The 70,064-nt window shown below is 54.3% G+C and overlaps 2 protein-coding genes across 2 annotated transcripts; one reads left to right on the top strand and one right to left on the bottom strand.

The window, feature by feature from the left end:
* The first annotated feature begins 2,668 nt into the window (after nt 1-2,668).
* ASB2 (ankyrin repeat and SOCS box containing 2) lies at nt 2,669-31,001 on the top strand. Its single transcript, XM_021679660.1, has 9 exons — nt 2,669-2,883; nt 10,209-10,298; nt 13,656-13,822; nt 14,639-14,794; nt 16,842-17,087; nt 20,091-20,262; nt 26,148-26,712; nt 27,479-27,632; nt 30,566-31,001. The coding sequence occupies exons 1-9, from the start codon at nt 2,678-2,680 to the stop codon at nt 30,700-30,702; spliced, it is 1,893 nt and encodes a 630-aa protein (XP_021535335.1). The 5' UTR covers nt 2,669-2,677; the 3' UTR covers nt 30,703-31,001.
* A 4,661-nt stretch (nt 31,002-35,662) lies between these two features.
* Nucleotides 35,663-36,622, bottom strand: FAM181A (family with sequence similarity 181 member A). Its single transcript, XM_021679659.1, has one exon. The coding sequence runs from the start codon at nt 36,539-36,541 to the stop codon at nt 35,663-35,665; it is 879 nt and encodes a 292-aa protein (XP_021535334.1). The 5' UTR covers nt 36,542-36,622.
* Between the last annotated feature and the right edge of the window lie 33,442 nt (nt 36,623-70,064).

The following is a 70,064-nucleotide window of genomic DNA, read 5'->3' on the forward strand; positions in this document are numbered from 1 at the left end:
GCTGGGCCACACTCCCAGAGATTCTGACTTAATTGGTCTGAGGCGGGGTCCAAGCATCAATACCCTTTAGAAGATATTTTATACACTTTTTAATTATTATTTTTCTTTTTAAAATTCTTCTTCTTCTTCTTATGTAGGCACCACACCCAACGTGGGGCTTGAACTCACAACCCGGAGATCAAGAGTCAGTTGCTCTTCTGACAGAGCCAGCCAGGTGCCCCTACCTTTTAAGTAGATGTGTTATTACAGGATAATGGGCTCACAGAGGAGTGTAGAAATCATACTTGAAGAGGTTCCTTACAAAGGGAGCCAACCAATCATGGAACCACTTAGATCAAGAAAAACAGCGTGACTGGCTTCCCAGAAGTCTCCCTCATGTCTCCTCCCAGTTAGTAACCACCAAAGGTCCACCATAGTTTAGTCTGCCTGGAACTTTACAGAAATGGAATCATGTACATATGTTCCTCATTATCTGACTTCTTTTGCTCACTATGGTTGTGTGAGCTTCATCCTGCGATGAGCAGTGGTACTTTATCTGTTTCACTGGTATACACTATCGTGGGAATATACCACAACGCAGTAATCCATTCAAATGCTGATAGACATTTGGGTAGTTTCCACTTGGTTTTATCATGAGTAGTGCTGCAATGAATATTTTTGAACTTGTCTTATGGTGAACACATGTACATGGTTCTCTTGGCCAGGGAGCTAGGAGTGGAATTTTGGGGTCACAGGATGTGTTGGTTCAGCTTTAGCAAACACCGTAAATTTTCCAAAGTGGTTTTACCACTCGACACTCCTACCAGTGGTGGTGAGCGTTCCTGATGCCCCACATCCTCCCCAACACTTGCTAATGCTCATCTTTTCCACTTGAGCCATTCTTTTTTTTAGAGAGAGAGAGAGTGTGCAAGTGGGGCGGGGGAGGGGCAGAGGGAGAGGGTGAGAGAGAATCTCAGGCAGGCGCCACGCCCAGCCAGGAGCCCAATGCGGGGCTCAATTTCATGATCCCGAGATCATGACTTGAGCCAAAATCAAGAGTCAGACGCTTAACTGACTGAGCTACCCAGGCGCCCCTCCACTTGAGCTATGCTGTTGGGTAGACAGTAATACTGTATTAGGATCTCAATTTGAGTGTTCTCGCAAACGCTTAGAAAGTCAAGCATCCCTGCATTTGGTTATTGGCCACTTGGATATCCTCTTTGTGAAATGGCTGGCCTAGCCTTTTGGGGGTCAGTTAACTAGAGCCACAAGAATGCTGGGTAGCACAGCACCCCAAATAAGCACTGATTCTCATGATCTGAGTCTGCAGGTCGCTGCAGAGGGGCTGACGTAGGCTTCAGGGTGCTGGGTCTGCTGGGTGGGGCTGCCCCAGGTCGGTTCACTCTGGGGTCTAGCTAACGGGCGGTGCCTCCAGTGGGGAGCTCTTCTCCTGGTGATGCAGAAGGGCAAGCCCCACACCCAAGCCCCTGTTAAGGGGCTGCTTTATCGTGCCCCAACGTTCATTGGCCAGAGCAAGTCACATGGCCAAGCCCACTCTCAGTGGGATAGGGAGGGGGATACCCTGCCGCCAAGGAGAGGGGAGTGAATATTTGCCAAACAAACCAAATTATAGCACTGGTATTTTGGGTATTTTTAAAATGGCCTCATGTGGTTCTCGTGTCCTGCTAGGGCTATGAACCATTGACCTACAGTTACACTGCACGTCAGCCAGTCAAAACAAAAAACAGGCTTAGTTGAGGTTACTTCATTTCCTAAAACCAGTTGATTCAACCAAAGTTCATTTCTCCCTGAGGCACTTTTTTCTAAGGAAGGGAGTCCTTGGAATTCACATGGCAAATTACTGTCATGATTGGTTTTAACTAGATCATGCATACTGAAGCGGCAGGCCCATGTCTGATTTATCTCCAACATTCTCAGCCCTAGCACAGCACAGAGATAAGGCGAGATGCTGGCATAGGATCTTGTTGGATAACTGGAAGGAAGGAATGTAAGCACTGTTGTGTAAGCCCCCTGAAGTCAGGGATATTTGTCCCTTGGTATTGTTGTGTCACCAGAGCTTAGAGGAGTGCAGGACACAAAGTAGGCGCTCATTAAGTAATCTCTCGGTTAATGAAGCATGCATGCATGTGTAGACAAGCTGTCTGGAATGGAAAAATGAATGGTGGATGAGTGGATGGTTGGTTGGGTAGATAGAGGTATGGATGGATGGATGGATGGGGGGGTGGATGGATAAATGGCCAGGTAGGTGGGCAGATAGATCAGGGGATGGATAATGGTTGGATGGATGGATGATCAGGTCACTGGGTAAATGGACAGATGTGGATGGGTAAATGGGTGGATAGTAGACAGGTGGACACATGGGAGAATGAACAAATGGAGAGGAGGGTGAATGACTGGCTGGATAGTGAGAGAGGTGGGTAGATTGGTGAGTAGATGAGTGGACGGATAGATGTGTAGATGAATGGTGGCTGGGTGGTCCAAATGACAACATGAATGGATAAAAACTGATTGTGAGCTTGCCAGAGGAAAGCACAGCATTCTCTGTTGCTAAACATAACTCTTGCAAAACTGTTAGTGACCAGGATGGTTTTGGTCTCCTCACAGGGCTTTCTGATTTGCCACTTCCTCCTCCTCTCGGAGTGTCTCTTCTGGGGGCCAAGGTGAGAGGTGAGAGAGGATGACCACAGAGATCAGCGCTCGGGGCAGACAGCGTGCCATTGGGCATGAGGAATACAGCCTGTATAGCAGCCTGAGTGAGGATGAGCTGGTCCAGATGGCCATCGAGCAGAGCCTGGCTGACAAGACTCGGGGCCCAACCACTGCTGAGGCCACTGCGTCCACGCGTGTCAACCGCCAACCTGCCCATTTCTACCCATGGACCAGGTGAGCGAGGAGAGGCCAACTAGAGCACCTGTAAGGTGCAGCTCCCAAACACTGTTAACCCAAGACCGAAGTCTCCTGGTCTGTGAGGTGCATTTTTACACCTTGATGACTTACATTTGTTATCTAAACCCTTCTGAGCTTTGGTGGTGCCGAGCACTACGGTAGGTGCTCTACCCACTTCACCTTGTTTAACCCTCTTGAGGACCTTCCAGGAGGCTCTGTGCTATATTCCCATTTTATAGACGAGGAAACTGAAGCTCAGGGCTAGTAACTAGTCGGCGGTTGCACAGCTGGTAGACGGTGTTGCAGAGACTGGAACGATCTGGTTGCAAAGTGCATGGCTTGGCTTTGTACCACTGGCTTTATGTTTGAATGCCGGGGAGCTGATGTTCCGAGTCCAAGCAGAGCTCCCAGTCCCATCTAGGCAGCCTCCCTGGGAAAACAGGTCTGAGAAGCAAGTGACATCTGCCCAGCAAAGCCACCCTACCTCCTCGCTCTGGCTCCCGCATCTCAGCGTGACCTCATCATGCCAGTGGCAGGACCACCTAGGGCAGCCCCATGTTGTGCCCAGAGAAATAGGACGCAAGCCACACCTTCAGTAACATATGCAATTTTGGATATCCTAAGAGCCACGCTAACAAGTAAAGGCAAACAGGTGAAATTAATTTAGGTCTCAAATATTATCATTTCCACATGTCATCAATATCAAGTCTTTGGAATCCAGTGTGTATTCTGCACTCACAGAACATCTCAATTCAGATTAGATGCATCTCAACAGCTCACTAGCCACATGTGGCCAGTGGCTACCGTCCTGGACAGCGCAGATCCAGAGGGTACCTTCTGTGTAGGAGGCGGGAGCCCAGAGAGGTAATTAAGCATTGGATCTTAAAATGCTTTTAGAAAGGAAATACATACATCTAAAAACGCTTTTGTTCATCACTGAGTCCAAGTCAAGTATGTATTTGGGGGTGGGTGGCTGAGGGAAGGGAGTTGCTGGATGAGTGTGTTCTGTGGCCTTGGGACCTGGGCCTCAACTCTCATCGTCTCCAGCCACCAGCTGACTTGCTATGTGGCCTTGGGCAAGTCCCTTAAGCTCTCTCGGCAACACACAGACCATCTCTAATGTCCAGTCCCAGCTGACAGTGATGAAGGTGGGTGGCTGTTCATCCCAGCCCTGTCCCCTGATGATACCCACCGGGCGTTCCCCAAGTGACTTTAGCCCTTGCTGAGGCTGGACCTCCTCTGCCAGGCAGACGGGGCAAAAGCCTGGGATGCCCCACACCGAGCAGCCCCTTCTAAAAGGGAAGGCAGGTAGCCTCCTTGGGCGGCTGGAGGAAGTAGGAAGGCTCCAGGTTACTGAGTTGCCCCTGAGGGGGTCCCATTCTGGAAACCAGCCTGAGAAACAGAAGCGAGGATGCAGAGCCAAGGACTCTTCATGGCCGGTGCTCTGGGAGGCCCTGGTTCCTCTTCTGGCTGCTTCAGCCTCAGTCAGACCACAAGTTCCTCTTTCTCAGGAGGAGATCAGATAGAGAGAAGAGCATCCCCCCCACCCTGGGGCATCTGCAGGCTTCTCCCCAGTGTGGGAGCCTCCCGGGGAGTCCTGGGGACACTTACATTAGCACCGAGTTGGGCTCGTGAGATCTGGGTCCTGACCTCTTCCTTCCTCTGGTGGGTGAGGAAGTAGACACCCAACATGGGATGCAAACACTTACCAGCCTCCTGAGAAAAAAGCTCTCACAGAGAAGGAAAATGACTTACCTAGAGTCATGCAGCCCTCACCTAAATTCCAGGCACAAGTAATGTAGGGTACGGGGTTCAACGCGCATCTTCTCACTCTGGATGTGAGCTGAAACCTCCCCGATTCAGTTCTGCCCTTCCATCTCTGGAAGAAGATGGGCCCTGCTGGGGGAGCCGATCCCTCCTCCCCCAGATGCACACTGAGGGCTTCCCATATGCCCAGCACACAGCCACTCAGTTAATCCTTAAGCCATGCAACGAGGCCGTTTCTGTGCCCGTTTTATGCACGTGCACTCCACGGGGCCAGAAACAGAAGCAATGTCTGCCCCCGGCTCTGAAGTTCAGACACATAACCGGCTCTGCCCATAGTGTAAAGGTCTCTTTCTGTTCCTCTCCCCCCTCCACGTGGAAGTGGGTTTGGGTCTCATTTCAGCCACCTCGTAACCACAGAGATTGAGGGTCCCCAGCGACAAGAGACACACCAGCTCGTGCTCACGTTCCCAGATGCGGCATTTCAGGAAGTACAGGACCCGATACAGTCCTTTGTCCCTTTTATCCCCACATATCACAGTTTCCATCCAAAGACCCAGAGCAGGTTTAGGAACAGGACATCATCCACATCCCAGGGGCTGTCTTAGATTTCATGTCACCTCCTCAGCAAATCCTGCCTGACCACCATCCCAGGTCAGGCAGGTCGCCCCTTTCGCTCTCTTGGCGGGGCAGTTTCCTTCATCACCCCAGCTTACAGTTTCTATGTATTTGTTTTGAGGCCTCACCCATCTTCCTTCCTGTGAAGCTTCCCGTCTACCACACAGCGCTTGGCCCTGGGCAAACACTAAATAGCTCAGTGAGTGAATAATGAGTGAATAAAGGAATGTGAATGAAGAGGCGGCAGAGTAGAGAGGAAAGAGAAGAGGGCTTGGAGGTTTGAGTCCTTCCTCTGTCACTTACTGGCTGTGTGACCTCAGGCAAGTTACTTAACCTTTCTGAGCCCCAACAGGCTTATCCTTAAAGTGGCAACAACAGAACCTTGCCTAGCCCAGCTTGCAGTGTTCTTATGCAAAGCATGTAGAATGCTGGTGCTTCCCTCACGCCCCACAGCTTCAATCGACCTCCCCCTACCTCCTCCCTGAGCACCCCGAGTGCCCACACCATGACTGCCTCTGTTTCATGGACAAGCTTTCGTGTCACTCTAGGAAGGCATTATTTGGCCTCTTGAGAGGGTCCCCAACTATACTATATGAGCTCTTTGGGGACAGGAAGCAGATATTTCTCACTTTTATATCTCTAGTGCCTGGCAAAGAGCCTGGATCACTGTAGGTGCCCAAGAATTGTTTTTAGGCAAATAAATGCATTTTGAAACCAATAAAATGCTCTACAAATATAACTTATTGTTATCTTGTGACCAAAATGGCGGCTGTAGACATAAAGGTCAACTGAGCCTTGGGGATTCTGGACATGAAAGCCAGATCAGCATCCCAGAGGAAATATAATGTGCCCTTCTAAAGCCATTTTTTCCAACTTGCTTCTCTCCCACCACAATATAAGAGATGAAGTCGGAAACACGCATAGGGATCATCTGCCAAGCCTTGGCCCACTAAGAGAGAGCTCCCTGAAAGGCAGACCCAATTTCCCATCCCATGGAGAAGGAGGGTTCATGCAGTCAGGAAATAGGGAGCCCAAGATTACACTGATGGCGGACCAGCCAGAGTGGGCCCAGAAAGCTGGGTCTTCCCAGTCTTTAAACTTCTGAATTTTTTTAAGGTTACATTTCTAAGAAGACAAAGGAGGAAAGCATGAAGTAGGGACTTGTTTGGGTTGATGTGTGCACAGCTGCAAATAATTCAAGTTGAGCCACCCACACCTACCATGTTCTTATGATGAGCAAGTTGCCTTCCTGGCACCTGGATGTGAATCAGGCCTCACCCCTACCCTCCCCAAGTTTGCTGTCTAACGAGGGTCCCAGATGTACATAATGACCCAACAGGAAGGGCTCAGCAAAGAGGCTTGCCTCAGTTTCAGAGGGACACAGAGCAGGTCGATTCACTTAGTTGAGCAGGTGGGCTGTGCAGGATGAACAGGAGTTCACTAAGCAGGTTAGAGGAAGCAAACCTCTGAGCCTCAGTTTCCTCTTCTGCAAAAGGGAGCCAATTATGTCTCCTTCACAGAGTAGACCAGAGGATGAAAGGAAATGCTTTGTGCCACGTACCTCTGTCACAAGGCTGGGCACATGGCAAGCACCCAACAAATCCCAGGTATGGAAGGGGAGCAGAAGTTGCTGCAGTCTGGAATTCACGTTCTCCTCTACATGGGACTCCTCTCTGGCTGGCCCAGAAAGAATGGTTTGGCCAGCAGGTGGGAGGCTGATTCCAGAGACCCGCGGGAATGGGGGTGGAGGCGGCTGGACCACGTGAGCTCTTCCTCTTTTCACCTGGGAGGGCTGGGGGCTGCTTCTCCGGGAATTTGAGGTCCTGCCACGGCACCGCACAAAACCGAGTTTACCATTTGGGCTCTTACCCCTTGGAAGGCTTTTGTTTGTTTTGTTTCATTTATTTAAGTGTATCGCGTGTCTGCTGTGTGCCCAGTGCTATACTTGAGTCCTGTATTGCTGTAGGCTTAGCGTGAGGACAGGAGGAGGGGACAAATAGAAGGTGGCAGGCGTGGGGCAGACTCTTGTATTCCTTAGCTGTCTCCCCCTTTAAGAGGCCTGCTTGCTTCCGGTGTTCAGCCAGGTCCAGCCCAATTTTATGCCCTTCCTGGGGCTGGCGGCTCACTGAGGAGTTAGGGGGCTTTGTCCTCATAGCCCCACTCCCCACTGGCACCGAGCTTGACCCGTGTCTGGAGTAGGGGCCAGCTGGACTCCAGGACAGGGCTGTTGGGAGCTGGGTGACAGTGATGCACTCTCAACACCCCCCGCCCCGGACCTGCCCGCCCACATGAAGGACCGGAGCCCTACCTGGGCCTCTTCTAGGGCATGACCCGCGCCCACATCCTGCCAGGTTCCTCTCACCTCTGATGACTCAGCCCCGGTGGTTTTCTCTGCTGGGAATGCCCCTGCTCAGGGCCGAGGGGGAGTGGGGCCTGCGGCCTGGACAGGACTAGGACTCGCTCCCCCTCCAGCGTGAGGCCCCACACTCAGGGCTCTGGGCACCTGCCCTACCTGCCCCTAAAGCCAAGTTAACACCCACTGCAGGGCGCCCAGGGGAGACCTTGCTCTGTCCCCACCACCTATCCTGCGGCCTATGGCTGTCTGTGTCCTTGTTTCCCACCCCATTGGCCTTTGGACATCTGAGATTTGCATCTCAGGCGCTAGCACAAGTCTTGGGACACCCCCGCTCCCCCAGCAGGGACTGGGGAGCTCTTGTTGCACGGAACTCGGTCTGTCTGCTTCCTCCTCCGCGAAGCGGGAACAGCACAGCCCCTGCCTGCCTCCAGCTGGTGGGGAGGCTGGAAGTGAGGCCATGCCCCGCACGGTGGGGAGGGACATCCCCATCACCACTGCTGTCACCCCCCACCCTTGCCGGCACCCTGTTGTTGTTGTTATTTGGCCATTAGAGACAGTCCTGGTTTTAGGGTAGTGTGACGCGTTTTTATGGGTGCTTGTCACCTTGCTAGAAACATCCTAACAACAGTAAGTGACAGGAGGCCACACACATGGGCCATGGCGTGGGTGGCCGGGACCCCGGGATCCTGTGCGGCCTGAGACCCAGGGCTTCGTCAAGACCACGGGATGAGGGACTGCGAGCTGGGCCTGGCCCAGGCTGCCTTCCACCACCCCCAGCACGCTCCCCGTTCCGGGGGGTGGAGAGGGGCCTCGGCGGGGCCAGGCTTTGCGCCCCCCTCCCCAGGATGTGGTCTCTTAGATCTGCCTGACACGCAGCTCCCACATGAGCTCATTTCAGCTAAGGCTTCACAGCTACCACAACGGTGAGGAAAACCCCGCTCTGGTCCCCCCTGCGCACCTTGCAAATGGGGAAACCAAGGCACAGTGCGGGGCAGGGGCTTGTTCTAAGTCGCAGGGCCTGTCAGAATGGAGGCCTTCGAGCGGGAGGGAGGATGAAGAGGCGGGAAGACCCCAGGCCTGTGGGGCAGGGCTGGCGTCAGGAGCTCTGCAGACAGACATGTAGGCCTCTGCTCGGCTCACTTCCCAGCTGCAGCTGCGTGTGAGCCCGGGGCCGTGACCACCTCTCGGGGCCTCAGTTTCCCCGTCTCTAAAGACGGGGACGTTGGCACCCACTCTAGAGGACTAACGAGTGCGCTCACGCAGGTGTCGTGCTCAGCCTAGTGGTGCTCAGCAACTCAGGTTGCTGGTCGCAAGGGGACGGAGAGGGGACAGAGGAAGGCAAGTGCAGGATGAGGATGGTGAAGGGGGCCGGCCTGGGGGGTCCCCCCGCCCTCAGATGGCTGAAGCAAAGGAGAGCATGTTCTTTCCTTCTCTGCTCACTCACCCCTTCCCCCATGCCCTGGCCCTTGCTGAGGGTATCCACAAAATCTGTAAGTTCTGCTCCGTCTTGGAAGAGCGTGGGTCCTTGTCAGGGTCACAGTTCTGGCACCTCCAAACACCACCGGTAGCAATGTCCCCCTCAATCCCACGGGGCACCCCTGCAGGGTGCAGGACACCAGGCCAGGCCTGCTGGGGTGTCCGTGGCACCAGGGACTGAGCTGCTACAAGTGTGGTCGGCACGGGCCACATGCCCCGTCCTCACAGTCACCCCCATCAGTCAGCTATGTGGAGTGGCCACCACAGCTCCTTTCACCCTCCCATCCTCACCAGAGCCCGAGGGGGTGGGAAACTGAGGTTCAGAGAAGCAAAATAATGAGACAATTAACGGTGGATGCGTGCCGAGCAGCCCTGTGCCCGGACGCCAGCTGAGCTCACCGGCTCCAGCCTCCTCGGTCTTCCCACACCGGGCTCTACAGGGAACTTCAACCTGTCTGATGTCCCGTGGCCAGGATATGCCAGAGCCTAGATTTGAACCCGTATCTGTCTGACTCCATGCCCTGGCCGTGACGGCCGTTTGCTCTAACTTCCCTACCGTTCGTTCCTGCCCCTGGGATGGCAGGACCCTCTAACGGGGGACCTGGCCAGGTGGGGGTGTGAGTACAGACCTGGTCTGGCTTCCCAGTTATGCTCCCCTGTCCCCCGCACCTCCGAGAACCTCTTGCCCATCCCCGTTGGGACCCAGCCTGGCCGGCCCGGGACTGAGCCCCTTTCATCCTGGGACCTGCTGCTGACCCCTTCTCGCATCCTCCTGGGTGAAGAATGTCACCTTGCTTCCTATCTGCCTCCCGCGTGGTTGGCTGGGGAGGGGGCCTAGGGGTGGGGATGAGGTTAACCTCATTGTTGTCTTATATGGTCATTTAAATCTCCCAGGGCTTCCTCCAAGGGCCAAAAATAATCCAGAGACACAGCAGCTGTGTCCAGCACACAAGAGAGGACCGGCCATCTGCTTTGGTTCAGAGCCCTGTGTCTGTCCATCAGTCTCTCCCCTCGCTAGCCCTCCATCCCTGATCCTGCCTCCGGCCATGACCCGCTTCTCATATGCAGAGTATTTTTTCCTCTTCCACTCCTGCCCTGCACCCTCCAGGTCGACTGTGCCTCCCGAGAACCCGCCCGCCTCGGCCCCCAAGGGCCTGTTCCAAGGGGTCATGCAGAAATACAAGAACTCCCAGCTGGCGTAAGTGACCCCCGGCCCGGGCCCCGAGATTGCCCAAGTTCACCCTTCCAACTAGGGTTAGTGGGGGGTGGGGAGTGGGAAGCAGGCCCGCAGGCCCCAAGAAGGGGGGCATTCCAGAGGGACCTCCCAGGCACACCCCTCCCAGGTGTGTCTCCGTGAGCCCCAGCCGCTCCTGCTGATCTGGGCTTTGCGCTCACAGACTCATCTCCTCAAGGAACTGTCAGCCAGGCCTGTGCCTGTGATTTACACCTCCATGCCCCCGGAGTGGGCCCCGGGGGATGGCGCAGCCCCCTGGGAGATGGCCCCAGGACCCCAGAGGCTCAGAGGAGCTTAGAGCTGAAGCTGATGAGTCAGCCACGCATTCTATTTACCTCAGTTTCCCCCATGCGTCACCGTGGGGATATTGGAGCATATCCACAACGCTCACACCCATGGGTTTTGTTTTGCCTCATTGCCTTTATTTGCTCTGTGCCAGGTGGCAAAATCCAGAATTAATCCGAGCTGCAGAAGGGGTTCTGTTTGCCTGGCCCCGGGTTGCCGGGCTAGCTGCGTCCCCCTTCTCTGCTCCCCTGTATTAACCCCAGAAGCAGCTAAAAGCAAAAGAGGGGCCCCATCGCAGGAACCCCTATTTCCTCACTCCAGTTATGTTGCAGAGAGGGGATGAGGCAATTGGCCAGTGTTGTGTGTCTCTTCCCAGCTCTTTTCAAACCCTGCCGCCCCCACTTCCTTGGTGCTGCGGGAGGAGTTCTGAGAGTCTGGAAAAGGGGGACCCAGGCTCTGCTCTCAGTGCTGCTGCCCCTTCCTGTGTGGCTGCCTGGGAGTCGCTGTCCCTCTCTGAATCTCCCTTCTCTGCGAGACAAGGTTGGAGAGGACAGAGTGGCCTCTTGGGTCCCGTCCAGCTCCTTAGTCTCGGACGGTGTGACACCCCCAGCAGCTTCCCCCACCCTCGGGGCGGGGCTTGGGCTGAACTCACAGAGCTTCAGGGTCTGTGCACCAGAGCTGGATGAGACCCAAGGTGGACAGCAGGTCCCAGGAGTGTTCTCACGCAATGCGCACCAACCCCCCAGGCGACAAAAACAGCCAGCCCTCCGCTCTTCCACTTCAGCCGGGGCCCCACAGGAGACCTTCCGGGGGAGACGGGATACATACCCACTGGGGCTTCTCCTGACACCAGCAGGGGCTGCTCTGGCCGCTTGTAAGAAGGCCCCATCAAGGTGGTAGTGATGGCGTTGATGGGGGCTTCAGGGCTTATCTGGTCAGTTACCCATCGTGCTCGCGGGTCTGTAACTTAACCAGCGTCTGTGCTCTGAAGCTATTAATAACCAGAGAGGCTGAGAGTCAGGAGGAAGTGCCGCTCACCACGGAGGAAGCAGCTGGGAGGGTAAAGGGGCTGGCTGTGTAGACCCTTGGGGCCTATCCTGGCCCCTGACGTGGGTGAGGGCCCTGGGAACAAGACCTGCCTCTAGTCTCACCTCCATCTGGAAAATGGGACCACTTATGCAGAACATTCCCCAGGAGTAGATCTAGGAATCACAGCGGTCCTGGTCCTCACTGATTCCAGGATGGAGGGAAGGGAGCTCAGTGCATGCATGCATGAATGAATGAATGAACAAAGTAGCAAAGAAGTTTTCATTTGCATTAGCCCTGAAATCTTTTTTTGATATTCAGAAGTTTTCATTGCGAAGGCTTCAAATTTATTAATCCTTCAAGTATATAAGTCTTTCAGCAGCTAAATGTTCTGGGGGTGAGGATAAAGGGTGAGGACCAAAGGGGGGGTTGGGAAGACCCCAGAGAGATGCTCGCTGGAAAGAGCCCCCCTCTGAGGGACTCTGGTCTCAGAGCTGCTTGAAGGGCAAACTGGCCCCATAGGTCGAGGTTCTTGGTAAACACTGGAGCACTGTGCTGAAACCTGCTGCAGGGTTAGCTATCCATCCCTTTGGAGATTGGCACTGCATGCCCGCATCCTCGTGGTAGAAATGGTCTTGGTGTAACCTTAGATGCAGCCCTGCAAGCCGCAGGGACAGAGGGGTTCCCTAATTCTCTTTTGGCCACCAAGGAGCTCTGTCTAAAAGAGACCCCCGGTTTCCATCTGTGGAAGTGAATGAGCTTGCCATGTTTCAGCCCGTTTCTTACAGACATTCCCTGCAGGGTGCCCACTTGGAGCTAAGGGCATGGCAGTGCCCCAGATCTAGGAATGCTCACGGGGGGACCAAACACTGGCAAGGCTTGATCAGAGCCCCCACAGTGACTTTTATAGGCCAGTATGTCCTCCAAATGCTCAAAGGAGGCAATTGCGAAGAATGTTTTGAGCAAGATATTTTATTTCATTTTTTAAAAGATTTTATTTATTTATTTGAGAGAGAGAAAGAGATTATGAGCAGGGGGAGGGGTAGAGGGAGAAGCAGGCTCCCCGCCTGAGCAGGGAGCCCGATGCGGGGCTCGATCCCAGGACCCTGAGATCATGACCTGAGCCGAAGGCAGACACTTAAAGGACTGAGCCACCCAGGTGCCCCTGAGCAAGATATTTTAATAATTCCAAAGAAACAAGCAAAATGCTCATAAGGGAGAGGCCATCATTTTGGAAATAAAAGAAATGAAGGAGTGAAGTAACTGTTGGGGTTCCTAGGTTCTGAATTTTTCCCTCCCTCCCATCCCCCCTTCCTTCCTTCCTTCTTTCCTCCCTCCCTCTCTCCCTTTTCCACTTTCTCTTTCTTTTTCTTTCTTTCTTTCTTTCCTTCCTTTTCTCTCTCTCTCTCTCTCTCTCTTTCTTTCTTTCTCTTTCTTTCTTCCTTCCTTCCTACAAATATTTATTGAGCACTTATTATGGACCAGACACTGAGCTGAGCCCTGAGAGTGAAATTGTGAGAGAAGAAAGAAATGAAGAAATAAAGACACTGTCCCTGTCTTCTTGGAACTCAGTCTAGTGGGGGGACAGACAGCAGTCAAACAGCCATTCAAAGACTTGGAAAGGCCAGCAGTTACATGAGGGCTTCTGACGAGAGGCAGAGAGAGGCTGACCTGGGCCCGCAGGCTGAGGGTGACAGGCCTGAGGAAGCTGTGATGGATAGCTGACGGACGGATAAGCTGGAGGGCCCAAGGTCAGGGCCAAGGCCGGGGCCGAGTTCCAGGGCACACCCATGTGGGTTGGGAAGGATTACTCTCCTTATTGAGGAGGCCGCTGGCTGCAGGGGGCCTGAGCACCTGTTCCAGCCCAGCAGGGGCAAGCAGGACCGAGTGGGCCCCCGGCCAGCACTGCCCCCGGCCACCAGTCGTCCTGCTTCTCTGGGAGACAGGCTGCCCGGCCCCACCTCTGCCCTGCTCTGGTCTTGAGGAGTGACCCGCCCCTTGCTGTCACAGGCCTGTGGACCCCGTGCTGAAGGCCATCAAGGAAGGGGACGAAGAGGCCTTGAAGGCTATGATCAAGGCAGGGAAGAATCTCGCAGAGCCCAACAAGGAAGGCTGGCTGCCACTGCATGAGGCGGCCTATTACGGCCAGCTGAACTGCCTGAAGGCCCTGCAGCAAGGTGAGGCGGCGGCTCTGGGAGCAGCCAGAGGCGGGAGCAGGACCCAGGGCAGAGGCTCCTTCCTTCAGGAGCTTCGTGTTCTTTGCCCCACAAATCTTGGTGGGGGTGGGGGAGCACGGCAAGGTTATCACCCCCACTGCAGAGTTAAAATCACCAAGCTGGGAGAAGAAAGTAACTTGTCCCCACCCACCCGGCTGCCACCTCTCTAGGCCTCTCGGGACGGGAGAGCCTAATTCCTAGAAAAGGAATGAGGGAGGGCTCACTTTTTGGGAGAGCCACTGCCAGCTTGTTCCAGAATGTTCCAGGGACTGATGTGGTGTGGAAAATACCACAGCTGTGCCTATGCCCTGCCAAGGCCGTCCCCCACAGCTGTGGGAACCTGGGCAAACCCTCTCCAAGCCTCCGCTTCCCCCCAAGCCAGATGTATATGGATAACACCTGCAGACAGGAGTTAGCTCTGCCCTGAGGTAGCGTGAACCCCAGACAGCCCACCACCATATGCTAGGGCAGAAACAGCTGTATGAGACAGAGCTTCTGGCCCTGGCTGGTGGAAGTTTAAGGGAAGGACAGGGTCATTCAGAGAGGGAGGGGGCTCAACCAGGGAAGGCTTCCCAGAGGAGGCAGCATCTGAGCTGAGTTAATAAGACTGGGAAGCTGAAACAGCCCTGTGAAAGCAACTGAGTCCAGGGCCGAGAGGATGGATGGTAAATTTAGGTGGATGCCACACATGTCTGTCGTTGGAAATTGGGGTTACCTTTGTGTTGAGGAGGAGGGGGTATCTTCCCCCTTTGTGAACTTCCCGTCTGTTTTCCCCAGCATACCCAGGAGTCATCGACCAGCGCACCTTGCAGGAGGAAACGGCCCTTTACCTGGCAACGTGCAGGGGACACCTGGACTGCCTCCGATCTCTGCTCCAGGCTGGGGCTGAGCCTGACATCTCCAACAAGTCCCGAGAGACACCGCTCTACAAAGGTGAGCCCCCCAGAGTGGGCTTCTCTGGGGAAGGCTCCAGAGAGTAGGTGGGCAATCGGGAGCCTTGCCCACCCCCCACACACCCCAGCCAGGGGTCTCCTTTGAAGGGGCAGCCTCGTTCAGGTGTATAACTTGTATAATTGAGTCGTTCATTCATGCACCTACTCGGGCCATACATCCCAAGTCCTCCATGGGCCAGGCACACTGAGGAGCGCTGAGGGCCTTAGAAACAAAACGATATGATCTGTGCCCGTGCGCTCTCCCGGCCCAGTGGGCACTGACACATAGACAACATAACAGCCAGCTAATGGCAGCAGAGAGCTCAGCATGATGCACGTGGGAGCATGGGGGAGGACTCTAATGCTGGGCATGAGCCCCCACAAAAGGTGGTGCCTGAGCTGAGCTGGAACAGGAGGGAGTTAGCAGCTGAACAAGCAGAGGGAACAGCAGAGGCAGAGGCAAAGAGGTATGAAAGAAAATGTGTACCTCTGGGATGTTCTAAAAACCTGGAAACTCCTAGCTCACTCAATACATCATCCGAGGACATTGGCATCTCTAGCAAATGCCCAGAGTCAAAATCTGAATGATCATAATAGCTGGCATTTACTGAGTGTTTACTATGTGCCAGGCGCTGTTCTTTAACTTAACCCTAATATCCACCTATGTATGAGACAGGCACTACATGGGAGGTATCCCCCATTTTACAGGTGAGGACCCAAGGCATAGAGACATGGAACGAGGCACCCAGGATCTCACATACTCCAGCAAGGGGCAGACCTGGGCTTTAAACTCAGGGAGCTCTTTGCCAGCAACACACGCTGAACTATGACATTATGAAGCATTCAGATCATGCATACATGCTTAAGCAATCAGCCCCGGGGCTTACAAATATGATAGGACCTTTACACCTTGAAACACTACAGAAATCCCTGATTTACCCATGTGCCTGGTATCCAGTACCTGGAACATTCCAGGGGAAGCAGGAACCGGGTAGCTGGTAACTGGGTCCACTGCACACCGGAGGTCGAAGTGTCTCTCAGAAGACACATCTACCTGGACACCAGAGCCATCACCTGGAGATGCAGTTGTCCCAGAGAGAGCTCCCGAACACTGGGCAATTCTCAGCCACAGCTTAGGCCCTGGTGCTGCGTGCAATCCTTTCATGTGCCAAGCACCGTGCTAGAGCGTTCCACACACGGCCTCACCCGGTGCTCCCACAGGGTCCTCTCAGGAAGGTTCTGTGATCTCTGATTTACAAGGCTTTGAGGGTAGGGAGCTTTGCCTGGGGTCCCTTCTCGCACTCACCCCTGACCGACTCGAAGAAGTGGTGAATTTGGACGAGAGCCCAGCCTCCCTGGTGATAACCCTGGGCCAGGGCCAACGGTGCATTTAGGTTCTAGAAAGCAAGGAGGCTTAACAGGCAGATTTGAGCAGCTCGAGAAGACTTGATGAGCTGTACTCAGAAGACATATGTTACTTCAATTTAAGTGAGTAGCCTTTGAGGAAGGGTTTCGAGCAGGAGTATGACAGCCCCCTCCCCCTCTCCTGACCCTGTCAATGTGCAGGACTCAAGTAGGTAGCACTGAAGAGGGAAACGAGTTAGGGACACCCTGGAACCCCCCCCAAGGGACAGAGACTCTGGACCTGACTGCCTGAGCTTGAATCCCTGTTCTGTCACTATCTGTGTGACCTTGGGCAAGTCGCTTAACTTTTCCGTGCCTCATCTTCCTCCTCTGTGAAAAGGAATAATAACACGATATCCTTCGAGGGTGATTGGGAGAATTCTATTAGCTGGTTGTGTAAGGTGCCTGGCCCATAATCAGTGCTAGATACATCAGCAAGTCTTATTGCTATTAGGATTGCTATTACTTTAGGTGTATTTCCTGGGTAAAACGCAGGGACCGGACCTCAGTACAGACCCAGTGGGTGTTTGTCCAATGAACGGCTGACGGGACTGAGTGGCTGAATGGACAAATGAGTGAGCGATGTCTCGGCGGCCAGGTCCTGCCAGGGTCCTGCTGACCCTCTGGCTTCTCCCTGGGCACAGCCTGCGAGCGCAAGAACGTGGAGGCCGTGCGGATCCTGGTGCAGCACAACGCGGACACCAACCACCGCTGTAACCGAGGCTGGACAGCGCTGCACGAGTCTGTTTCTCGCAACGACCTGGAGGTCATGGAGATCCTGGTGAGCAGAGGCGCCAAGGTGGAATCCAAGAATGCCTACGGCATCACCCCCTTGTTCGTGGCGGCCCAGAGTGGGCAGCTGGAGGCCCTGAGGTTCCTGGCCAAATACGGTGAGTGCAAAGGGCCCCTGGGTCACGTAGCACAGCTGGGAGGGGCACAGCTGGGTAGGACCTCCGAGGTCCAAGGGGAGGCAAGTTTAGGTGTCACCTTGGGGACACACCCCGATCGGGTGATAGTACCTTCTCGGAACGCTGTGTTGAGAGGGATTCAGAGGCTGTCTCTGGGCTCCGCGGGAGACGTGTAGTGATCGACCAGCGATGCCTGCAATTAGACCAAACCTGGGGCGGGGGTGGGGGGTGGGGGTGGGGAATGGCCCACGTGCCACCTGTTTGTCATCTCTAATCTAGCCCAACATCCTCATTTTACAAATGAGGAATCTGAGGCCCAGAAAGGGGAAGTGACTTCCTGACAGTCTGTAGCGAATTAGTGGTGGAACGAGCCAGACTCTTGGTCTCCTGACACCTCAACCACTTCCCTCTCCACCGTGTCACACTTCAAGGCCACAAGGAACCTCGGACAACATTTAGGTCACCTTCTCATGTTACAGATGACGAAACCAGGGACCGGGATGGGAAAGTGATTTGTCCAAGTTCACACCGCAAAGTAGTGGAAGAGGTGGGATTTGAACCCGGGTCTTGGCACTCTTTGCCTGGGGAAAAATCTTAGTCACTTAACAGGAGAAAACAAAATACCACTGCCTGCATTATGAACAGAATACACCCTGAGACATTTTTTTGACTAAAGAGCATCGTTATTCTGTTCTTCCCCGAGAACACCTTTGATTTCTTTTCTCTCTCTCCATGGGGAGTGAGCCTCCCTCTCTAGCAACACAGGGACCAGGAGTAGAGCCCGACAGACCCCCGGGCTGAGCTGAAGTGATTTGTTGAGGACCTGCTGTGTGCTAGACACTGTTGAACAGGAACACGGATCCAATGGGGTTTTCCCACAGCCCCGAATGAGGTGGGCAGCGTCCTCATCCCATTCAGCAGATGAGGAGACTGAGGCTCAGAGAGGTTAGATGATTGGTCACAATCAGAGCCTGGATTCCGGCCACAAGCCTCTGACTCCAAATACCTCTTGCGCTCCGCCACGCCACCGCGGGCCTCGAGAATTACCAGCATGGGACTCTGCTTGGATAAACACCCGCTTCCCCAGCACGAGCCTAAGCAGTTGGGAAAACAAATCCAGGGCTCGTCCTTGCAGCCGGGGACAACTCTGGACTGACCAGCTTGAGAACAAAGGGGCCCAGGCAGTGTCCTGGGAGCCCAGGCAAGGAGGCTGGGCAGAGGGCAGGGTGCTCAGCCGGCAAGGGGAACGAGCCAACTCCAAACATCTGTCCAGCTCTCCTGCCGATGGTCTGAGTCAGGGTCTGCTCCCTTTGTGGGCTGAGTCCACTTTCAAATCCAAATATTTTTCTGGTGAGAGCGGGCGGCTTTGCTGGCGGGGTCCAGGCTTCCAGGGAGCCTGACTTCAAGAGCCTGGACCTATTGGCCGACTTTCCCGCAGGGTGGAGAGTGAAGCCAGCCTCTGTGCCCGGGTCCCTCCATCCCGGAGGACTGGCCTTTGGGGAGCACCTTGTCTGTGCCCGGCACTGTGCCGGGAGATTGTCTTAGTCCGTCCGGGCTGCTGTAAGAGAACACTGTGGACTGGGGGGCTTCCAGAGCACAGGTAGTTATTTCTCACAGTTCCAGAGGCTGGGAAGTCCCAGATCAAGGTGCCGGCAGATCTGTTGTCTGGTGAGAGCCTGTCTCTAGTTCATAGACAGCCTGGGTCTCCTACTGGGTCTTCATATGGTGGAAGGGGCCAGGCAGCTCCTGGGGGTCTCTTTGGGAAGGGCACTAATCCCATTCAGGAGCACAACTGCACCCTCATAACCCTCACACCTCCCAAAGACCCCGCCTCCTAACACCATCGCACGGGGGATTTGGTTTCAACATATGACTTTGGAGGGGACACAAACAACCAGCCCATAGCAGATATTTACGTATTTTATCTTATTTACACCTCAAAGTAACCCTGATTAGTAGGTACTATTATTCCCAGTCAACAGATGAGAAAACTGAGGCCCCTGAAGGCTGCCCAAGGCCACAGGCCTTTGCAAGCCACGAAACAGAAACTTCCGCTGGTTCTTGCTGCTCACAAAAGCCTGTGCTCTTTCCACTAGACCAGAAGTCAGTTATCAAAACTGAAAATTACCAGAAAGCCTGAAATCAGCAGAATGCCCAGGCAGAGCACAGCTGTGGTTAACAGATGTTTGGGATTTCAGCCCCTACTGATACTTCACTGCTGTCCCCGCTCTCTCTCTTTCCAAAATAAGGAGGTACTGGTGAAGAGACTGTACCTCTTTTTGCAGAGAAACCCATGGGTCTCTCCCCTTACCAGCAAGAGATGGAGAAGATGTAGGAGATGAGGCTGATGGAGCCTGTCCCTGGATCGATTCCTCACCTCCCAGCATGCTCTTGTGCCCTCTGCAGAGGGTACCAGAAGCAATCCCTCCCTTATTCCTTGCCACGGAAGGCAGAGAAGAACAAATCCCAATTAATAAAGTTCTTGGGGTCTTTCCTTATTAGGGGACTCTGCACGCTCCTCGAGCCAGGGGGCTTCCTCAGGACAGGGCCTCGGTCACTTTCACATGGAGCAAGGGTGAAGAGCATGGCCTCTGCCATCAGATCATCTGTCGGGGCCTCCACTGTCAGACCATCTGGGTTCAAGTTTGGGTCTGCACTTATGAGCTGGGTGGTTTGGGGCACGTGGTGTAGGTGCTCTGTGCCTCGGTGTCCTTGTCAGCCGCATGCCAGTGAGAGCTGTGACCGATGGCATGAGCTATGTTGTGGATTCAAAGAGAGAGCACCCGTCACGCAGGGTGCTTGGCATGTAGTAAGTGCTCAGTAAATGCCAGCATTGTCGAGGCAGGCTTTTGCTTCTAAGAGGCCCCCTGGGTCTCGCTGTTGCAGACGGGAGTTGCTGTTAAATGACCCCCTGTGTCACGGTGGCCGGCACAGCGCGTGACAGTGACCGCCCGCTCATTCCTTGATCTGTCTCTCCTTGGCCAGGTGCCGACATCAACACGCAGGCCAGTGACAATGCGTCCGCCCTCTACGAGGCTTGCAAGAATGAGCACGAGGATGTGGTGGAGTTCCTGCTCTCGCAAGGCGCCGACGCCAACAAGGCCAACAAGGATGGCATGCTCCCGCTGCACATCGCCTCCAAGAAGGGCAACTACAGGTCAGCCCGGGCCCTGCCACCGTGCTCCGTGGCTCCCCACTGCTGGAGCGGGGGCTGCAAGTGTCCCACCCACGGGACTCAGGAGGCCCAGGAGGGGTTGGGGTGGAGGGCACCTTCCAGGTAGAGAGGAGGAGACTCTCCAGCAGTTGGCAAGCTAGAGTGCGTTACATTATCAACTTACTTCACCCTCCTGACTACTGTTAACAAGCCTTTTACCAGATCTCTGGAGGTAGATCCTATTATCTACATTTCTTCAAACAAGGAAGCTAAGACACAGAGAGGTTGGGTGACTTGCCCAAGGTCACACATCTCGTAGATGGCAAGAGCTCAGCGGCTACAAATGTCCCATCTACAGGCATTGCACTCGGGGGGCCAGATATGAGTCTGGACTCGTGCCTATTTCTGTTGGGGATGCAAAGATAACCTCTCAGGCAATTAGGAAGCAGGAAGAGGCTGCAGAGACTAATACGGATAGTACCAACGATACAATAACATAAAGAGTGCCAAGGATCATAGCTAGCCTTTCCTGAGCACTTACTATGTGCTGGGCACTTTGAGCAAAACAAGAGAAGCTTAAGTTCTCAGGGGGCGATCTGGTGGGCAGGACACACACACACACATGCACACACACATGCACACACACACATGATCGCATAACGTAATGAAAGAGCATGAAGGCTGAGCTCCATGGCAGTCCTGGAGGAGAGAGACTGGCAGGGGCTGGAGGCAGAGGTGTGCTAGAGTTGGCTTGTACCAGCTCACGGGAGCCAACTGTTCACAAGGGCAGCCTGAAATTGGCCACAGTGAGAGTATTTACACCACGGAAATTGGTGAATGCAACATTTCAGGGCCCCCTTTGCCCCCTGAGGAGCCAGCGGTTAAACATGCATCAGCACCACGGCCAGCTGATGGGCTCAGGGGAGGCTCCCCGAGGAGGGCAGAACCCCAGCTGCTCTTGAAGGGTGACAGGGCTCCGTGATACCCACTCGACCCGTGTTTTCCAAACTTTGACCATTCACAGACTTCCTTCCTGATGGTAGGCATCTATAACTCTCACTGTTGAGTATATTTTCTTTTGAAGACATGTTTATTTAAAATGAACTTGTTTTCAAAAGGAAACATTCATCACACTATTAAATCACTGAAATTGCCAATTCACAATTAATAAAGAAAACATGTCACATAAAATTCCATCAAGGGCACCCCAGATGACACACTTTGGGCAACACGGCCTGCCATCAGGCAAAGAGAAGAGAGAAGAACACAGATTGTGCACGTTGGGGGGTGTCGGCTGTGTTTGAGAAGGCAGAGGGAAATGGGGATGAGAGTGACATCCTGGGGAGTGGAATGGGGACAAAGAGATAGACCCCTGAAGCCCCAGGCTCCATATACATGGCCAACCAAAGATGCCCCCCACCCCCCGCGGATATATGCACAGAGGAGACCCCTCCTTCCCTGAACCCCAGAGCAGGCTGCAAGGCACACGGACCTGGGTTTGCATTCCTGCTGAAGCCATTGGTCACGTTGCTTAACCCTTCTGAGCCTCAGTTTCCTCTTCTGTAAAATGGGGGACAGTTACACCTGCTTTATGGGGTTGTTGTTAGGACTAGTGAGGTGGATACAGAATGGAATTAAAACACCCCACAGAATTCCGGGCACAGGTACCCCGCAGGTCGGCGCTCACGCTCTCCTAGGTAGGAAGAGCACGTTCCATCATTTTTCAGTTCAGCCAGTAGAGGGAAGAAAGCACCAAGTCAGGCAGTGGTGACGGCCAAGATGGATGCTTTCTCTTCGGCCCCAGAAAGACCCAGCATCAGTCAACAAACACGGTTTATCTCAAGCATGACCCTGAGGGAGAGATCCAAAGAATGAAGGAGACGGCCCTTGGAAGTCTCCAGGCCCACTGGATCCCCACACTTGCCTGTGCACAGCACCATCTCTCTGGGCTATTTGCTAAATGACACATCCCAGAAGCACTAAACCAGAACCTCCAGGAGGGAGGGGGCCTAAGCCTCTACCTTTGAAAAGCTCCCCGAGCCAACCAACCAGATACAGCCCATCCACACCCTTAGGGGAATCACTGATCTAATACAAGCCCTGATTTTGCAGAGGAAGGAAATAGGAAGCGGCTTACCACAGAGTGGCATCCTTCCATCACACCCGGATGCCTCAAGTGGACCCCGATGTTGGCAGTCTGGCCCCAGCTGGAGGGGCAGCTGAAGGAGCACTAGGTGTGCCTAAGGATGACCAGGGAGCAAGGCTGGTCCCCTCTGGAACCACCTGTATGAACATCTTGTGTTCCCCCAAATCTGCTTTGGATTCATGACTCTCAAAGTGATTTCCCTGGTCATTCCCCCTCTGTTCCCAGGCCCTATTTCCCTCTGCTCCCCAAGACTGAGAGGGGCCAGGCCACTTTTGAGGGATGCCCAACAAAGGATTGAAGCTGGGTTCCCAGCAACTTTTGCCACCTGGCAGGGTCCACGGCCAGGCAAGCCCTGGGCCCTTCACTCCTCAGACATGTGGCATTAATGGCCCTCTCCACGCCAACCTCCCGCAGGCTGCTCGGGGCCTTGATGTGACATTCCATAGGCATTCTGCACTCAGCCACCTGCCAAAACACCCTGCCCGTCTATAGCGTGGAAAACAGCACTCCGGGTTCACCAGATGGTGCCATCTCCACAGCGCCTTTAACCAGAGGTTGTGACATTCGGGTATGGCTGAGAAAGGAGCCCACAGGACACCGAAGTCACCTCCAAGGCATGCGTTACCTTGTACTTCACTTCCAGTTTAGCAAAGGCACCTTATGAGATTAAAACTCAACACCACACATAGATTTATTGAGAAATGGTTTGTGTTGGACAAGACCAGATGCCCCACACATCCTTTAACCTGAATTTAGAGAAACACCAAGAAAGCCAAGTCTCAGCCTTGGCTACATGCTGGAAGCCGCCCAGGGCTCTAAAACCCCTGATGTCTGGGCCTCACTCATCCTCAGAGACTCTGATGTAAGCAGTCTGGGCTGGGGCTGGGGCTTCAGGGTTTCTAAAACCTGCCCAGATGATTTCACCCACAGCCCGATAGAGAACCAGGATCTTAGAGTCTATTTTGTGGCTGGCATATAACGGAGGTTGGCCTTTTGGGCCCCGCTTCTGATGCCCTCGTTTTTAACCATTCTTTCTCTTTTACTTCTAATTTAAATTACCTTTGCAAGCCACTTAACACTTTTTGGGGGAGGCTTCCCTGGAACAGCCCTGAGCTGGGTCTGTTCTGGTCTCGGGGCTTGGGCTGGTAGGTGTGGCCCTTCACTGGGGAAGGGAGAGAGGGGAGCAGGGAACCCGGCCTCCCAGACACCAAAGGTTCGACTGGGCAGTGGGCACCTTTGTTCTTCTTCATGAGGTACATTTTGAGCCCTGTGGGCCCAGGACCTGCCAGTGGGAGAAGTAGGGAGTCTCTAGCCCTTCTCGTGAGGTACCCCCCCTCCTCCAGCCCTGAGTCCCACAACATGGGCTGGGGGAAAGAAGTGATGATTTGTGGCAGGACAGCCGACACGGCCACTCCCTGGGGCCAGTGGGGTGGGGCAGCATGGAAAGGCCTTGCCCTGGGCCCTCTGGACACCTACATCCTGCCCTGGCTTTGTCATCCACCTCCAATCTGACCTCACTCTCGTCCCCACCCCATGCTCGGGCCTCAGTTTCACCCCCTGTAAAATGGGAGGCCTGCAGGGGCTGCTCTCCAGACCCTGTCCTGCAGGGCACATTTACTTTCAGATTGGCAGAGTCCTACAGAGGGGCACAAATGAGATGATTTTCCTGCGTTAGCAAGAGGATGCTTCTGGGACCATAGGCAGCATCCAGTCATGTTCCCACATTCCTGTCACTTTCCCCTGGTTGGGCAGGGGATCACTGGAGGCCAGCTGTGACCTGCCAGGGCTACCAGCCCCACTTGGCCGGCGGCCCCAGGACAGTCTCTGTCACTGTTCTTTCCCGGGCTCGGGCCTGCCACGGCTGTTAGGGAGCATTTGTTGGCGATGGCTGTGGTCCAGGGTGAGGCCCCAGCCCTGCCTTTGACCAGCACCTCTACAGAGTGAGGTCAGGCCTCCTGTGCAGGCACAAATAGAAATTAGGAGGCAATTAGCCCCCCTGGGTGTGTGAATTTCCTTTTGAGGTTTTAGAGGCAGATTTTAGGCAAACAGAGCGTCACTAACAATAATAAGACTTTCCACTGAGATCCTAGCAGGAGGTCACTGGCATGAGATTTCCAGGAAGCCGTGAAGCCAGCATGCCAGAAAGGCGTGGGAACAGGCCTGGTGGCACCTGCTTGCCCCACCACAGCCACCTCCTTGGAGCCCACATGGGGCCGCGAGGTCACCTGTCAGCAAGGACTGGAAGGATTAGGGTCTGGAATCATGTCAGTGGCAGGAGCTTGTTCTTTCTTGTGGGAGGGGGCTAGGGGAAGAGAGCAAAGACAAGGGGTCAAGAGCCCCTGGAATCGAGCCCCCAGAGTTGCTGAGTACCTTTGATGAGTTGCTGTCTCTCTCGGAGTCACATCTGTTAAAAGGAAGGCCACAAAGCTGCTTTGGCTACCCCACAGGGCTGCAGTGAAGGTAAAATGGGGCAGGCAAGTCAAAGCGTCGTGGTTCAAAACCCTGACTGCTACAAAGACGTAGGGCAGTGATTGAGAGTGTGGCCTGGGGAATCAGACTGCCGAGGTTCAAATCCTGGCCCCATCACTTACTGGCTGTGTGTCCTCGTGCAAGTCACATACCGTCTCTGGGCTTCAGGTTTCCTTATCTGTAAACGAGGACAGTACAAGTCCTACCTCATAGGGTTACTGGGAGGATATAATAGATTGATGTAGATTAAGTGCCAAGAGCAGGGCCTGATGCAGCAGAAGCGAACAGAACCAGGGTTCCCAGGAATCTCCAGCCTCAGCAATGGCTGATCAACCCTCTCCAGGCCACAGGCAAGGCAGGGGAGCCTGGGGGAGGCTCGAGTCAGCCTTCAGGGAAAGAGGCGTTGAGACTCACAGGAGAGGGGAGGGGACTTCGTGGTCACCGAGGACTGACTGGGGCCTAGAGCAGGAGTGGTTGGGGCCAGATACATTCGTCCCCTCCTATCCCCCGGGACTTGACAGCTCCACAGAGATGTAGGACAGCTCAGCCCTGGAGTAGGAGCAGGGTACATTCCTTGGTTTTCCTCTCCCGACATGTGGCCTGGACACGTGCCTCCACCTCTCTGAGCCTTGATCTTTCTCATCTGCAAAATGGGAATGATGAGACATACTTGATGGGCTGTTGAAAAGATTAAACCAAAATTTGTTTGTAAATCCTTTAGAGGTCTCCTGGCACATGGTGAGCTCTCAGCTATGACTATCGCTGCCCCCCGCCCACCCCTACCCCACCTAGGAAGGGCGGGTGCCAAACCTCTAGCTCCAAACATCACCATGGGCATTAGGTGCTTCCTGCATCAGGCTTGTGGGCCTTCCGGTCAATTCCCTCGGATCACTGAGCTGGGAATGGGGAATACTCCTTAGCCTGAAATGAGTCTTGAAACCACAGTCCAGTCGGGCTGAGGTTTGGAAGAACTAGGACTTTGGAGGCCACGGGTTCTGAGTCTGAAGGCCAGCTCCACCCCTTACTGGCTATGTGACTTTGGAAAGGTGGTTGAAGCTCTCTGAGCCTCAGTTTTCCTGATCTGTAAAGTGGGGGATAGCAGCGACCCATCCTCCCTAAGGCGGTCCTGGTGAGCACGGCTGGCTCCCCCGCGCCCCCTGCCGGTGGGCCCGTGCCTCCGCGCACGGTAGTCCTGAGCGGCCTGGCCCGGGCCCTCAGCGCCCCCTGCCGGCGGGGCCGACCCGTGACCCGCGCTTGCCCGCCCCGCCCGCAGGATCGTGCAGATGCTGCTGCCGGTGACCAGCCGCACGCGCGTGCGCCGTAGCGGCATCAGCCCGCTGCACCTGGCCGCCGAGCGCAACCACGACGGGGTGCTCGAGGCGCTGCTGGGCGCGCGCTTCGACGTGAACGCGCCGCTGGCGCCCGAGCGCGCGCGCCTCTACGAGGACCGCCGCAGCTCGGCGCTCTACTTCGCGGTGGTCAACAACAACGTGTACGCCACCGAGCTGCTGCTGCTCGCCGGCGCCGACCCCAACCGCGACCTCATCAGCCCCCTGCTCGTGGCCATCCGCCACGGCTGCCTGCGCACCATGCAGCTGCTGCTGGACCACGGCGCCGACATCGACGCCTACATCGCGACGCACCCCACCGCCTTCCCCGCCACCATCATGTTCGCCATGAAGTACCTGTCGCTGCTCAAGTTCCTCATGGACCTCGGCTGCGACGGCGAGCCCTGCTTCTCGTGCCTGTACGGCAACGGCCCGCACCCGCCCGCCCCGCCGCGCTCCAACCGGTTCAACGACACGCCCGCCACCGACAAGGAGCCCGCCGTGGTCCAGGTAGGCGGGGGCGCGCCTGGCGGGCGGCGTGGTTCGCGCGCCCAGCGCGCGCTGGTGTGGACTGGTGGCTGATGCCCTCCCGCGGCCGCGTGGCTCCGTAGGGGGCGCGCTCTGGAGGCAGTGGAAGCCCGTGGCTTTAGAGGCCCCAGAACTGAGTGGTTCACGGGAACCGTTACATCCTTTTTTTTTTTTTTGGCTCCTCGGTCTTGGGGATTGCTGGGGAATGTGTAAAACTGAGGCGTCCATCACTCGCAGCAAACCTACACCTGGGATATGATGTTGCATGACCAGGATGGGGATGGACGTGAGGGCGGATTGGCCAAGGTCAGATGAGGGGCAGGGTGGCCCGGAGGCAGGACCTGTCCGTGGTGATGACCTAACAAGTCAGAAGTATAATGGCTAATGGGAATCATTTATGGGCCACTTGCTGTGTGCCAAGAAGTTTACGTTCATATATTACCTTAATTCTCATTACAAAACAAACCAAAACAAAAAAAAAACTCCAGTTGTCATATTCCCATTTTCTAGACCAGGAAGTGGAGGCTTAGAGAGGTGATGGCCAAGCAGCCCACCTCCAGTTTTCGGTTGGATGTTGTTGATGAGGGGGAGTGGGTCTGTGGAGGTGGATCCTGCCAGGAGTGCTACCCGTGTCCGTCCTCGGGTCCCTCTGCTGCCCTCCCCAGCCTCGGGTTCCCGGACAGACATGCTCACTGAGGCGCTGCGTTTGGTCCTGGGAGCCCCAGCCCCAATGCGTGATCTCTTCCAGTTCTGCGAGATCCTGTCTGCCCCAGAGGTGAGCCGCTGGGCAGGGCCCATCATCGACGTCCTCCTGGACTATGTGGGCAACGTGCAGCTCTGCTCGCGGCTGAAGGAACACATCGACAGCTTCGAGGACTGGGCTGTCATCAAGGAGAAGGCAGGTAGGGGCTGTCACTGCAGCTACTGGCTGGTCACCCTGTCTGGTTCAGGCCCAGGACTCGGGGCATGTGACTGCTACAAACATTTGATGAGCACCTACTGAGTGCAGAGCTCTGTGCGCAGGTCACATACGGTGTCTCCATGACTCTGTTCTGTAAATGAGAAGACCCCCCCTCCAAGAGATGATGTCACCTGAGCCAAGGTCTCACGGCTAAGTTAGTGGCAGAGTGGGGATTCAAACCTAGGTCTAACCAACCCCGGAGTCTTGCCGCCAGATCTTTCCAGGATGCTTTAAACGGTTCCAGCTCACTGAGGAGTATTGGGACTTTTGCAGTACATTGCCCATGTTTGTAGGTCACTGAGAGGTAGTGTGGCGGGGTAGAGGAGAGATGGTGGTCTCAGGCATTTCAAACTGCAAAGTACATACAAAGCACCTGGGCATTTTGTTAAAAATGCAGATCCTGGGCGCCTGGGTGGCTCCGTTGGTTAAGTGACTGCTTCGGCTCAGGTCATGATCCTGGAGTCCCGGGATCGAGTCCCGCATCGGGCTCCCTGCTCAGCGGGGAGTCTGCTTCTCCCTCTGACCCTCCCCCCTCTCATGTGCTCTCTCTCTCCTCTCATCCTCTCTCTCAAATAAATAAATAAATAATCTTTAAAAAAAAAATGCAGATCCTGACTCGGCAGGCCAGGCGCAGGGCCTGAGAGTCTGCATTTCAGCACGCTCCCAGGTGGTGCCCATGCTGCTGGCCCCCAGACCACACACGGGGAGCAGTACTGGTCTGGGAGGCAGGGCTCTGGAGCCAGGGGCTTGCTGGGTGACCATCCACGGGCCCCAGCATCCCCAACTGAACCGAGAAGGTTGGGCAGGCTCCTTGTCTAGCCCCCTCCATCCTGCCAGCATGAGGTGTTTGCAGGTGGGTGTGCCTGGCGCTGTGGACAGGGCAGCCTGGCTAAGTCAGGCTGAGAACCCCTCTTGGGCATGATGGAGCCCACCTGGGCAGGTGGTGTCAGAAGTAGTCAAACTGGGTGCTGCCGCTGGTACTGAGAAATAGGCGTCTGCCCAGAGGAATCCCATTTGCCCCAGGGCTTTCTCACACTCTCAGGGGCACAGACCCGTCTCTGGCCAAGTGTTTGTCAATCACAGAGCAGAGAGGCTGACCCGCAGCAAGTTTCTATTGTGTCCCCAGATGAGACTTCGCTGCCCTGTTGCCTGTCCACTGACTGTCCAGGTGCCCCGGACCCCAGTGCCCCAGCTCTGACTTGCCACCTTCTTCCTTGATCCCCGAGCCCTGTGGGACCCAGATGTACTGTAGGCACAAATGCCTGAGAAGCATTTGAATTGGACCCTTGATAAAGGTATCAGGGCAGTGATGGGGGAGGGTGGTGGTGACTTGCCCACTCCCTGGGGCTCAGCACGAGAGGCTCGATGAACATTCACTGTGTTCATGAATAACTGCTTGCTATCCCCGTGACCCTTAGCCACTAGAGGACCCTGGAGCAGTCCATGCTTAGATGTGGGCCCTGCCCCTCGCTGTCCCCTTCTGCCCCCCTAGAGGACAATCCCTCCTGAGATCTAGTCCCAGGGAAAAACATGCAGACCCCTTTGGTGTGCTATAAATATTTACTAATGGAACAAAATAGTTCTTACCCAATACCTATGTTGCTGACTTTAAAGACCACACCGCATCTGCAGAACACAGTCCACAGGCTTTTTCATCTAATGCTGGGACGTGGACCTCATTACTCCGGGACAGTGGGCTCCAAGAGGTGGCAGGTCTCCCAGAACTCACCCAGGCCACCAGCCCAGCCCCTGTGGGCCTGTGTCCTCTGCTCACCAGTGGCGTTTGGCCTTCCTCCCCACAAGTTGTCTTCTCTCGGCCGAGAAAGGGGCTGAGGTTTCCAGATGGGAGGCTCTGTCCAAAGCGAGACCAAGGAGCCAGAAATGCAGCCACCTGCCATTACCTCCACATTCCCTCCGCACCCCAATACCCCTGCATAGCCGTGGCCCCCTTGGCGTGGCACTGCTGCTTCGCGCCTGCCTCCCTTCTTCACCTGGCAAATCCCTACCTGCCCACCTGTCAGGACCCTGCTCAGATGGCACCATCTGGTGTGGAAGCCTTCCCCGAAGTCCTGGGCAGGCCCCTCTGCATCTCCGGCCCGAACACAGGGCCATGCCATGAAGGGGTCAGCATGTGTTTGTTGAATGAATGAATGGCATGCTCTGATTCAACGAACACCTTCCCCGTGCCAGACCCTGGGCCCAGGGCTGAAATAAATTGCCCTCTTACTAGACACATCAATCCCTGTTCCTACCACACCCCCTCGCCGTCAGCTGAGAACACTCTACTGTATGAGGTATCCCAGGAGGGGTCCTCGGGGGGAGGCAGCCGAGTGGGATCTTAGGACGTGTGGGGAGGTGTCCCCCATCCCTGCCCGCACTCTGGCCTCTCTGCACCACCAGAGCTCAGGGCTGAATTCCATTCGTGGGGGCACTTCACAGCTGGAACTCTCTGACCCCTGTGCTAAGGCTGTGCTGGGGGTCCGGGCTGCGTATATAGAGGAAGGAGCGCAAGACGAGGGGGATGGCAGCTCTGGTTCCGGGTGCGGTCCTCACTACATCCTCACCTGTGAAGTACCTGCCCCAGCTACTTCCTTGGGCTGTGCCTATCAATGAGGGGCGACAAGGGGGAAGCTACTTTGTCAAATCTTTTCAGTTGGCAGGGGCTGGGGTTACAGAGCTCCCCCTCTTTTTTAAAAAAAATAGGCTACATGCTTAGCGTGGAGCCCAATGCGGGTCTTGAACTCACGATCCTGAGATCAAGACCTGAGCCGAGATCAAGACTAGGTGTCTCCTAGCGGCCCGCGGTCACAGATGCAAACTCTGTGCTGGTTGCGAGCAGCACGGCAGCAGTTCTCTTTTCTCTCCTTTCCCCAGAACTTCCCAGACCTCTGGCTCACCTGTGCCGGCTGCGCGTGAGAAAGGCCGTGGGGAAGCACCGCATCAAGCTCCTGGACGACCTGCCGCTCCCCGGCAGGCTGATCAGGTACCTGAAGTACGAGAGCACCCAGTAACCGAGGCTGCGAGGAGGAGCGGCTCCTCAGACTGTTTCACTAAAGCCTCAGGACGGAGGCGGCGGCCCCAAGCCCCAGGGGAGGGGACCTGGTGGTAGACAGAGGCTGTGGGCTGCCGGCCGCTCAGCTGGGGCAGCTGCCGCCTCCTTGCCAGGTCTCTGGGCCCGAGCTTTGCCCGGACCAGAGAACGGAATGTTTCAAGTAGAAGAAAAACCGTGTTTGTTTTCAAACTGCTGAGTAGACCCCGGACCTTCTCTGCCATTGGGAATGGAGGAGCCTCCATCCCTGGGCCTGGGAGGGGGGCGCAGGGCAGAACTTGGGGTGGCCTGGGGGAAGGTGGGAGCCAGCAGGGAAGCCCTGGCCCCAACGCTGGGCTGTGGCTGGAGCACTTTCAGGGATGAGTCTGCCTTTCCAAGACAACCTAGCTGCAGGGCTGTCCCTGTCCCCTCCCCCTTTGCTCCGCAAAACTCTCCACTTGACTTCTGAGCTTTCTTCTTGGAGGTGTGGTCTGGTGGGGGTGGCTGGGAGGCCCACCTTAAGTACAATAAATGTTGCAGAGATGATACCTTGCCCAGTGAAGTCCCTCTTCCCCCCCCCCCCGCACCCCCAGGGCCCGGGGGTCCTCAGCACTGCTCCTGGAGGGAGTGGGAGTGGGGCAGGTGCTGGGGCAGGGCGCACAGACCCCTAGATGTATCCCCTTTGGGCTTCTGAGAGCCAGAGCGGAGCTGGCGGCCCAAGGAGAGGGGCAGCTTCCTGCCCTGTGAGCAGAGCGGTCCGGGTTGGTTTCTCTCTCCTGCTTCAATCACCATGGAAACGGGAGCTCCATCACAAACAGGGCTTGGTGTCTACAAGTCTCCTGACACCTGGGATTGCCTTGCACACACATGTTTCCTGGCAGTCTGTCTTCACATCCTGCCCACCCCTATTTTGCTACAGAAGTTGAGATACTAGGGAGGAGAAGAAATGTAAATGCTGGCCACCTGAGCCACAGCGCTGAAGCAGTGGCTGCTGTCAACCCCTGCAAAGGCACCAAGCCGGGGGCACGAGGCCCTGTCCCCTCCGCTGCCTCCGTGGGTCCTCGTGTGGCTCTGTGGGACTTCAGGCGGGTGTGGTCATGGCACCTTCTTGGGTGCTGAGGCCAGCTTGCCCTGTTTCCACGATGCTGCAGTGGAAAGCGTGATGAAAGCCACGGGAGTCCAGGCCAGTCTGCGGTGACACCTGACGGAGCAGGTGACCTTGCCTGGAGCCGGCACCCGCCCCGCTCCAGAACCTGGAAGTGTCTTGAGTGCGGTCAAATGTCATTTCTGGGTTTGGCAAAATGAGCAGCTGGGCGGTGGGGGAGCACAGCTTTGAGGTCCAGTTCTGCCCTTGGCTTGCTCCTCTGGGGCCTCAGATTCCCCATCGTTGTGGTCCCCAGCGTCCTTGCCGACTCCTCCATACTGGCTCTCCGTGGAACCAGTAAGACCCAGTGTCTTCCTGAAGAGGAAAATACTGCCAAGCAGCACTTTCCAACCACAGGTCAGAGGGGACTCAGCCACATCTTGCACACTCCTTCATGGTCCTGATGGGAAAACAGGCCCAAAGAGGGGAGGAGACTTGCCCCAGCACACATAGCAAATCCCTGAGGTTTTAACCCAACAGTGCCTCGCCAGGGTCCCTTATGGCTTTGCTGCAAGAGATCCTAAAGAAATCCCCACAGAAACCTGCATCCTCTCACACTGGAGATGTTCTGCCGATGGCCCCTGGGGGAAATGGCCAGAGAAGGCTCAGTGCATAGTCAGGGGAAAACCCTGACCGAAAATTGCCTTTGCCCATCTGGCAGCCAGAGGGAGAGCCTTTAATCTCAGATGGGGGGTCGGCAGTCCTCTGTGATGAGCCAGAGCAGAAAGATGTTTGGGTGCATTTAGGATGGGGCTGGGTATCTGGCAAACTATAGCATTTCTCAGGTCCCCTGTACATCCTTAAGGAGTCCTAACAGGCAGTGGCCATGGACACTGGGCCGGGTGGGGACTGCGGTCTGAGGGAGGTGCCCCCCTGGAGGAGGGGAGGTTGAGAAGGAAGGTGGGAGGGGTGGGGCAGCCACAGGTGTTCAGCCTGTGCGGTTAGAATTGGTACCACTGGCTGTAGGATGTGGGGTACCTGGGGCTGGGAGGCATCAGCACCGCACTGCGTTCTCGGGGTACTGATGCTCGTCCATACTGGGCCACAGGCACTGGTCAGGGCCCCTCCTCGTCCCCAAGCGTCTTTCCCAACCTTGGCCTTCTCAGGTCCTGGCAGCCCCCACCTCCCCACAACCCAGAAGCTGAAGGGTTAATGCTTGGCCAGCGAGGGGGGGTGGGGGCGGCGCTGTTCCCAAGGGTCTGTTCTGATTGGTCGGTGCTCAGGCTGGGCTGGTGGTTACATTTCTTGACCACCACTGCTCCCCAGAGGACTTTAGAGCCATGACCCTCTGCAGAAACCCCCTCCCCCACCCCCAAACTTTGGCTCCAGAGGTGTCTCAACAGCGTCACCAAACACTCAAAATCCTGAAAGTGGTTCCATTTCATTTCGCGGGCAAGAGCACGTGCGAGCTAAGTGCCGGGCATCTGAGGTAGGGGGTGAGTTCCCGTGTTTCCCTTTGAGCCAGCCCCACTCAGGACTCACTTGTCCGTCAGGAGAGTCATCTGCTGTTACCACAGCTGCTTTTTTTTTTTTTTAACCACAGCTTTCCTAGATGTGTTTTTCCCCACTTTGTTTCTGCATGGGGAGTTGGTGCGGTGTGCTTCTGTCTAGCTGCTTCCTAGCAAAGGTTTCTGCTTGCAGAGGAAGGCTCCCTGCGTTTGAATTCATGTATCACTGGGTGTCCCCTGGGAAAGGAGCCCAAGAGGAGCTGCGGGGGCGGGGGGCAGAGCTTGGTGCGCTGGGGCAGCACTCTGAGAAAACACGCCCCCCTGGAGCTCGGCTCCTCCAAGGAGTACAGTTAGGTGGCCCGAATAACCAGGAGAGGCGACTTTTGGTTGGCGCAGCTCTCCCTCGGGTGTGTCGTAGCACCTTATTATGCCAGGTGTGCTCTTCATTATCCCCATGACAACCTGTGCAGGTCTATTTTCAACCACATTTTTCTGATGAGGACATTTTGGCACAGAGAAGTTAAGTAACTTGCCCAAGGTCACACAGCTGGTAGATGGCAAAGCCTGGATTGGAGCTTTTAACACCCTCCTGTACAGTGGGGGAGGGGCTGAGCCTCATTGGAATGGATCTGGAAGGGTCTTCCTGATGTGCAGGGGGAGAGAAGGGGACATGCAGGGCAGACCAGAGCAGCCCGGGGTGAGGGTCCTGAGGCCCTATCCTGGGTGCCAGATAATTACTCCGAACAACCCTGCTGGTGTCACATGGTTTCCGTGCCTCTCAAGTCCTCCAAGACCAGAAGCTTTAAACTACCAGAAATCCACCAGCTTCCCAGTGAGCAAGCTGCCCTCCCGTGGAGATGCTCCACTCCTCAGGAATCCTAGAGTAAAAACAGGCAGGAAGGAGAAGAACCCTTAATCACTAATCCTGGAGCCTTGGGTTAGGAAGGATTCTGAGGGCGTATCTGGCCCCCGAAGGAGACAGTCTGCGACTAGTTGAAGAACTGGTAGGTGCAACTGTTTGCTATTGCTGACCTAGTCCCCCACTTTACAGAGGGGGAAACCAAGGCGCAGAGGGAGATTAACTTTCCAACATCATGCTAATTAGGGCACAGTAGCCCCCAGCCGGGGCTGGCCCTGCACCAGTCCCAGCTGCGAGAACGGGGCTTCGATGGAATGAGCAGCTCGATGCCCCCAGCAAGTCCGTGTGCCCTCAGCCTTGGAGCCACGTCCGCACACGGCAGGGCGAATCCCGCGCCAGGATGGAGGTGCATGCCTCTCCAACGGCTGTGGCAACTGGACACCATGAGGGCAAACCCCAGGGCCAATCCCTGCCACCAGCAACCCCCCCCCCTGCCCCCCGTGCATTGTCACAGACAGAGGCCCTCATCGTTCCATTGTGTGCCAGGCACTGCACCAGGCCCAGGAAGAGGGCCATCGGCAGGTCACCCAGGAATCTGACTTCGCTAGAGATTTTTTTTTTCCGGCTTGTGCACAGGGAGCCAAGCTCCAGTTTGTCCTGATTTTCCCTCTGACCAGGCTCGGGCAGGACTGCCTTGGCCCAGCCTCTGCTCTGAGGCCATAATCAGAGTGGAAGGCACAGCAGAGGGGGACCCTTCTCGCCCTGCCCCTCGCCCTGCAGATGGGGCAAAGAGGCCCCAAGAGGAAGGGTCCAGCACCACATCCCATCGTGGAGCCAGGACTGGTACTGCCCTGGTACTAGCCTCCCCATTCTCTAGAGCACTTCAGACCGTCTGGAGATCCAGGCCTCCCCCATCGTCTGCTCTTGGACACAGGCAAGCAGAGCATCCTTCCCCGGTGACTCCTCTCACCCCCCCTTCCTTTGAATTGAGCTGCTGGCCCGCAGTTCTTAGCTTGGGGACCATTCAACTCCATGACATCCAAGATGTGGAAACTGCAAAAGAAACGTCTTTATTCTTTTAACCTTCTTAATATTTACAAAAAACAAAAAGAACAGAACTGAGATTGGCTTACACAGTGGGTGGCCGATGAACAGATGTGTAACTCTGGCTTCTGGAGTGGCGGGCAGGCCAGGGCAAAGCCCCACCACCCAAGACCGGCCCAAGGACAGTGGGACAATCGGTCGGGCTCTGGTCTGGTTGGAGAGGGGCCAACGGAGCCCAGCCCCATAGCTCCCAAGGCTGCAGGGGCTGACTTGGCGACTGCCTGAGAAGCCCCTGCCCCAAACCCATCCTCCCCCTCCCAGACACACACAAAGGAAAGGCTCCCAAGAGGCCACACCACTGCCCAGCTCACTCTGCACAAGGAGCGCTCCTGGGGGCCCCTAACACCCCCGCAGGCCAGAGGTGGGAGCTGAGGCCCTCCCAGCCCAGCTAGAGGTAGCCAAAAACATTGAAGATGGGCGGGGGCACAGCCGGCTTGGTAGGGATGGGCTTCAGAACCACGGGTCTGTACACTTTCTGCCCCGGCCCATCCACATCCTTGCAGAAGTGGGCCAGCTCCCCAGGGGAAGCCGGGCTTTTCCTCCACAGGCCCAGGCTGGGGACCGGGCTCTGAGGCAAGGCCCCTGGATGACCAGCATAGATGGGCTGTCCATGGTACTGGAAGGGGCAGCAGCTCCAGGCATTGACGCGGCCCACCAGGGAGACCCCAGACATCTTGAGTGGCTCCTTTTCAGCCAGTGCCCTTGGAGACGCGGGCACGGGGGCCATCTCAGGATCCAAGGGCTCCAAGCCTTTGCAATGTTTCTTACCCTCATAGGGAGGTCCCTCCCTGGGGCCCAGTCCCCCCTCCAGCCCCAGGGGGTAGCTGTGTGTGGGCCGAGGCTCTTCCCAGAAGGAAGCGGGCAGCTGTCTTTTCCTCATGGGCACCTGGCCAGGCCTGGCAGCTTCTGGATTCTGCCTCTGTAGGGTCTGCTCCCTAGAGAGACATTCCTCCCTGTAGGGGTTCCCCAGAGCCTTCTCCTTGTAGCACCCACCCCCGCCGGGACTGCAATCCTGGCCAGAATCGAGGGGCAGCCTCCCGGGCCGGTCCTCGGGTCCCCTTTTCAGGTGAGGCTCGGCCCCTCTGCCGGGGAGGCCCCGAGGAAGCCGGGAATACTTCTGGGAGAAGCGTTTGAGCTGCTTCTGCAGGTACTTGCGGTGGTCCACTGAACGGCGGCACGGCGCGGACTTGTCCAGGGCTGCCTTGATGTCGCTGGACGCCAGGTTCACAAAGTTCAGGAGCATCTTCACGTCACTGTCGGATGCCATCACCAGGGGACCACTGCATGGGGCTTTCCATGAAGAGCGTGGGCTCTGCTGGTGGCTGGCAGCTCCAGGGAAGGGCACAGAGCTGACCTGGGGTGGGGGGGCATGCAGGTCGTTGGCGGTCTCTCCAAGCACCCGCGCCCAGCCCTCCCCAAAGGCCCTAGAACCCCTCCACAGGAAACAGAGTCCTGGGTCGCCGGCCGCCCGTCCAGGCCGCTGAGGGTTTCCTCCGCATCTGTGAGGGCACAGGCCAACAGGCAGTCTGCCTGAGTCTGTGGCCCTCTACTTGCAGCTGAGGCTCAGAGAGGTTGGGCGACCTGCTCAAGGTGACCCAGCTACAGGTGGCATTGCTGGGCCCGGAGCGCAAGTCTCCACGGGCCAGCCCACCGCGTCTCCCACACACCACGCTGCCAACGTGCACAACTTGCCCGCAAGGTTTTTATTTTCTGAGCTGAGGCGACTGCTCCACTTTCAAGCAAGGCCAAGCCCCCTCTCCCCCCGGCGGTGCCCTCCTCCTCCCACCCCCGCCCCCAGCCGGCTCGCACTGGCCCCCCTCGCCGGGTCCCCACGCTCCACCCACAGCGCTCACGCAGGACGGGCAGGACCCCTGTCTGGCACTCGAGCCTCGGCCTGCCTGGCGGGCTGATCTCAGACCGCGGGCAGCGGGACGCCCCCGTAGAAGCATCTGCAGCAATTTCATGCCTCCTGGGCCACCCCCCGAGGCACCTCGCCCCTCCCCCAGGCCCCAGCCGGCCCCACGCCCCCACCCGGTCGGCTGGAGCCGCCCGAGCCGCCACACTGACCGAGGTGCAGGCCGGCCCCCGGGCCCCCCGCCGCCGCCGCCGCTGCCGCCGGCCGACGTGGCCTGGCAGGTTCCCCGCTGCAGACCTGGGCCAGGCCCGGCGTGGCCGGCGGGCTCCGTGCGTCCGGCTGGAAACAGTAGTGCAGCCCTCGAGTGGGCTGGATGGAGGACGAGTCCCCGGAGCTGGGGGGCCCCTCAGGCCAATCAGGAGCGCCTCTCCAGATACAAAGCATCCCAATCAGGCGGCAGCGCCCCGTTCCCACATTCTTTGCCGTCACAAATTGTCACCATGGGGACCATCACAAAAAAGACAGCTCCCAAATGCAATCATTTCCCGGTAAATTTCTACCCTTCAGCCCCTCCTCCCCTTGACCTCGGTTCCCTGGTTTCTCGAGGGGGCAGTGTGTGTGTGTGTGTGTGTGTGTGTGTGTGTGTGTGTGTGTGTTTAAAAAGTGCAAGGTTGAGGAGGGGCTGGGCCCAGAAGAGATGGGCTTGCATGCCTCCCCCAAAGACTCCAGGCCGACAGCCTACAGCTGCCATGCTCCAGTGCAGACAGACAATCGGACGGGGTAAGCCGGGGCGGGCTGCTTCCCCCTCTGTCCTTGAGTGTTGAGGGTCTCTCCCTCTCTCTCCTCTCTCTGCCCCTCTCTGCCCCACTCTCTGTCTCTGTCCCTGTCCATCTGTCTCTCCCTCTTCCCAGCCCCCCGCCCCGAGGCGCGGGGCCGCGGGCAGCCTGGGAGGGCCAGCAGCACGCTGATGTCGGGAAAGGTAGTGGGGAAGGGCTCTCTAACGAGGTGCTGGGATATCCATGGGAAGGGAGCCGGAGTTCTCAGGAATCTTGTCTTTATGTTTGCTTCCTCAATTGAGCTGCACAAAGCCTGAATTGCCCATTCAGCGTGGCCGGACAAAAGGCTGGCGTCGCACGGTCCCCTCGCATTTGTAGTCAAACAGTTAGGGACTTAAATCGAGTCGTCATGATGGAGAAAGAGGTGGACAAAGCCCATAGAATTGCCATCAGCAAACATTTTCCTGTGTCATATTAGCCAGTCTCCATGGCTCCCCTGGCCTGGGGACAATGGCACAAGTTTGCACACTTGGCTACTGTCACCGTGCCAACGCCGGCGGGGCCGCAAGCGGGCCGCTCTGAGCGAGCAAGGGAGCCCCGAGCCGGCCGCTGGCCCTGCCCACTGACTGGCCGCGGGGAAGGTGAGGCCGCCGGTGGAGGGAGGGAGGGAGGGAGGCTGCCTGGGGAATGCTGATGGGCGCGGCCTCCGTGCCAGCCGCTGGTGGCCCGCACCTCCTGCCTTTGCCCCGAAGCTCGGCCTCCTCTCCCCCGCCCCCCCACCTTGTTCTCCTGTCCTGCGGTCAGCTGACCGGCCAGCCGCCTATACCCCAACTGCACCTCTGCACCACAATCTAAAATGCCAAGGACTCCTCTCCGAGGTCCCCCGCCTGCATGGGCCATGGGCGCAGTAGCAGGGCAGGCCCGGGGACTCACCGGGGAGGATGGTCCCACCCCCTCCTGCTGACCAATAGGCAGCTGCTGCCGGCACACAGCGGCCTGGCTTCAAGCCACCTCCTCCTCTGGCCTGAGGGTCCCTACAGGCACAACGAAGGGTTTGGAGGAGAGGGCCCTGCGCCCACCAGCTGTAACTCAATTTAGGCATTTAGGATCCAGAGCAGGATTCTCCACTGAGGGGGCTGGGGAAGTATGGGCTGACACGGAAGTGTCCTTGGGCCGGAGCATCCTGGACCGTTGGCCATCCCAGGCCCTGGAGACTGATCCTTATCTGCAGCAGTGGGACAGCTAAATCACCGTGGCTTTCAGCCCCTGAGATCTGGGGGCTGTCTCTGCAGCAGAACCTAGCCTAGCCTGATTGTGAGGGGCAGGAAACATCTTTTTGCTCTAAGCCAGCCCTTACGCAAGGCTGCCCTGAGGTCACCAGTTTGGGCTCCCTGCTGCCTAGTGCTTGGGGGCCAGGGCACACAGCTTGGCCAGTGTGCGAATCCCTCCATAACCCAGCGCCGGCCCACTCAGCCACCTTCTGCATCATTCTCTGCTGGGGCACTGGCCTCCTGCCAGCCCGTTCCCACCTCGGCCTCCTGCATGCTCTGTGTCTGCTCACGTGCTGCAGCCCACCTGGCCTTGCTTGCTGGTAACATCATCCCCTCGCTGCTCAGACAACAGCAAACCCCCAAGGTCGGTGAGCTCTGTGGGGTCCAAGTCCATGTCGTAAAAAATCATTCCATAGCTCTTAATATGGGCTGTTCTTCCTGTGTGTTCTTCCCACTTATTGAGGAAAGAGGGAGAGAGGGAGGGACGGAAACTGATACTTGGTGGGCACCTCATACGTGCCAAGAGCTGCAATCACTGATCACACGTGAAAGATCCCACCTGACCCCGTGACAGCTCAATGCAGGTGCTATGGCTGCCATTTACACGTGAGGAGTGTGAGGTTGAGCTACTTTCCCAAGGCTTCACGGCCAGCAAGCGACAAAACCGAACTTGAAGCCAGGCCAGTCTGCACGCAAAGCCCGCGTCAGTCCCCCATGCGTTGCTTCCCCGAGCGCCTACCCAGCACCAGGCACTGATTGAGTGCTGTCGGGTTTGAAAGCGTCGGAAACCAGATTTTATATGTAAGTCCTGGGTTCATCTCTTCTGTCCGTCTGTCGGAATATGACTCTTGACATCTGCTTTGGGAGTATGGAAGCAGCAGCTCTGGGACATCTTTCGAGGGGACAGGTGGCCGCCGTGAAGAACTGTGGCCTGAGATCCAGATCCGTGGCCCTACAGCGACCTGGCCGCACCCGGGCCCCTGGAACTGCCACAGGCTGGGGAAGGCTCCTTCGGGTTTTTCTGTCTGTAGCTCATATGAACAGGTGGAAGACATCCGTAATACCGACTCTGCCTTATTCTAGAAAGACTTCCTTTCACAGTGCTTCTCCCATATGGTCCTGCGTCTGGACAGGGAGGAACTGTTTTCCCTGTGTACATTTGGTGACACACCCAGAGACAAGCTGCCCAACTCAGACTGACTGACTGAGAGGACCCTGTCCTCTTGGCATTCTTCAAGGCCCAGCTCAAGCATCCCCTCCTCCAGGAAGCCTCCCACCCACTCCCAGCATTACCAGTGACACCTTCTCCACCCCCCCCAACCCATGTGTATGGATTCAAAATGAAGTCTAACCTCCTTGGCCTACACAGAAAGCCCTTAGTAATCTGACCTTCAAACGGGGCCTGGCACAGAGTAGTTTCTCACTAAATGTTCCATGAGTTAAATATTTTGCCCATTCCACTGAATAGAATTTATCTTGTGGACTGGAAACACTGCTTCCTGCAACTGTTTGTTTGATTACTGTTTGCCCCACCCACCCCTCCACCTTCACCCGGGTGAGTTCCATGAGAGCAGGGCACAACAGATCCTTCATCTCCGTATCTCCATGGACTAGAATGGCCGCAGCACAGAGCAGGACTCATTCAAGGACGCTTGTGATCACTGTGGTTGAACTTGATGACGAATCCTCTGTGTTCCTTCGGGACTGTGGGTGCCTTGAACACAGGAAGCCTCAGTTCACCATCATATCTCCCCCAAGTGTCTGCTGAAGGCAAGTGAGTGGTGCTGGCTGGACCCTGAGAGTCCTTCCTGATCCTCTGCTGTCACGGGTACCAGTCTCTGACCTTCCGGCTGTGCAAACCCCTCCTCAAGATTATTTACATGGCCCAGGGTCAGGGAGTCCCGGCTTCAAGCGACTCCATTCAGCACCTACCGCGTGCAGGGACCAGAGGTCGTGCTTGTTCCTGTGCCCGATGCAACTCGGTAGAGGGGAGATCAACTCTGTTGTGATGATTGAACAGCCATCTTCCGTCCCCCCATCACTGAGAGGCACACCCTAACTTCCCCTGGTTTCCCAAAGTGCCAGGAGCCACCATCCAGAACATCTGGATATCATTTGACACAACCCACTTCTAGAATTTAGCTAACACAGCTGCAGATTGTAACCGAAAGTGAGAGGGGACAGTTGACAATGACACGCACCTATCCAGAGGGGCCCCGGGATGTCATCTGGGGCAGTGGGCTTTCAAGCTGCATTTACGCAGAGAAGCCCAATACGTAGAACAGCGCCAGGGACGGGCTAGTTCAGATTTATTTTGTGCACGCGGATGCATACTTTCCGCTTATTTTGCAAACAGTGGATTCAGATGTTTTGATGACCTACAACTCTGAAATAAGGGGTTGTGGATTACGGGTCTGCCATCTGCCATATTTTGCTTTGGTTGCAGAACCTATAGAAATCTTGACTTAGATAAGCAGCTAAAATGGTAACTTTTTCAGTCTACCTAGCAATCTCAGGATCGTCATCCAGTGAAAACCGTTCACCCAAGAAGCTTCATCAACTCGTCCCCTGAGGCGTCGTTAACCAGTTAACTGCCCAGGTTAACCAGTCGCCAGCCTCGTGTGTTAGTTAGCTTGTGAGCTATAACTTGTTTGAGTGCGTGTTTATTAGTATGGTTTTTAGAACGTAGTATTTTAAGTTGCCAAAAATAACTTTGAAAGGAAACTTTATCTTTCCACACCTCGGTAGAGAGTTCGGTTCCAAAAGATGGGTCATCTTCCCATTTTAGAGGCAGAGTCAATGAGGCCCAGACAGGGGAGCAGGTTCACCCAAAGCAGGATGAAAATGGCAGCTCTGTCCTGCAGCCCGCCACCCGGTGAGAGCCCAGCCCTAACCAGCACTCACCACTCAATCAAGGTATGTAACACATATTAAGCCACTTGTTCAATGGATAAGGAGACTGGCCCAAGGTCCTCTGGTCAGTAATCAGGCAGAGCAGGGACTGGGATGCGGGCAGCCAGGTCCGGACGCTTGGTGGTGACCATTGTACGATACCGTTCCCTAATGACCCTCGGGGCGTTGCTGACCCAGAGACCCAGACGTGCCCCTCCTGACCCTCGTGAGTTAAGTCTGACCACCTCAACCCAGGAGAAATACAAATGCCACCTGAGAGGCCCAGCGGCGGGGCCAGCACCCCCCAGACGTGTGACAGACGTCACAGGATGATTTATGTAACCCCCTTACATAAGGGGGGGCCTTCTGTCAAAGAGAGGCCAGAGGCAAGCTGTCAGCTGTAATCAGAACAGGCAGGCTCTCCACTGCCTCGGGACGGGGGGCATCGGGTTGAAAGAAGCCCCTTTGGCTGCCAGGCCAGGGGCTTCCTGCCCTGGCGACCTCCCCTCCCACCCCAGGCTGAGCATCAGCATGGCAGGGCCCTCAGAGCGCCCGGAGACCTCACGATGCCCCCGAAGAAGTCACAGGTCAGCTCGTCAGTCCCTGTGCCCCCAGTCGCAGCTCAACCGCAGTGACAGTGACAAGTGTCAGAGTGACCATCCTGAAGGCTGAGCTCACCGTAGCTCGCTGGCAGAGTGGACCATGAGGATTAAGGGAGAGCGTCTGTGACAAAGACTAGTACAGCGCCTGGCTCCGAGTCGATGCCCTTCCCCCAGCTCTTCCCCTCTGGGCAGGGGCCAGGGGCTGGTGTGACTGGAATGACAGAGCAGTCATGCCTTCGTGCCCCTGTCGGGCAACCCCCATGGACCACCGCCCCCCGCTGATCCCTGCTACCGTGCCATGCATCCGTCACCTGGACTGTATCTCCGGGAGCCTCTCTGGTGTGTCTCCTCACCCCACCCAGGGCACAGCCGGAATGAAAAGTCCGTTTAATCTCAACTGCCAACTCGGATTCGATTGGTGATGGCTGGCAGGTGCCCTGTGGAAAGATTCTGAGCTCCGCCCCCCGCCCCCCACCCCCCACCCTGGGCTCAGCAGTTAGAATGCCCTGATCAGCTAGTCATGTCTTCCATGGGCGTGGATGGAAATGGGCTGGGGGCCTGCCCCCAGCTCCCAACCACAGGCTGTAAAGCCAGGGTGCAAACCTTGGTGTTCTGGTAACCCAACCCCTGGAATTTTAATCAAGGGAACAGAGTCCTAGAAAAGGACAGTGACTCCTCCAAGTCCTCAAGTGCTCCCATTTCCGGGACCAGAGCTCCCAGATTCAGTTCAACAAACTGAGACCAGAGAACGGAGAATTTTGGAGAATGGAGGCAGTGAGAAGTTTAGGACAATGGAGAGGAGAGGTCGCCACAGGGAAGGGCCGGATAAAGTTAGGAAGAAAGGCTGAATTCCCCATGGATTTTTGCATGCAGGAGGCACATAATATGCTTGTTGAACAGATGAATGAACCAACCACAACATGGAGCAAAAGGAGCTTCCCTGGGGGCTCCAGTAGCCAGTCACACAGCATCCTGGGGACAGCAGATGCTGCCTGGCCCTCCCGGGGCCAATCATCCTGTGACGTCCCTCGGCTACTCCGCATACACCATAGGCTCTATCATCAGGGAGGAGAGGAGCCCTTGCCTCCCAAGCTGGGACTTCATAAGAGAAAGGTGACAGGGCAGGGCCCCTCGAATATCATGATATGCCGAGAGCTTTATATCTGCTATCTCATTTACTCGTCAGTAAGAAATCAATGACTGAATAAGTAAGAGTTTCTGGGGTGGGTGGGGCATCGTCCTTCCCCTTTAACGGATTAGGAAACTGAGGCAAGGGGAGATAGAAAAGCTCTCCCCTGACTGCAAGGTGGCAGAGGACCTGGGGTTTGGACTCAGTCTGTGCCTACACCACAGCGCCCCTCAGAAAAGGCAGGGGACACATGGTCCCTTCTGGCGTGTTCCCTTTGGCCCCACGGCCCAGTCCTCTGCCCATTCCCTGGGTCACCTGTCCCAGTTTGGTAAGATACAGGGGACTCCCTTTTGTCATCTAATTTTTATTTCCTGACCTCTGATCACAACTCTGTCTGTAGCCCAAATCCAGTCCAAAACACATTTTAAAAATTCTCTGAATAAAGTCTTGCCGAGAGGGACATTTGTACAATTAGCAATTCCCAGGCTCCCCCGTATGGTCCTGGTCAGGCAAGAAGAGTTACTACAGTGAATTCGCCTCCACCTGTGAGCAGAAAGGCTGAACTCCACAGGCCAACATCGCCAAATGTCACCCCCTTGGATGGCCTTCCGGTGCTTGGCACATGGTACCTACTCCCTGGAGCCCACATGTCCCCTGGAAGCAGAGGTAATGAGTGTATCTTAAGAGTCAGGCAACCGCATTCCAGTCCTGCCTCTGCTAATCTGGGCAAATAATTTCACCTCTCTGGACCTCACTTTTCTCATCTGTAAGATGGGGGCAATTCTACTTACTCTGATGGCTTGCCGGGACCATGGAGAAAGACTTCGGTCTGACCGGGCTATAAGATGTACCAGGGGGTGCTGGAGGGGGAGAGAGAACCCCACATAGCGCCCAAGGGCCTGACCACATCTAGTTCCAAGTTCAAACATGACTGTGATGGGCTGGCAATGACAGTCCCCATCAGACTCTGAATGAGGACCAGTGTTCTGGATGATAAGGGTGATGGAAACAGGGCCCCAGCTCCACAGGCTAAAGGATGAGTGGGGGTGGGCTTTAGCTCTGCTGAGATGGAGTGGAGGAGATTCTAGGGGGGGAGAGCGTAGGTAGAGGAGGGAGGTAAGAAGCATCAGACATGGGCTTTTGCGCAGGTCCCAGCTAATCCTGTCCGGAGCGGGAATCGAGGCAGCAGTTGTGGGCTCAGCGTGTGTCCAGTGAAGCCTGGAGTTGGGTCCTTGGCCACAGCTCTGGGATCAGGGGTCCCTTCTCTCCTCTTCTGCACCCACTGCCCAGAAAACCCAGTGGATCGCATGAGCTTCCAGTGCCAGTCATGATCCGATTAGTCCCTATCTCAATCTCCAGGCCGGACCTCTCCCCTCAACTCCAGGGTCCTATCCAGCAGCTCCCTTGCTCTCTCCCCAGAGACCTTCAAGATTCCCTACCTTTCCGTGTCCAAAACTGAGCTCTGGGATTTCTCCCCAGGTCTGTTCCTCCCACAGCTCTTCCATCTCAAATAATGGCGGCTCTATCCTTCCAGATGCTCAGGCCAGACTCAAGAGTCATCCCTGACCCCACTCTCATACTCCTCCATCAGCACACCCTACGGGCTCTGCCTGCAAACTACCTCCAGAATCCGACCACTTCTCACCAGCTCCTCTGCTCTATCTACCCTGGGCCCAACACCCACCATCTCTCACCTCGCCTGGATGGTTTCAGGGCCTCCTAACTGGGCTCTTTCTCCCCCTTCCCACACACAGAAAAGTTTGCCAACCTTTGCCCTGGATATAATGTCAATTTAAATATTAATAAACAGGGGCACCTGGATGGTTCAGTCGGTTAAGCATCCGACTCTTGGTTTTGGCTCAGGTCATGATCTCAGGGTCATGAGATCGAGCCCCATGTCCGGCTCCACACTCAGTGCAGAGTCTGCTTGAGATTCTCTCGCCCTCTCCCTCTGCACCTCCCCCTGCTTGCACGCTCTCGCTCTCTAAAATAAATAAATAAAATCTTTAAGAATAAATAAATAAATCTTAATAAACAGTGCCCAGGAGGACCCAAGTAAAATTGGAGAGTCACTCTTCCCCACCCCCTCCCCCGCTTTCAATTCTGTCAAATTATCATCTTACTTGGAGGGAATGTCCAAAGTCTGGTCCGCAAAACAAAACAAAAAAAAAAGAGTACAAAACTTCAGTTGTGGGGCAGGCTTCTAACTCCCACGGAGAGCACCCTGGAGCAGGGCAGGAAAGCATCTGCCACAGCCTCGTCCTCCCCTCCCCACTCCCCCCAGGCCCTGCCCCGGCCAGCCCCTGGGAGCTCCTGCCCAACGGCCCACATCAGGAGCTGATGCTGTCTGAGACCAGTAAGCACTGGCCAGGGCTTTATGTGCTGCAAAGAGACACGCAAGGGCTCCAGCCCACTCTCCAAATCTTCCAGCCGTACGGTGGGGCTCCTCTGAGTGACCTTGTTTCACAGAGGAGGAAACTGAAGCACACAACGATGTGCCCAGGATCACTCAGCTAGGAACTGGCAGACCTGAGGTCTGAACCCAGGCCCGTCTGAGTTGGGAGGCTCCTTACCTCTTCTCATTGGTTTCTTCCTGAGGACTAGTCCTACAGAGAAGCACCAGCCCAAGGAACAAGGGACAGGATCGTATATGAGCTTCTCAGACATGTCCAAACCACCCCACAAGGGCCCCATCACCTCAGCCAAACCCCTGAGAGGTAGGTGTGCCAGGTAAACTGAGGCAGCATGAGGCCCTGGATAAGAGCTGAGCTCTGGGGTCAGCCTTCTGCTCCTGCTTAGACAGTTCACCCAGAGAACACTGTTTTGATGCCTAATTGAGTGGTGGTCTAATTGTTTCCCCTGCAAAGACTACATTTTGTATATGGGGTCACTCTCGGCCTGTATGCCAGTCAGCTGACTCCTTCCTTCCAGTCTTGGCTGTCTGCAAGGATCTTTTTTTTTTTTTTTAAGATTTCATTTATTTATTTGAGAGAGAATGAGATAGAGAGAGAGAGCATGAGAGGGGGGAGGGTCAATGGGAGAAGCAGACTCCCTGCTGAGCAAGGAGCCCGATGCGGGACTTGATCCTGGGATTCCAGGATCATGACCTGAGCCGAAGGCAGTCGCTTAACCAACTGAGCCACCCAGGCGCCCCATGTCTGCAAGGATCTTAATGGCTCCTGTGAATCTCTTCTCTCCATCAGGCCCCCCTGAACCACAGCAGAGGTGGCAGGGATTTTGGAGACCCTGAGAAACAACAGGAAGTTGGAGGAGGGGACACACTTTGGGGTCCCAGTGCTGACACTTACCAGCTGAGTGACCAAGGACAGGTCACTTAACCTCTCTGAGCTTCTGTTTTCTCCCATATCAGGCAGGACCCACCTGCCAAATCCTTAGAGGAGGCCAAGGTAGCCCACGGGAGTTCTCACCCCCAACCCACCACTCACGTGTGGTCAGCATTTCCATTTGTGAGTGCCATTCATTTCATTGATTCCCTTATTATCAAATGAAGAAACTGAGGCTGAGGTTGCCCAAGCAACCTGGTGAATTAGTGGTACGGTCAAGAAAAAAGTCCTGACTCCAAGACCAGGGCTCCCACCCTCTCTTCCCATATGCACCCTTGACTCAGGAAAAGGCAGAATTCTCTGAGCCCTCAGCCTTGGCCTCAAGTGGTCACCAGAGGGCGCCCTGGGAGTTGCTCAGGGTCTCCTCTGTTTCCCAGGGAAGGAGGCTTTCAGTCTTTCTCCACCTTCCTGGCCTCCTGGCTTGCAGCCCATGCTCTTGCCCCTTAAGGACTCTGACCAGAGCCCCCGCCCCCACCCCAGCACCTTGAAGGTATTCCAGAGTCCCTGCTCTTTTTCCTCCCTGTCTCCGCCCTCCAAGCCCCATCCCAGGATTATCTATCCTCCCTTTCTTGAGTAGATGTGGGATCCTTGGAAACCCCATGTTGTTTTTGTCAAGCAGGTGGTTCACATTGGGCTTCAGGATCTACCCACACTGGCATCCATCTATCCACAAACATCTGCTCAGCACCTGCCAGGTGGGGGGAAGGCAGAGGGGACCATCAGACAACCCCTGACTCATGGAGGGCATGGTCTAGTGGGGAGATGGAGTTAGTTATGTTAGTATGTTAGCTGGGAAGCAAGGAGAAGGGCTATGGGTAGGGTCCCCAGGGTTGGCTCCTGGAGGGTGTCTGCCCTGACTTGAGTCCTCAGGGAAGCAAAGGAGTTGACCAAAGAAAACCTACAGTTCCAAAGAAGGGACCCCCCCCCCGCCAGCCAATGCTGGACACAGTCTCTGCATCTATAAAATGGCGCTCTTTCATTCCCTCGTAGAATGAAAGAACAGACAAGTGAATACAAATGGAAACAGGTGGGAAACTGGGACACCACATGGGCACAAGGCTTTCTTGTCTTATCCAGGCCTTGCTTGGCCTTGGACTCAATCCAGTGAGCTTGCACTTCTCCAGCACGGATGCTCCCTCACCTGACCCGCTTGCGGGCGCATCTGCAAGACCCCTCAGGCACCTGGGTCGCTAATGAGAGTCCCCAGAGGGCTCCCGCTGCTGACCCTGCCAGGGCCACCCTCCCCTCGTCCTTACCTTGGTTTGCCTTCATTTTAAGGTCCTGGTATAATGCTCGTAGAATCAAAGCCAGAGGGAAGGCAAGCAGGCAGCCCTGGAGGCCATCTCGGACAGAGCTCCTAGAAGATGGAAGTCTATGGAAGTGACCCCAGGCAGCCACGGCTCCCAGAGGGTGCTGGCCAGGAAGATCTCTGAGTCCGGGGTGAGATGGATGTTGGCACTGCCAGGTCGCTCCTTCTCCATCTTTTTAGACAACACAAGTGACAAGCTCTTTCCAAGTTTCATTCTCCGAACAGGGTCCTCCCGGTCTGGGGTGAGGGTGGAATGTGAGGCAGGTCCCCCGCATGCTCCAGCAGCCCCCCTCCACAGCCCCGGTGGACGGCTCTAAACATCGCAGGCAGCACCCTGATGTTCCAAAACCTGTGGTTCTTGTAGGACATACACTCTGTTGTATATTCCCTGCTCACTGCGCTGTGCAGAGCCCGATTTGTCACTCTGGTTCTCCCAAACACACTCTTCCTCCAGAGAGCGTTCTCCCAGAGCAGGACGGAGCTGAAGCTGCTTCCTAAGCACAAATCAGCTTCTGAAGCCTCTCTGGGGGGCTCTGGTTGGCCCAGGAGCCCCGCTGTCCCCATGCCTGGGCTCTGGGTCCAGGATCAAGGGCTCAGAGGGTTTGGCCCGGGGTGAGTGGAACTTTCCCTCCTCAGCCAAGGAGAAGGAGTGGTGCAGCCGGCTACAGCTATAAGGCTGGAGGCTCATGCGCCTACCATGCTCCCTTTCCAGACCGCTTTCCTCTGCTAGGCTGCCCTAAAGACGCATTTTAGCCCAATTCCAGCTGGATTTGAAGGTTGAGACGATCAGGCATGTCAGAATTGTCTAATAACACCCAGGGCTGTCACAGATGTGGAGAGATACACTTAAGCGCTGTTGGTAGGAGTATACATTGGTATCAACTTTTTGGAGAGTATTTTGGCAGGATCTATTATAACATGAAACAGGTCTGCCCTTAGACTCAGCCCACCCACTTCCAAGAGTCAATTCTACAGGAATTTGCCCACATGGGCGCAAAACGTTGTGCCTGAGGATGTTTGCAGAACTGTTGTTTGCAACTGCAACAAACAAACACAAAGACAAAAAGACAAAGACCTGAAATGCACACAGTGTGGTAGATAGTACAGAATGTTCTGTAGCCGCTAGAAAGACTGTCATGAGCCTGTGGGTGCTGGTTTAGCAGGACCTCAAGATGGAAAAAATAAAGTTCAGATTTAGGTGTATAGTCAGGCCCCATTTATGTTAAAAAAAAAGAAGAAGAAGAAGAAGGAAGAAAAGGTAAAAAAAGTAAAAGGGAATGCTTGGGGAAAGCCTGGGAGGAAGGCACCCAAGCAACTAACAGTTGTGATTTAGGAAAGGTTGTAGGTTTGGCCAGTGTTGAAAGGGATTTCATTTTTTAGTTTATAAAAATTACACTTTTTGGAATATTTTCTCAGTGAGTATATATGTATGTATAATGTTTTTGTCTCAAATACATAAACTTGGTTTTGCTCCAGGGTACCCACCTCAGAATAGGCCCACTCAGAACCTCTGAAGTAGGTTGACAGTAAAACATTCGATCCACAAACATTTCCCACATAAGTCTCTGCTCCACAAAGCTCTGAGCTGGGTCCCTGGGACAGGACAAGGACCTCCCAGCACGACAGAAGCTGGGACGGGGTTTTCACAGGGACAGCAAGGACAGGAAGCAGGTGTGATCAGTCTCCCTGGGTGAAATCAAGGGAGGCTTCTTGGAGGAAGCCGTGCCTCATAGTCTTAGAGGTGATTGGGGTGTATCAGATGCATCAGTGGGAGTGGGGGAGTCTTGTTGGGAGAAGCATTCCTGGAGGGGAGATGTGAATGTCTAGTGCATTTGAGGGTCACGGTAGGGAGGTGATGGGAAGAGAAGGGGCAGGACAAGGGCAGAGGGGGGCTGACCTCTCGGCTGATTGTCACTCTGATGTGCAGGGGCTCAGCCAGCTGCCAGCAGGGGGCGCTCAAATCTCTTTAAACCATGGAATGTAGAGCCGGTTGGAGTTGGTCCCAGGGCTTCCTGTGACTTGGGGTGAAGGACGCTGGGCTCTCAGGGCCCCAGGCTGGATGCTGAAAGCAGGCGGGTGGACAGGAGACCCCACCAGAGACAGTGAAGAGGAGGGGTGAGAGGGCGCCTGCTGGGTCCCCCGAGGGACCATGGGACCACTGGCCGTGTCCTACAGGGGCCACTCCAGAGCCCCTGGATTCCGCAGCCAACCACGGTGATTTCAGGGATGATGTTGCTTTCCTTTCCAAATACATGTGTTTGGGTTTAAAAAGAAAGTCCGGGGCGCCTGGGTAGCTCGGTCGTTAGGCACCTGCTTCTCCCTCTCCCACTCCCCCTGCTTGTGTTTCCTCTCTCTCTGTCTCTCTCTCTGTCAAATAAATAAATAAAATCTAAAAAAAAAAAAAGAAAGAAAGAAAGAAAGAAAGTCCGCTTCCAGAAGAGTGTGAGTACACGGTGGCCCAGGATGCTGTGGCCTCAGGCAATGAGTGACTGGAGTCAAGGACAGCAGAGACGGGCACCCGGAGGGCTGGGGTGTCTGTCGTGCAGGTGAGCGCCGTCCTGCGTGTCCTGTCCGCCACCCTCTCCCCGTTCTCTCTCTCTCTCTGCTCTTTGCTCTGCTCCTCCCAAGCCCGCCCTCCTGGAGCCCGGGCTCCCAGTCCTGAGCACCCCGAGGTCTTTCCCCTGACCTCCCGCAGACCCCCCAGAGCACTGCTCTGCGCCCGATCTTCTTGGGGACACAGGGCCACTGCAGGAGCCCAGGCCGGCTGTGTGGGAGAGACAGACACTGAGCATGGCAGAGTTTCAGGCAGCGATGGCCCACCTCAGGAAGCAAAACAGGGCCACGGGCAGGTCGGCAAAGGCCCTTCTGGGGAGGGGACCTAAACTGAGACCTGAATGTCCAGGGAAGCCAGACGTGAGAGTAGGAGTGTCCCAGAGAGAGCCCCTGAGGTGGGAATGAGTGTGGGGCTTTCAAGACAAAGGGCAAAATCAGAGTCGACCCCCAGACTTGTGACCTGGGCAACTAGCTCAAAGGCAGGTGGCGGAGGAGGTGAGTTTGTAGGACTCCCAGGGTTAGACGTGCCGGTGGAGTGTCCCACGGGCAGTTGGAAATAGGAGTTTGGTTCTCAGGGAGAGCTCACGTGAGGGGGTCCGTGGGGGGCGGGTTCGCAAGGCCCGGAACTAGGTGAGGTTGCTGCCTGGTCTGGATTTGTAAAGGTGGCCAAGTGGAGACACAGAGAGGCCAGTGCCACTGAAGGAAAGTGAGAGCGTCACTCCCTAGAAGCGGGAGACCCCTCGTGCCATGCAGGACCACGGCGGGCACCAGGCTGGGGAGGAGGCAGCCAGAAGCCAGGGGCCGGCTGGGCCGCAGTCTTTACTGGTGTCTCCTCGGGAGAGGCAAGGCGAGCAGGGGAGCAGGTCAGGATGGGAGACTGACTACTTGGGGCGGGCTGGGGACACAGGGTGGTCGCCAGCTGTCAGGTACCCGGCGCTGGGTGCTGAAGGCAGGCGGATTATCAGCGTGCCGCTGGGGAGTGGTTGGGGTGTGGACCCCGGAGTGGTTGGGGGGTTTGTGCTGTGATGTCCTCGCAACCAGGAAGGCTGGACCGCAGGGAGTCATAAACAACCTTGCTGTTCGTCTGGCCCTGTGACTGACGGATGTCAGACAGATACAGAATCTAAGAGAATGGGGACAGTTGCCCAGGGGATAAGGGACGAGAGGGGCTGACAGTGTGAGGGAGAGGAGGAGGAAGGGAAGGAGAATGAAGAGCCCCCCATAGTGCCTTGGAGTCCAGGTGAGGAAGGTGTTCAGTTCAGAAGCGTGGCCCCTGAAGATGCAAAAGAACAAAGAGTAAGAAGTGACTCTCACCCCCTCCCTCTCCCCCGTTCCAGCCTTTGGGGTCCCCTCCCTGGAGGCACCTGTCATTTCCAGTTCCTGGCGGCTCCTTCCAGAGATGGTCCAGGCAACTAACTTCAGGCTGCTGGGTGTAGACACAGTCTCCAGCTCCTTCCATCGTGTGTACATCTGTATGCACACTCCATCTGACCACAGGTCCACGGGGATCAGTCCACGCCAGTGTGTAAATGAGCTCCTCATTCTCTTTATCACTTGCATAAAGGCAGGCCCTTAACTGGTATCCCCGATTCTGGTCTCCCCCACCTGAAGCCAGACTGGTGTTTCCAGAGCAGTTGCTCAGTCATAGTCTTTAAATGCCCCTGCAAAACTCTACTCCTTGAGAGGTGTGTCATCAGTTGATTGTAGCTACCAGTACTTAAAGCACCAGAGTTTGTGAATGGTTTCATTCCTTTTCTGAAGGAATGACAGCAGTTGTAATGCTGTTGTTCTAATAATACCAAAGTAGGTTAGGAATCTTTTGGTTGCATGGAATAGAAATGGTGCCAATCTGTCTTAAATAAAAGGGGAAATTTATTGGCTCTGGGAAGCTGAGAAGTGGAGAGTAGATTCAGCTGCAGGTATGGCTGGCTCCAGAATTCAGACAATGTCATCAGGACCAGGTTGGTCTCTAATTCTTTACATCCTCCCCTCTCCAGGCTTAAGCCCCAGGATTCACTTGTAACGGGACAGGCACCAGTTCGGTCCCCATCCTTTCAGGTCTAGGAGGTAAGAATAAGAATCTCTTTCCCAGAAGTCTAAGTGAAAGTCTCACTTTATCTCTGTAATAGTTAGGCAAGGCTAAGCTGCAATGACCAATAGACCCCCAAATTATGTTGTATTATGTTATGTTATTATATATATCATTATTATATCATGTTATATATGTTATGTAATATAATTTTGTTATATAAACTATAAAACTATATTTCACTCTCGTGTAATTTCCATGGTGGACATTCCTGGTTTTTTCTCCATCAGGTTTTCAAGGATTCTGACTCTTTCCCTCCTGGGGTTCCACCATCCTCTAGGGCAGGAGTCTGTAACTTCTTCTGTAAAGGGCCAGATAGTAAATATTTTAGGCTTTGAGGGTCTCTGTCACACAGACATTGTCTTCTCTTTCTCCTTCTTCTTCTACTCCTCCTTCTTCTCCTTCTCCTCCTCCTCCTTCTTTACACCCCTTTAAAAATATAAAAATCAGGGGCATCTGGCTGGCTCAGTCAGAGGCATATGTGACTCTTGATCTCGGGGTCGTGAGTTCGAGCCCCACGTTGGGTGTAGATATTATGTAAATAAACAAATATTTTCTTAAAAAACCATAAAACCCATTCTTAGCTTTTGGGTCAGGCAAAAACCATCCCACAGACCACACATGGCCCACAGGCCTTCGCTGGCTGCCCTTCCCCCTGAGCCTTGTCCTCTGCACCTTGTCAGCAGAAGGGAAAAGGAAAAGCAGTAGACGGGGCGCCTGGGTGGCTCAGTTGGTTAAGCGACTGCCTTCGGCTCAGGTCATGATCCTGGAGTCCAGGGATCGAGTCCCGCATTGGGCTCCCTGCTCAGCAGGGGGTCTGCTTCTCCCTCTGACCCTCCCCCCTCTCATGCTCTCTCTCTCTTTCTCATTCTCTCTCTCAAATAAATAAATAAAATCTTTAAAAAAAAAAAAAAGCAGTAGACAACACTCCCACTTCTTTTTTTTTTTTTTGTAAAGATTTTATTTATTTGAGAGAGAGCACAAGAGGGGGTAGAGTCAGAGGGAGAAGCAGACTCCCCGCTGAGCAGGGAGCCCAATGTGGGGCTCGATCCCTGGACTCCAGGATCATGACCTGAGCCGAAGGCAGTTGCTTAACTGACTGAGCCACCCAGGCGCCCAACACTCCCACTTCTAAGCCTCGGCTGGGCAGCCGCACGCATCTCCTCACCTGCTCCATTATGTAGCCCCAGGCACACGGCCATGCCGAGCTCAGAGTCTGCATGGGAAGAACAGGAGCCGGGGTCCTGGCCTCGTTAGTACAGCCTCACTGGCTCTCATAAGGCCAAATGCTTATCACTTAATGAATCTGTGAGTGTATCAGTTAGTTTTTGCTGCGTAACAATCTGTCTTGGTCTCCCTAGGGCACTGTAACAAGGAACCACCTACTGGGTGGTTCAAAACCACAGAAATGTATCCTCTCACCATTCTGGAGGCCACAAGTCTGACACCAAGGCGCCAGCAAAAACTTGCTCCCTCCAAAAGCTTGGGAGGACACTCCATCTTTGCCATCTCCTAGCTTCTGGGGGCCACCTGTGGTGCTGGGTGTTCTTTAACTTGCGGCCACATCACTCTGCCTCTGTCTTCACGTGGCCTTTCTCCCTGTGCCTGCTCCTTGTGTCTGTATCCAGAGCTCCCTCTCCTTTCTCATGAGGACATCTGTCCCTGGACTTGAAGCCCACCCTCATCTGGTATGACCTCATCTGAACTTGATCACATCCGCAAAGACCCTGTTTCCAAATAGGGTCACATTCACAGGTGCCGAGGGTGAGAACTTCAACATAGCTTCTTGAGAGACACAATTCAACCCACTCCACACACCACTGAGTCTTCTCACTCCAGAGTTGCACCCTGTCCACCGTCCCACAGTATGGGAGCCAGGCTGGCAGATCCCTGACCGCTGCAGGGAGCCCCGTGGGTCTCAATGCCAGAGTCCATGGGTTGTACCTGATCCTAGGGAGTGAGCATTCTGTCCCGGAAGGTGTGAAAGCCAAACTGGGTTTGAAAGTGACTCAACTGAAGGAACTTAATTCACATCCAGTAACACACTGAGCGCTCCTGGGCTAGGTGCCAGGAACAGAGGTGATCGCAGCCCTCGGGGGAGATAAACGAAAAAACAGTTGCCTCAAAATGTGGTGAGTGCAATCCTAGAAGGGGCTAAGCACAAAAGGCTAATACAGAGCCAGAGGTGGGAGAGAGTAGGGAGGTTGGAGAAGGCTTTCTGGGTGGGTAGGCATCAGATGGGGGAGCTGAGAGGCGGGTCTGGGCAGTGCAGACACAGAGGGACACGTTCATCGCTCGGGAGCAGTAACAAAAGCCCAGGGAGTGGAAAGGTCCTGAGGGAAGGGGGGGGGGGAGATTGAGAGAGAGAGAGAGGCAGGAAAGATGGAAGGGGAGGAGAGGGACAGGAGGGGGAAGGAAGGCAAAGGGAGGGAGGGACAGAATGAGCTAAAGGAACAGAGTTCCAGACAGAAAAAAGCAAGCTGAGAAGGACAAGTACAGTATGATAGAAATAAAGCACAAATGATACCATGTGTTTTCAATGAATTCAGAATTATATGTAAATACATTTCAAATGTACTCAGAGAACCCAGGACAAGCTGCCAACAGAAGGCAGGGGTGGGGGGTGGGGGGAGGTCCCAGGAGTAAAGGGGGGGGTGGACAAGGGGGATTCTAACTGGAACTGGAACGTGACAGGCCCCTGATTTTTTAAAGGAGAATATATGTATATACTTCTTTGACATAACACAGAGCAAAAGCACTGAGAGCCAAAATGCCAAAATGTCAGCAAGCGGCCAGTTCTGGGTAGTGGGAATAGATGGTGGTTGTTTAATCTTTATTCTTTAAATGAGCATGTATCATTTTTAATTAAAAAAAAAAAAGAGGGGCGCCTGGGTGGCTCAGTTGTCAAGAGTCTGCCTTCGGTTCAGGTCATGATCCCAGGGTCCTGGGATCGAGCCCCGCATCGGGCTCCCTGCTCAGCGGGAAGCCTGCTTCTCCCTCTCCCACTCCCCCTGCTTGTGTTCCCTCTCTAGGTGTGTCTCTCTCTGTCAAAATAAATAAATAAATAATCTTAAAAAAAAAGAGAGAGTAGTTTTTCTTAAAAAAAAAAACAAAAATCTGAAAGCAAAAATGCCAAAATGTCACATATTAACAGTGGTTCATTCAGAGTCGTGGAGCATGAGATGTTGTCATTTTCCTGAGTCTAATTTCCCCAAATTAAAATGAGGCACAGGACAGGGGCCAGAGCCCGAGGACCCCAGCATTTGGGAGAAGGCCGAGCCCCCAGCAGCCCTATCAACCCGGCTTGGGAGCCCCTCAGGTAGAGTCTTGCTGAAGACACACCAACCCTTCTTCCCAGGTCCCACAGCGGTGCAGCTTTTTCCCCTCTCCAGGCTTTTAGAAGAAAGAAGAAAAAGTCCATCTCCTTCCATATGTTTATCTCACTCCAGAGAATTCTCTGTAATGGAGAAAAGAACCCAAGTGGCATTTGTTTGCAGTGAAAAACAGAAGAAGAAAAGCCCCGTCAGCTGGAAAGTGTCCTCGACCCGGGGAAGGGCCCTCTCCCGCGCGGCCTGTTATTAATACGGACGTAATGACATTAGGCCGCCTGATTAAGTCAGCAGCCCTGGGCCCCGCCACCCCGTATCCTGCAGTTACAGCCTCATTTTTCAATTATGCTTTAATTTGAACATCTTCCAAAAATGCCTGGTGAACACAAGAGTCCAGGAGGAGAACCAAGCATGTTTCAGCCTGTCTTGTTTCTTTCCCCGTGAAGCCGCCGAAGCATGTTGCCAGCTCAAGGAGTCTGGGATCGCTCCCCAAATCCTGACGCCCCGTCTCGAAAAAGAATTATGGGAGCCCCACCAACATGTCACCGGTTGTCCCTAGTAATAACACAGAAGACATTTAGAGCTGAGAGGCTTCTCCGGAGATCTAGTCCCAGCCTCTTCACTGATGACTGGGGAAACTGAGGCCCAAAGGAGCCCTAAATTGCTTGGAGCCAAGCCAGACCCAACTCATAGATTCTGGATTTCTAAACCTGAATCAAAAGGAGCAAAGACCTTAAATGGATGCTGGTGCCTCTGTGGCGCCTTCCCATCACCATAATAAATGGAGGGGCCTTTGCCACTCAAGAGGCTGTACAGATGGGGGTGGGAGGGGGTCCCGGGTGCCTGCTTGCAGTTCCCAGAGCCGCCACCAGGTGGCCCCTGGCATCGCCAACCACAGCCTCCGCGTTCCAACAGCCTGGCCCCACAGGGGCAGTAAGAGTGCAGAAAGCTCAGTGTTCCCCACCCTCCCCCCTCACTGTAAATCTGACCAGCTAAACCCTGAAAAGTCAGGTCTTCAAGTTTGGGGAGATGCGGGAGCACAGGGGCTGGACGGAGAGGCCCACCTGTATCCTGAGCATCCCATCTCCTATCTGTACGCCTTGCCTTACTCACCTGTGAACAGGTGTATCACTAGCCACCTTCTCCATAGAGTTAGGACGATGATAATGGGTGCGAAGCCCCGTGGGAGTGGCTGTCTGGAAGTTTCCAAAGGCCAGACAGCAAAGCAGATCCCCTGGGAGCTTGTTAATAATCATCACCCAGGGCCAACCCCTACAGAGTCAGATGGAGAAGGTTCAGAGCAGGCAAGTCCATAGTGAGGCCCCTCGCCCCTTGCAGGGAGGCGGCAGTGAGACTGTGTCTGCCATCTCCACACAGGATACTGGCGGGGGGCGCAGGTGTCCTGACCCTCCGCCCTGGCCTGGAGCTGCCCCACTGCACCACAGCTGTCCCTCCACCATGACACCTGCCACACCAGGGAGCGCTGTCTGGCAGGAGGCAGACGCGGAAACGGTTATAGCCCTGCCTGGAAAGGGGTGACCTCGCAGTGGGATGTGGTGCACGCTGGGATGCGGTCCCCTCGGTGGGGGATGCAGCAAGGTACCTATGACAAGCCATGGCCCAAAGAGCCTGGCACTTGTCAGTGACAGACTCTACAAATGAAAGAGGGTTTCAAGTTATTCCTGTACAAATATCAGTCTCATCTAGGATTTCTAGAATGTCCTGGGGTACAGTTCGCACAACCATGCAGAGATCTGGGTCCAACCCATGCACTTGTGTCCTGCTGAGGCTGCCCTGGGACAGTGGAAAAGACGGATTCTGTGTGCATAGGGAATGGCGTTTGGAGAAGAGGGATTTGAGCTGGGTCTTTGAGGAGGCGAGAGGATGCTCCAGGAAGTGAGGGTGTGCAGGAAATAGGGCAGAGGCCTGCAAAAGGCTGATATTTGGACAGGTCTGGAGAGAAGACAGCGGGCAATGGGTAATGGGGTGGGAGTTCTGCAGGGGCTGTTCTGGAAGCCTTGTGCGTTGGGGACCAGAGCTCGAGGACAGCCCCTTGGGAAGGTGAGCCTGGAGCAGCGGGCCAGGGAGAAGCCTGGGAGAGGAGCCAGACAAATGGGAGGTGTCCGCTCTCTGGGACAGTTCCCTCCGTGGCAAGCAAGATGGACGGGAGAGGAGCAGGTGAGGAGGCAGCACAGGCCCGTGAGTGCAGGGAACACAGGTGGCTCTGAAGTGAAACCAAGGGCAGGTTCTCTGAAACTCCAGGACCAGAGAGCTCAGCAGAGCAGGTGGCGAAGCATAATTGGGACCAACTCACTGCGTGATTGTGGACAAGTCTCGTCTCTCTCAGCCTAGGCTTCCTTATTTATGTAGTAAAAAAAAAAAAAAAAAAAAAAGTGGGTGAGGTGGCCCTTCCGATATGGACCTTCCAGAGTTGTCTAAAGGGCATATCCTCATTCCTTAAGGAAAATACCAGCTATCAAGAATGATGGAGACATCTACATTGCATATAGGTCACTTCTGGACATGCCCTTGACCCTGTCTGAAGAGTCTATTTCATGTGAGTTCCAGGAAGGGCTGCGGCATATGGTTGCACAGGCTACACACTGCACAACTCCAGGCACTGCTATCTCTTTAGACCAGAATATGATGGAGCCATGCTGTCTACTGAGAGCATCCCGGCTGTTCCTGGAATGCCTACTCCCAGGGTCCTGGATTCTACGGCTGACCTGCTCTGTCACATGGCAAAACCATCCCCTCTCTAGGCCTCTGTCCCTTTCTCCATAAAGTAACTGGGATGAGCGGCCTCTGAGGCCTTGTCCAGCAGCTATGTTCACGCTGCCAGAACCACTCACCTCTGAAGAATGCGCAGCAGCTCCCCCATGGCTGAAACAGAGGTCATGACCACTGCCTGGGTTCTCGACAGACGCCAACATTGAAAGGCCTCTCCTGGATGGCCCTTCTCTGCCAATCCTGGGAGCCGAGATTTGTCTGTGGGCCTACGTGCTGTAGAACAGCTTCCACTGGGCTCAGTCCAACCCACAGGCTCCTCGGAGCCCCAGGGGACTCATTCTATGCATCGGCGGCTTCCTCCTGGCCATGGCCATGACCCAGGGCTTCATGACTGCCTTGGCTGCCAGGCCAGCATTACATATCCAGGCTGAGCGGTTGCTCACAGCGGCACCTGACAGCTGGGTGGTTCTTACTCAAACGATCATTATCTCCTTTAAATAAAACATCTGGATTTGCTGCTGAGGAAAGCAAACAGGACATTCATCTCAGGGACTCTAACCCACGGATGGGGTTGATAGGATTCATTGCCTTGCAGGAACCTGGCCCATTACAGAGCATAATTAACGTAATGAGTAGCATTTCCTCCACGCTTTAGTCTATGAAGTTCCTTTCACTCATTAAGTCATTCAACAAACACTGAGGGCCTGCTCTGAGCTAGCTCATGGGGCCTGTGGACCGGAACCAGCTCCAAATCCAGGTATTGCTCAGAATTGCTCACAGCCTGCCTGGCTCCTAGTTCATTTGATTCTTACAGTCACTTTGTTAGACAGGAATTATGCTCACCCCTGTTTTGCAGGGTGGGAAACAGAATAGGAAGATGAGGGGGCTTATCCAAGATCCCACAGCTAAAGGCCAAGCTAAGCCCCGAAGGCAGACAAGAGACTCCAGCTCCCAGGTTCTTTGTTTCCCGCCCCCCCCCCCCCCCCCCCGCCAGGTGCTGTGGCCTGGGGCCAACACCATCCCTTTCCTCCAGTGTCTCTTGTCTGTACAGAGAGAGGGAGCCCTGGATGGTGACCCAGCTCTGACGTGCGCAGATCCTTTGATCCTGTGTCTCGGGCAGATTTGGCAAACGAAGGAGTTTGCTTCAAAAATCAAGTTGGCAGATCTAGAGCTCCAAATCAGAGTAGACCCTGCCTGACAAGCCAACTGGGCAAGCAGGTGTTCGGGCCAAGTTGGAAATACGCACAACTCACCCTTATAAGCTATAAACACACGGCAATCCGAGTTCGTGCTGTCCATCATCAGGCCTATGAGTTGACGTCCGCAGTTTCTGAGCCAAGTTTCAGCCCAGAAGCAGAAGTTCGTTTCTCCCACAGAGTCTCACGTTGTAAATCAGGAGCTGGGAGGGGAGAGGAGAGTGAAGGGACTGGCTGGGAACTGGCCACGCCGAGGACGGGGTTGGGGGTGGCCCCAGCCCACAGATCCTGGAGGACTAGTGAGCCTCTGCAACAGCGAGGGAACTCAAGGTGCCCTGTCCACCTGGTCTGCTGTCCTTGACCAGAGAGCCTAAGCGCGGAGCACTGTGGTCAGGAGCAGGGGTGGTGGAGTAGAAGGCGGCTGGAATACTGGCCCTACTGTCAGTGGGATGCTTGCCCCTAGCCCCTAGCCCCTCCCCCAGTGCCACCCCCACTCTCCACACTGTCCTGTGTCCTGGGAGGGCGATCACTGCTTCTCAGTGGTTCCCCACAATGGTGGGCATGTGCATAGGATCGGGGTACCGGAGAGTGAGGCTGGGGTGTTTATTCCCTGGCTCTTTCCCTACCAGCCGGACTGCCCTCTCCCACAGCCTCTACCCGGGTTTTGGGTGGAGGCTCGCACTCCTTGCCCTTCAGGCCAAGAGGTGGCAATAGCTCCCAGGTGTTGTCAGCCCTGAGACCCTGCACTATCCCATGTTGATTTCTCTTAGCCGCGCCCCCCCCCCCACGACTTTGTGAACGTCCTTTCTCAAACTTGCCGGGATTTCTCCCAGGATGCTGGGAATGCAACCATTCCTGTGCATCAGAGAATCTAGGAACATCAACCTTGAGATGCACTATCATTTCTATTTCCCATTAAGAATAAACCTCTGCCATAACAGTGACACAAATGAGACCCTTAAACAGTGACACTTCTGGAGCACCTGGGTGGCTCAGTCGGTTAAGTGTTTGCCTTTGGCTCAGGTCATGATCCCAGGGTCCCCATCAAAACTGCAGCAATTTATCTTTCTGGTATCAACGAACCAGTTCTAAAGTTTATTTGGAAAGATAAGAGACCAAAATAGCCAACACCACCCTGGAGAAGAACGAAGTCAGAGAACTGATACTACGCAACATCAAAAGTTACTGTTAATCTACAGCAATCAAGACAGTGTGGAACTGGTGAAAAAACAGACAGATAGATCAAAGGAACAGAATAAAGAGCCCAGAAAGAGACCCACACATAGAGTCAACTGCTCAGTCGAGGAGCAATAGCAATACAGTGGGGCAATTTAATAAACTGGCTCTTCAATAAATGTCCCCAGAACAACCGGACATCCACATGCAAAAAAAAAAAAAAAGACCTAGACACTGACTTTACACTCTCTGTAAACACTAACACAAAATGGATCATGACTTAATATAAAACACAAAACTATAAAACCTCTAGAAGATCACATAGGTGACCTTGGGTTTGGCCATGAGTTTTTAGATCCAGTATCAAAAGCACAATCCATGAAAGAAAAAACTCGTAAGTTGGACTTCATTAAAATTAAAAACTGCCCTGTGAAAAAACAGTTGAGAGAACAAAAACACAAGCTATAGACAGGGAGTAAATATTCCCAAAACATGTATCTGATAAAGGACTTGTATCCACAATCTATAAAGAATGCTAAAAATGCAACAGTTATGAAAACAAATAACCCAGTTTAAAAAATGGGGAAAAGGTCTGAGCAGACATCTCTCCAAAGAAGATACACAGATAGCAAATGAGGATTTTTTCATAAAAAGATGCTTCACATCATGTGTCATCAGGGAAATACAAATTAAAACAACAATGAGATGCCATCACTAACCTATCAGAATAGCCCAAAGCTGGACCATCAAAATCTGACAACATCAAATGCTGGCAAGGATGTGGAGCAACAGGAACTCTCTTTCATTGCTGGTGGGAAAGCCAGTCATTTTGGAAGACAGTTTGGTGGTTTCTTACAAAACTGAACGGGGGGGAGGTAGTTTAGGACAGTAAAACTATTCCGTATGATATTGTAATGGTGGATCCGTGGTATTATATGCTTGTTAAAACCCATAGAATAAGGATGCCTGGGTGGCTCAGTCGTTAAGCATCTGCCTTCAGCTCAGGTCATGATCTCAGGGTCCTGGGATCGAGTCCCACATTGGGTTCCCTGCTCAGCAGGAAGCCTGCATCTCCCTCTCCCACTCCCCCTGTTTGTGTTCCCTCTCTGGCCATCTTTCTCTGTAAAAAAATAAATAAAATCTTTTTTAAAAACCCCATAGAATATACAACAGAGTGATCCCCAATATCAACTAGAGATTCTAGTTCATAGTAATGTATCTAAACTGGCTCATCAATCTCAGCAAATGTACCACACAAATGCAAGATGTCAGTATTAGGAGACATGGTGTGTGTAAGGGGGGGGGGGCATATGGGAAATTTCTATACTAGCTCCTCCATTTTCTGTACACCCAAAACCATTCTAAAAAAATGAAGTCTATTTAAAAAACAAGGAGGTACATTTATTTATTTATTTATTTATTTATTTATTTATTTATTTGTCAAATAGGATTTTTTCTTTCTTTCTTTTTTTTTAATTTACTTCAGAGAGGGAGAGAGAGAGAGCAAGCATGAGTGGGAGGAGGGGGAGAGGGAGAAGCAGACTCCTCGCTGAGCAGAGAGCCTGATGTGGGGCTCAATCCCAGGACCCTGGGATCATGACCTGAACCGAAGCAGATGCTTAATGACTGAGCCACCCTGGTGCTCCAAGGAGGTGTATTTATATCTCCCTCCTTGGGCTGCTGTGAGGTTTGAACAAGATGATGAGGGACAAGCACTTGGTACAGGAGTTGACATGTAAAAGATCACCAACACCTGCCAATGTCTGAGGGTGTTGTCGTGTTTTCAGATGGGCTGGGCTGGATTCTATCCCCCAGGAAGCCCACGGCCAAACACCTGGGGGCCTTCAGAGTCTACATAGACAGGGTCTGAATGTCAAAGAGCTCTCGGTTTTATAAGGTGGTAAGAGTTGGACACAATTCTCATTAGGTGAAAGAGGCAGACGTCATGAGGGAACGGGCTAGGAGCGAAGAAGCAGGAAATGAGGGACTGAACCAGGTCAGAGAGCACTAGCTCTGGAAGCTCCAACACCACAGACCAGGTCCCTGCTTCCATGGAGGTGGCATTCTAGAACGTGGCTCACCATTGATAGAATTCTATAGAACTTGTGTGGGTTTTTTTATGGGAAAGAATCTTTTTTTTCTTTTTAAGATTTTATTTATTTGTGAGAGAGAGAATGAGAGACAGAGAGCATGAGAGGCAGGAGGGTCAGAGGGAGAAGCAGACTCCCTGCTGAGCAGGGAGCCTGATGTAGGACTCGATCCCGGGACTCCAGGATCATGACCTGAGCCGAAGGCAGTCGCTTAACCAATTGAGCCACCCAGGCGTCCGGAAAGAATCTTTTTAAAGATATTTCTTTATTTGAGAGCGAGAGAGTGTGAGCACGGTGGGGAGGGGGAGAAGGGGATTCTCAAGCAGACTCCCCATGGAGCGTGGAGCATGGAGCCAGACTCGGGACTTGATCTCACGACCCTGAGATCACGAGCTGAGATCACGACCTGAGCCAAAATCAAGAGTCCGACGCTCAACCAACTGCACCATGTAGGCGCCCCAATGGGAAAGATTTAAAAAAAAATGAGGGAGGAACCAGCTATGCCAAGCGCCTGGGACGAGCTGCCTTCTCAGCTCAGAAGCTTCAGATCCACCAGAGAAAGGTGCTGGAGTTCTTGCGCTGGGTTCTCCCTCCCTCCCATCTTCCTCTCCGCATGCCGGTGGGAGCAGGAGTGGTGCTCACACTCTGAGTTTCTCCTCTGCTCAAGAATGCCATGGCAGGCACCGGGTTCCTTCTGCTCTCTGTTCTGAGAGTTGCAGATCACAGCCCCTCCTGGGACGCAAGCTACTACCTTTAGTTCCTGCCCTCCGAGAAGGATCTGAGGTCTTGCAGTAACTGGAAGGAGGCCGCGTAAGGGAAGTGAGGAGCAAGAAGAAGCAGGACAATTGGCAAGCAGGAGGAAAATGGACATGAAGATTCACTGCCAATGGCCGTGTCAGTGGACAGGGACTTGCAAATGCCAATCCAGAAGCAGCAGGGCTCGGGGCCTTCCGAGGTAGCCTCTGACTCAGCTGGGCATCAGAGAAGACTGGGGTCTTTCCCTCTCAAGTAGCATTTGGGTGCTGTGGTCAACTCTCTCCCAACCCCATCCTGTCCGCGCCCTAGGAGTGTGACTATGCTGGCCATGTGACTTGCTTCCAAACAGGCTGTGGTGGGAGTGACCACCTAGACCTCGAGAGGTCTTGGGTGCTTTGGCTTTCTCCTCGGACCACTGTCCGCAGCCCCAGGCCTGCCTGTCACAGGCGGATAGGTGACCACGTACAGCAGAGGACACCCAGCTCCACCTGTCCAGAAATCAGCCAAGACTAGCTCACATCAACAGAAGGGCCCAGCCAACACATACATAGACTGGGAAGAAATAAAAATGGTTGTTTAAGCTCCAAAAATCGGGGATATTTTATGCTACCATAGCTAACTAACTCAGGTATATTTTCTTTCTCTAATATTCCTATGGGTTTCTTTGCATAGCTATGATGATACATATTTGCACATATAATTGGGCAGCCAGGAATTTTTCATTTAGCTTTATAGCCTAAGTATGTTTCCATATAACTACATGTTTTGTATAACCATCATTTTAATAATTATTTAATAATACATGTTTACAACCGCAGGGGTGGTGTTGGCAAACCATTGGCCTGTGGGGCAAATCCAGCCTGTCGCCTGTTCTTATTAATAAAGTTTTATTGGAACACAGCCTTACTTGTTAATGTATCCATTGTCTATGGCTGCTTTCAAACTACAACAGGGGATTGAGTAGTTGCAACAGAAACCATATGGTTCAATAAGCTAAAAAATATTTACTATCCAGCTCTTTTCAGAAAACATTTGCCAGCCCTTGTTTTAAACATGCCAAATTCTTTTCAAAATGATCATCACAGAAGAACTATCTATATCCAGGACAGCACCCAGTGTTTGTTTTTTTGTTTTAATCTTCACCTGTTTTAAAGATAAAAAACATAGTATCTTGTTTTGATTTGGGTGTCTTAGATTACTAGTAAGCTTGAGTATTTTTTCCATGTTTTATTTACTTCTGGATCATTTCTTTTGTGAATTCCCTATTGCTCACTTACCTGCTGGAGGATTGTTCTTATTTTTTGACCAATTTGTGTAAGCTCTTTATGTAATTAAAATAATGATTTTAAAAAGCCCAAAGACCAGATATTAGCCAATAAATAAATAAATAAACTCTCAGTCCACCTCTGTCATTACATGTCATAAACCCACAAACCCAAAAACCTTCGCAGAGGCATTTCTAGTCAGGTACCTGTGTGATGCCCTCAAGCTCCCGAGCTCAGTTTCCTCCTCTACAAGATAAAAATAGAGTAATTTTTTTTCATGGTGTTCTCCTGGAAACTTAGTGAAAGCTGAAAACCACTCAAGAAGAGAAAGGTATTGCTGCTATCATTTCTACCCACGCAAACAAGCCAGCAGAAGTTAAAACATCAAACGCATTCTGCCTGACTTTTTAAGGATGACATGGAGCTGTGGCATTAAACCAAGTTCGTGGCCCCGAACGCCGCAGTCAGGATTCTGTCAGTTATGAGTGAGAGAAATCCCAGCTCAAACAGGCTTAAGCCAAGTAGGACATCTGCTGGCTCTGGTAACTGTAAAGTTCAGGGCTGCAGGTATAGCCAGATCCAGGAGCCCATACAATGTCATGAGCACTTGCTTTCTTTCTCTGCATCTCTTGAGTCTGCCATCCTCTGATTTGATTTGCTATCAGGAAGGCTCTCTCCTGTGGATGCCCAAGGATCCTGGCTTACACTCAAGCAGCCCAGCCACCCCAACACAAAGAGCAGACTTCCTATTCAGTGCTTCTAGGAAACGTTCCAAGGCCAGACTCCAGACCGGGGTCACGTGTCCTCCCCGAGCCAATCACTGTGACCAGGGTTTGGCCCCGGCTGAGGGTCTGGGTCTGGTGGATGGACTCCTTGCCTGAGAATGGGTGAGGGTGGGTTGCCAGAGGAAGAGGAGGGGCTGTTGCCAGACCACAGGCACAAACCAGATATCTCTGCAGGTACCAGAGGGCCCACATGGGGAGCCAGGGGGGCCAAGGGGTGAAGGGACATTGTTTCAATCAGACTACCTCCCTGGTTATCTGTTTCATAGACTGGGCCTGCTGTAAGATTGTGTTTGGGGAACTGCTGCTGCTGCTAAGTGAGTTTGGACCTTCTTGATGTAGACAGAGGGAAGCATATCCAGAGAAAAGGCTGAGGCTGTGCCCCATCCCACTTTGTGCCAGGGACCATCGAGGAACCAGCGGCATGGAGACTCTGAGGACGTGAGCATCACACTACCAGAAGGAGCATTTATTGGGCATCTCCTTTGTGCTGGACCCGGGATTATAGCGGGAACCAGACACAGACCTATCCCTGGGGGGCTCACATTCAAATTGGGAAGACAGCAACAATAAAGGAAGTAAATACCATGCTGCCTTATATTGTAGTCAGATAGGAAACCCCTCGGGAAAATGAGAGTTAGGGGACACTCTAGCGAGGATGGCCAGGGAGGGCCTCTTTGAGGAAGTGACATTGAGCTGAGATCCTTGAGAAGGAAACTCACAAAAGGAGCATCCTGGCGGAGGGAATGGCAGGTGCAAAGGTCCCAACGTGGGACGGTGCCTTATGTGTTGGGGGGACAGATGTCAACAGCTTTGGAGCAGAGTAAGTGAGGGGGAGAGCAGATGAGGGTGAGCAAGGGGCTGGGTGATGCAGGATGTCACAGGCCTTGGCAAGGAGGTTGGAGCACTGGTCAGGTACAGGGAGCAAGCAGCCAAGGGAGAGACGGCAAGCTGGTTCTCCAGGGCCAGAGCAAGGCATGGCTCAAGGGCGTGGCAATGAGAGCTATAAGAAGAGAGTTTCACTTCCAGCTCACTCAGAAAGAAGACTTTTCCATCAGTCAGTGGTGTCCTACCGTGGAATGGGTGGCCTGGAGGTAGTGAGCTATCTGTCCCCAGAGGTATGCAACCAGGATACAATGACAGAACAGGTTAGAATGCTGGGAGTGCATGGCGGCTCGGTGAGATCAGCCGAGGAAAACAGAACCAAACATGATAATAATGCTTAACAAAGTTTACAGTGGCAATGGACCCACTTAAAACATTTTAGCAGCAGCCTGCTGCGATCAGAGCAATCTCTGGAAATGATTTATTTTCATATAAAAATGAGACATTTCCCAACAGCCGCGAGACAGCCCCTGGGGTGAGGCTCTCATTGGAAAGTGCCTCCCCCGGGTCCGGGATGCTCCCCCCGCACGTCGCCTCCAGCCTCGGCAGGGGGCTGATTGCCTCTCCGAGGGGAGGCAGGGGCGCCAGCCCTGCCAGCATTCCGGAGAGTTACTTCTCCAAAATAAACCTCGTATGAGCATTTAAATGTGCGGCTGAGCATGAAGTACAGTCAACAATTTTATCCCAAGAATGCAAATGAATCCCCGAGGGGCCAGGAAGAGGAGAAATGCCCTGGTCCAGAAGCACTTTTTTTTTTTTTTAAAGGCTTGAGTAAGGGCATGGCAAATTCCACCCCCTTAAACCAGAATTGGGGAAACTGAAGCTCGGGGGGTCGGTTCAAGCTCACAGAGCCAAGAAAGGGCAGAGTGGGCTGGAATGGGCTCTATTCCTGTGCACCGAGCACCCTCCCTGATGCAGGCAAGTAGCCCTGGAAGGCCAGGTAATGCGGTCATTCCGTGGAAAGGAATCGCTCAGTGAACTTGAGCTGAGTCGGTGCTGGGCAAGAGTGACTGGGTGGGGGGGTTGGGGGAGAGGGCCAGGGCTCTCAGCTGCCCTGGCAGCAGCATCTGCTGGGACCTCCTCTGGATGCGGCAGTCTGGCCTGAGTCCCTCCCCTCCAGAGACTCCTCCTGGACCCCCAGGGGCAAGCCTAGTATTGATTAGGCCGGGGACCCAACTGGGGCACAAGAGGTAGGGAGCGCTCTGCTTCCCTTTCTCTGTTGGAGCAAACTGCCTGGTTCCTCGTTCCCTGTAGAATTATAACTCACTTGAAACAAGAAGGCGGCTGCCTTCGGGCTGCCTCCCCCAGCCTAGCAGTTTAGCACCACCTGACTTCCAATTAGCATCTTCAAGTTTCCCCTGACACCCGCCTCCTTCCAGGCGCAAAAAAGTTTGCTCAAGGGTGAGGCACCTTTTTGCACATTTGTGAGCCCATTGATTGAATATACATTTATCACCACCCACTCCGCACCCGGTTCCTGTAATGAAAACAGTTTGGGGGCGGGGTTGGGCGGGGCATGACATCCCTACCGCGGACGAGGAGGCCAGGCTCTGGGAGGCTCAGTGACCAGTGCAAGGCTGCTTGCCCTGGGAGCCCTGGAAATGAGGTTTAACCCAAGACTGATCTCAGAGCCCGGCTGCAGCAAAGGGCATTCAATGCTCTGGGGGTTAGAAGAGATGATCTATGGAGACGCAGCTGGTAAGTGTTACTGAACTCAACAAATGTCAGCTCCCTCTGTTACTGGAGGTGCCCGTGAAGAGATGCTGAGTCACCCAGGTGACGTCCCTCCAGATCTTAGAGAGTGACATGGAGGTGATGCCGTGGCCCCATGGACTCCACCATAAGAGAGGCACAGGTGTCATGCCCTGGGGATTAGAGGAAGCTTGCGTCCTGCCAGCAGAGGGAATCCAGGAAGGCTGCGTGGAGAAGGGGGCTTAGGCTAGCCTGGAAGGATGGGAGAATTTCAGTGGGGACAATTCCTTCCTAATCCTAATGTGCAGAGGAGGGATTCCCGGCTAGCATTCTGTCTTCCAGCCTTCGCCCTTTCAGTGGGCAGAGCCTGCCACCCAGATGGCCCTGGGATCAATCCCCCAGACAGTACCAGTGCCCTCCAGGGGCCCGAGGGCCTGGTCTCTGTCCTTTCCTCCAGTGCCCCTTAGGTACTCCCCTCTTCTCGGCCTCTCTGCCATTGACTGTGGACCGGTCTTGCCTAGTGATGCAAGGGCCGGGTGGCCTTTGCACGGCCACCCCTCCTCCTTCCTGCTGACCACCCCCACCAACCCCCCACCCCCCACCAACCAAAACCCCTTATGACCCTGAATCCAAGCCAAAGGGTTCTGGAGTTGCAGCAAGCACCAAAGAGCTGTGAGCCTCAGCTGCCTCACCTACAGACACGGATAAATCCCCATCCCATCCTCCCTCCAGAGCTCCTGGACACATCAGGTGAGATGACCCCAGTGGGAGCCCTTCTGGAAAGTATGGGCCCCTCTCAGACTCTCTATATGTGCACACACAGGAAATGGTGTTTGGGGTTTTTTTTTTAAGAGGGGGGAGGGGCAAAGGGAGAGGGAGAGAGAGAGAGAATCCTAAGCAGGCTCCACGCCCAGCAAGGAGCTGGACCTGGGGCTTGATTCCACAATCCTGAGATCATGACCTGAGCCAAAATCAAGAGTCGGATGCTTAACCAACTGAGCCACCCAGGCGCCCCAGGAAATGTTTGGGTTTTTTTTTAAATGAACTTTAAAATATTGGAAATCTTTGC

The sequence above is a fragment of the Neomonachus schauinslandi genome, chromosome 9, assembly GCF_002201575.2.
Source record: "Neomonachus schauinslandi chromosome 9, ASM220157v2, whole genome shotgun sequence".
NCBI classification, from domain to species: domain Eukaryota; kingdom Metazoa; phylum Chordata; class Mammalia; order Carnivora; family Phocidae; genus Neomonachus; species Neomonachus schauinslandi.

Bases quoted from the DNA above. Each gene is read 5' to 3' on its own strand.
- ASB2 (XM_021679660.1), top strand. From the start codon at position 2,678: ATGACCACAGAGATCAGCGCTCGGGGCAGACAGCGTGCCATTGGGCAT. The intron at 2,884-10,208 runs GTGAGCGAGGAG...TGCACCCTCCAG, and splicing joins CATTTCTACCCATGGACCAG to GTCGACTGTGCCTCCCGAGA. The intron at 13,823-14,638 runs GTGAGGCGGCGG...TGTTTTCCCCAG, and splicing joins CCTGAAGGCCCTGCAGCAAG to CATACCCAGGAGTCATCGAC.
- FAM181A (XM_021679659.1), bottom strand. From the start codon at position 36,541: ATGGCATCCGACAGTGACGTGAAGATGCTCCTGAACTTTGTGAACCTG.